The sequence below is a fragment of the Pithys albifrons genome, chromosome 3 (genome assembly GCF_047495875.1).
Source record: "Pithys albifrons albifrons isolate INPA30051 chromosome 3, PitAlb_v1, whole genome shotgun sequence".
Lineage (NCBI taxonomy): Eukaryota > Metazoa > Chordata > Aves > Passeriformes > Thamnophilidae > Pithys > Pithys albifrons.
The window spans coordinates 40,885,360-40,957,448 of NC_092460.1; the positions used below are offsets into that span (position 1 = coordinate 40,885,360).

The 72,089-nt window shown below is 43.2% G+C and overlaps 1 protein-coding gene across 1 annotated transcript; it reads right to left on the reverse strand.

Annotated features, from left to right (window-relative positions):
* Positions 1-15,136: 15,136 nt before the first annotated feature.
* On the reverse strand, positions 15,137-36,677 carry NDUFA9 (NADH:ubiquinone oxidoreductase subunit A9). The gene is made up of 11 exons (XM_071551472.1): positions 36,598-36,677; positions 33,777-33,947; positions 32,974-33,071; positions 32,691-32,782; positions 29,950-30,091; positions 28,975-29,077; positions 28,232-28,299; positions 28,010-28,086; positions 23,880-23,975; positions 21,761-21,827; positions 15,137-15,413 (listed from the first exon to the last, which is right to left on the reverse strand). Exons 1-11 carry the CDS (start codon positions 36,644-36,646, stop codon positions 15,246-15,248), a joined length of 1,131 nt encoding a protein of 376 aa, XP_071407573.1. The 5' UTR covers positions 36,647-36,677; the 3' UTR covers positions 15,137-15,245.
* Positions 36,678-72,089: the final 35,412 nt, after the last annotated feature.

Sequence of the window (72,089 nt, forward strand, 5' to 3'; positions counted from 1 at the left end):
TGTGGTGTATCAGGATGGGGTGTCTGACTCCCAGCCCTCAAGCACTTGTACAAGATGAACCACTCTCTACCCACGAAAACTGTGGTGTATCAGGATGAGGTGTCTGACCTCCAGCCCTCAAGCATTTGTAGATGAACCACTCTCTACCCACAAACATCGTGGTGTATCAGGACAGGGTGTCTGACTCCCAGCTTGACACGGTGCTCAAATGTGAGGTGCCCCATATGCAGAAGAGCTTCAACACCTTCAAGAATTATCAGCCCAGCCTGGTGGTCCTGGTGGGGCAGAAGCAAATCAGCACCAACTTTTACAGCCTGACCAGCAAGGAGTTCATGTCTCCCCTGCCTGGCACCATCCTCAACCACACCATCACCAGGATGGGCTGGGAGGATTTCTACCTGCTGGTCCATCATTCCCAGCTGGGCTGGCAACTGAGAAGAGAAAAAGAATGAAAGCACATGAGGCTATAGTAGCTCAAAGTCCTGTTGCTTCACATATAAAAGCAAAATTAAAAGAGCCTGATCCTGCTATGGTGGCCCCCTCAGAACAAGTTATAAGTTACCAAAGTCCAGTTTTAATATGAGTGCCCTTCCCTCCTATTCAATTGCAGCAATAGAAAGCCACCACTGAGGAGTAAAAAGACAATCTAGAAAAGGTGGCTAATTTTGCAGAAAAGGCTGTTAAATCAGAAAATCCAGACTACTGCACCTTGGAGTATTTATTAGAAACACCACTCAATAAAACAGATAAAGAAATAGTGTTCAGAGCTGCTCAAGCTGCAATTGATTGACATATAACATCCAATCAGATTCAAGGAAGCATTGATGACATTTTCCCTAAATAAAATTCCAGTGACCCAGCCAATGAGGAAATGTTAAAAACTTATCAGAAGTAAGTCATGTTTAGTTTGTGACATACTATTTCTAAAGCAATGAATTGGTCAAAAATATATACCATAAAACAAAGTGAAGATGAATTCCTGACAGACTATCTCAATGGGTTATGAGGATCAAATATGCCAATGCAGACCTTGAGTCAGACAAAAGTCACATCTGATTTTTCTGTACATAAGTCAGTCTGACAATGACAAAACCAGCAAAAATTGAATGAAAAGACAGATATAGGTAAATACACAGATGTAGCTTGGATGGCGTTTAGAAATGTTAAGTTTTATGTAGACAGAAGAACAACATCTTCTGTATTAAATACTTTAGAAGAGAAACTGAGTCACGATACTATAAAAGTAGATAGTGTGATGAAAATTACAGAAAACAAGACCTTTCTTTCAACCTTTAACACTGAAGTTAAATAAACACTGAGTAACTCACCTATTTCTCTACATGCCAAGCTGTCCTGAATCTGTAAAGGGTAAGGACCTATTGGAGAAATTAGCAGCTGAAATTAAATTCTATTAGAGAATAGAAATAAAAATCGTAATTCCAGAGACTAAATATGTTGAGGCAGCTACCCTTTCTTGTACAAAAAAAAATCATGATGAGATCCCCACAGAGGCTGAAAATACTCTCATTCCTACTGTGTGGGCCAGCAACTGCCCTGAAAAATCCAAAGCAGAGCCTGTAAGCATTGCATTTAAATCACACACAAAAGACAAAAACAATACCCTCTGAAGCTTGATTGCAAGAGATTAGTGCGTATAATAACATGCAACCTGAGAACTGTCTTTAGAGTTTTTTTTAATTCCTATTGTGAACCTTTTGGGGGTGTGGGAAGACAGATCTTCTGGTTATCCAATAATTTAGGCAATGTAAAACTGCCATAGATGCAAAGCAGCAAAGCCTTTGTTTTCTGAACACGTCCTAAAGTCTTGCAAATATGTAAGTGTTTGGCTTGTGTTTGCTCCACCTGCACTGGACTAAGCCGTTTAGAGTGTTGCCTTGCATGCACCTAAAAATCACAATGACCTCCAAACCTTTGTGTCCCTTTTGGCAACTGGTGGGCTGCTTTTCCAGTGGGATCTTTCCACAAGAGAGCTGCCTTGAAGCTGCTCATTCAGCTGTGAGAGTAGCAACTTTTCCGGAGTCCTGAGCCTCACCCAGCTCTGAAGTGCCTCACATGCTCAAGCTCAGCATGGATTTTCTCATCCAAAGCCTACTTTCGCCACAGCAGGAGTCCAAGGAAGCAGGAAGAGTTTGCCCTGAAGCCAGAGACTGCAGGCACCAGAGGACTTCAAGCCTTGGGACTGGCTGGAAGGGAGGGGAACTCCTGCTTGGGTTTCTGCAGTTTTCTGAAAGCAATATGCCACTGGATACTGTATTTTCCAACCCAATATTTTTCTGTGAAAGCAGCATTCCTTGGAAAACACCAAGCCAGCTTTCTTCTTATTTCTCCTACAGAGAAAGGTCAGCCTTCCACCCCTCAAGAAACTCTACCCTGGCACAGGGCTGACAATAATGCCGCAGGCTCAAGCATTTACATGGGTAAAAACTAATTTTGCAAAAGTCAATAATTCGTTCTCGGGTTTCTCAGCCCTATTGACCATAAATTGCAGTGCCCTTGCCTATAAACTCAAAAGGAATCTCATTCAACCCAGTGGAAACAAAGTCTAAAATATAGTATATACATATATTTTATGCTCAAAAACTGGCTCAGGTAGATGTTAATTTGTGCATTCCTTAAGCTCTCTGCCTCCATAACCTTATTTTCAAAGCTGATGACCATCCAATATTGCCACTTAAAATAAAGACAAGCTTTTTCCTCCCTTTTTTTAATTTTTTTTACTGTCTTGCATAAAACATTGTTTCTTTAAGTGGAGAGTACAAGGACATCTGTTTGCTTTTTCATTCTCACTGCCAAAAATACCTGGAGCTGGAACCAAAAACTATCACTTCTGGAACACTGCTTATATGGCTGTGACAATGAAAAGCCATATCAATAATTTGTTAAACAAGCTTCTCCAGAAAGACTGGGAAAGCAGTGAAAAAATTTGGTGAACTAAAGGACTAGAATTAGAGAAATGAATGAAATAAACTAAATGTATATTCAGAAATCAGTAAGAATTTCTCCTCGCTGTCATGTGTTCACAGACTAAAAAAAGGATGGAGATGAGGTCTCTATGCTGCTTGATTACAGGATGATTACAAGAGATCAGTAGGACAAGGCTATGAAGCCAGTTCAGAAAATTCTTTCAATGAAAAGAAACTAACTTTATTTTGCCTAAGAAAATGATGTTGAAAACTGGATACCAATTGCTTGAGTTTCCCAGGAGGGAAAAAAACAGAAAGCAGAGAAATTTCTGAGCTAAAAGACAATGCTGGCAGAAGAACACATGGTCTTGTTTGTTTACACTCCCCAAGGACGGATGTGGGCTGGAAATTTGGGAGAACTTTTTAACAGTCGGAACTATGAAGTTCTGGAACAGCCTTTGAGGACTGGGGGGCAAAGGACTCATTTTTGACACAGAGCTTGACCAGCTCAACTGCAGGATTTGAGATCACTTGCAATACTGAGATCACAGATATGATGATTAAAAAAGTCACACTGGAGTATAAAACAAGGTGGTGAATGGGGACAGGAGGGAAGAGCAAGGTGGAGAGTGAATGTTTTAACTTCTCCAAAATTATGCTCAGCACTTCAATGTTTCTTAGTGGCAAGTCCTTTTGTAACTTCACTTATTAGGGGAGAATGAGACAAAGTAAAGATCAAGTGTTTTTATTATTGTTAATAGCATGGGCGACATTTGTACATTTTTTTCTATGTCTGTAGGTGAGAAAAGTTCAGGCTGGCAAAGAGCAAATAAATCAACCAACTAAAACATCTGGAAACAAGAAAAACTAACACAACCTGCAACAGCAAATCTCAAGCATAATCTGATGTGCTTTATCCATACCCTCCTAAGACTACAAACATCACTCTGCAATCTAGACCTGGACAGAGATTAGCAGGAGTGATGGACAACCTTCAATCAGACCCTGGTACGGTTACTGCCATCTTTCTCCTCCCACTTGGCCTCTCAACCTTTCCCATCTGCTTCTTTTTGTCTCTATTTTCACCCAGTTTTTCTTTATGGGGTTCGCCTTTTGGATTTTTTTTTTAATCTCTTGCTGCAAAGCTTTTTGGAACAGGGAAAGATGTCAAAACTCATGTGGAAGAAAAGAGGATCATGAGACTGAAGCAGGTGACCAGAGACCTACAGGCTGTGTGGAGTGTATATGTGTGAGGAATTACCGTAAACACCATTACTGGAAACTACTACAGAGCAAAGGCAGGCAATATTTGCACAAGATTTCTGAACTATATTTACCAAAGTTGGCTGAATCTTTCCTGTTCCTACTAATCTTCTTGAGGTGATGAAATCACCAGTTAAAAAAGCTAAGCCAGGCTTTTTGCCAGAGCTGCTCCATTTTGATTAAAAACATAATAAGAAGCAAGTGAAGTCTTTATTTAATCTACAGTGTAGATTAACATGGATCTCCCTAATGTGCAAATATTTAACATGTGTGTGACAGTCAGCATTCCATGTAGTACAGCACTTTGAACATGAAAAGCAAGAACTATTTGAGACCATCCCCAATCTCTATTGAGCATACTCACAGCACTCCCTGCAGAGACACATCCCAGGGCAGCACAGCACTGATATTATACTACCTGTGCAAGTGTGGAACATCAGAGAGGCAGCACAAATGTAACAGGACATTTTTTTGCAGAAGCAGGTTTCCTGTGAACTTCAAAAATTATTTCTTGGACTAGAGAACTCAGACTCTTCACATGAATTTAAATAATCCAAAGGATCAAGAAGGAACAACACTGAGGAAGGAAGCAAGAGTAGTTCCCCAAAAGGAGCTAAAACCCTGCTGATTGTAGAGAAGCTGCCAAGGCTTGTCCAGTCCTCAGATAATTATTAACCCCCTCCTTTTCCATGTGAGCACCAATGACACTCCTGAGGAAGACCTGCAGCACATCAAGCATGGCCACATGGCTCAGAGGGCAATGATCAAATGCAATATGCCATGTTTGCACCAGCAAGATGTTGTGAAGAATTCTTCCTTCAGAGAGAAATATTGGTTTATGTTTCTGATAAGTTCAGAATTCTGGACAATTTGATACAGTCTTTGAAATAAACATCACTGCAGTGTCAGGCTTTCGGAAACAGCCCATCTGGGGAGGGTTCAAGCAGTGAAAGACTACTAAGCATACTATCTAAAAAGGAAGCAGAAGAACAGCACAAGGAAGAAAAGTTGTATGCCCATTTGCTCCTCTCATTTCACAGAGAAAGATGGAAGGATTTATCTGTGAAGGATGAAATAACAAAATCATAAGATCACAGAATAGTCTTGGATTGGAAGATATGGTAAAGACCATCCAGTTCCAACCCCCTGCCATGGCAGGGACACCTTCCACCAGCCCAGGTTGCTCAGAGCCCCATCCAGCCTGGCCTTGGACACTTCCAGGGATGGGGCAGCCACAGCTACTCTTGGCAACCTGTGCCAGGGCCTCCCCACCTTCACAGTAAAAAATTTATTCCAAAGTTGTAATCTAAATCTACCCTCTGTCAGTTTAAAGCTATTCCTCCTTATCCTATCATTACATGCCCTTCTAAAAAGTCCCTCTCTGGCTTTCCTGTAAGCCCCCTTTGGGTACTGGAAGGGGCTGCAAGGTCTCCCTGGAGCCTCCTGCAGAGGAACCCCAACACTTCCCAGTCTTTCCTCCCAGCAGAGCTGCTCCATCCTCTGACCATTTTGGTGTCCCTCCTCTGGCCTCGCTGCCACAGCTCCATGTCCTTGCTGTGCTGGGCCCCCAGGGCTGGAGGCAGCTCTGCAGGGCGGTCTCCCCAGAGCAGGACAGAGGGACAGAATAAAAAAAAAAGAAGGTAGAGGTTGTTTTTTGCCCTGAATCTTGGAGCAGAATCAATTGCCCTGCTTGGAGTGTTAAGTAAAAGAGCAGTGGAAATGTCAGGACATTGTCTGCTGATGGAATGCTAGGGACAGTGGAAGGAAAAAGCAAGCTTTGAATGTTGGACTGGCTTCTTTTCTTTCATGGCACTTCCACCAGAACAAATCTCATTTCCTTGCACTTACAGATCACCCAAAAAGCACTAGTAAAAATAATTCTAAGGTTCCAGGAGTCAGTACCTCAATTCCAAAACACACCATTGCTGTAAATAATAAAGTTAAATTAAGTCTATTACATGTTTTCTTACACACACACGCAATACCCATCATAGAGAGTTTTAAGGCAGATTTAGGGTGCATAAGGAAGATACTTTGAAGTGAGGTATGTTGTAGAATAGCAAATAACAGCATGTTTATCCTGGGTGAGGCAATTCATTCCACAAGATAGGAGTTATCAACCTAATTGTGGCCTTTCACTACATTAACCCTACTGGAGAGAGACTATTTCCATGTGCCTGAAGTGCCAGGAGAAGGAGGAATGGCTTCAAACTGACAGAGAGCGGGTTTAGGTTGGATATTGGGAAGAAATTCTTCCCTGTGAGGGTGGGCAGGCCCTGCCCAGAGAAGCTGTGGCTGCCCCATCCCTGGAAGTGTCCACAGCCAGGTGGAATGGGGCTCTGAGCAGCCTGGGCTGGTGGAAGGTGTGCCTGCCCATGGCAGGGGGCTGGAACTGGATGATCTTTAAGATCCCTTCCAACCCAGGCCATTTCATGACAATCTCACAGCATAGTACAAGCTCTCACAATCCAACAGCTACCCCAGCACTCACACATTGAAATTTCCTCTTTGCTTATCCCACAGCAATAAGTGTGTCTGCCATCATCACCTTGTTCCCAGGGCTTTTTTGTTCCTGCAAGCCCAAAGGCCTCTTTTAATGGAAGGGTATTCACCACTGACATTTAATAAAGAGTAATTACTTGAGCTTTAATCTGTTCTGCAGGTTCTTCTACAAGGAAATCAAACCTTCAGGGAGAAAATCAGCTGTTCTGATGCTTTTCTGAGTTTTAACCATAAGGATTTTTTCCCCCTCCTTAAAAAGCAACAAGCCCTGTCACAGTGTGACACAGGTAACAAACTGTGAATCTAATTAAGTGTATAATAAGGCAGCAGATTGCAGCACAGTGTGCTGTTACTTAAGTCCTAGAAACATGGAACTCTGTGCAGACTGAGCTGAACGTATCAGGGACCATTCCCAGTGGGGGTGAGGAGGGATCCAGGCTCTCAGTTCATCCACACTAATGGCACCTGCAGACAGACACACAGACATTCCAAGGCTAAAGGAGGTGCACAAGCAAACCTGGGCACTGCTGTGCTTTTTCTCCAACGGAGCTTGCTTCCATCACAGGTTTGTAAGAACTTGTCTTTTTTTGGATGTGGCTGTCAGTGTAGAGCTCCAGGGTGGCATCTCTTTTCCTTAAAATATGGCAAATTGATAATACATTTTCAAATTATCTGTATAAGACAAATATTTCCCCTTTATCAAACTCCTTTTCCCATAGTAGGAGTTGTTTCAGGATATGTGCCATTACACCATGTAGTTCCCAGATTTGAATCCTGACACTTGTATAAATAACACTTCCAGTGAAAGTTTCTGTTAAATAATCCACACAGAACTGACCTACATTTGCAAATCTCCTTTGAACATGCTGTCACAAGAATACACATGACATTAGAAGCAAACAGCAATCCTGACATTGAATCCGGAGCTCTGTGGGTCCACCACAGCAGGGCTCAACTAAGTGTGGTTTTACTTCAAAGTTGCTGCCATTATCATTGCTGCTTGAGGCACTTTAAAACAGATGGCACGTTTCTGGGGAATTTTGCAGGCAAACACACAGTTAGTAGGTACCATTTTGCCTTGTCTGGGAGAGGACTCTGGGAGAAGCATGGACTCCAAGTAAATTCACAGTGAACAGATGGAAAAAACACACTCTGAAGTAACAAGTCTCCTGAAAAATCAGAGAAAATCTGGCTTGAAATCTAATCTGAAATTACAAACATGACTGATACCTTCCATATTTGAGAAGACAGAATTTACTTTACTGGTACTGGGGCACTGCAAAACAAAAGCTGAAATCCCAGTTGAGATGAACACTGAAGTGCTGTTAGTGCTTGGTTTCAAGCACTAAGCTTCATGTAAAGCCCCAGAGTCCAACATTCCAGGCAGGAGGGATGGAATATGATCCTGATCTGCCCTGTGGGGTGATGGCCCCTCCATCTCACTGGCAATCTTTGTTCTTGCACAGTCTACTGAGGATTTCTGACTGAGCAGCTCTGCCCTTTAGTCCTCTCACAGCTGGCAATTAATTGTCAAGCTGGTGGATGTCCTCACCTCACCTGCATCTCAGCACAATGGAAAAAAGGCTCCCAGTCTGCTGAATATTTAAAAAAAACCCCATGCAGTCATAGGCTATGTACCAGAAAAATAAATGCAAAACACTGCACTGGAAAATGTGTGCAGAAAAAGAGGTATGATGCGTCTTAAACAGAGTGAGCAAAGCCCAGGAACATCAAAACAAACCAGAGAAAAAAGGGATAATTGTTTGAGAATGTGGCATGATACAGACAGAAATAGTGACAAACAGGTGAAAACAACAGTAAATCACCAAACTTTCTAAAAACTAGATTTTTTTCTGCTCTTGCTTCTGACACAAGGCAGATAAAATTTCAATAATTTGTTTAAAGGTTGCCTGCTGATCCTGACTGAACTGCACTTGATGCAAGCAGGGCACTGTATGCCATTGACAACAAGCATACCTGGCTTTTCAACAAGGCTGCAATTCCATAAAGAGGGAGGGAAATGGAAAGGTGAATCTAAATTTGTGTCCTGACTTGAGAGAAGTCAGGCAAAAAAACATGAATGAAAGCAGTAGGGGTTTTATTATCTTGTTACTGATTATCACAGTTCCACCACAGAAGGTTTGGTCAGAACTAAACAAATCTCCCAGTGACAGATTAAATGATTCTGTCTGTTCTGATTTAGTTGCCCTGAGACAAACTGACAATTAATAGTCCCTTAAATAGCTCCTGTCTCCATTCCACCAGACACTAAAGAATAAAGCCTTTTTAGCTCTTATAATTCCTCCCAATACAGATTCCCGTTACACTTGCAGTAAAGCCAAGCTGGATTAACACAAGCCAAGGAGGAAAGCAAGGTGTTCTGCATTTCTGAATGTTCTTCTTTTCAGGTTGGAAGAACTTTGTCACTGAAAGGAAGAGGCATTGGAATTGGCTGCCCAGGGAGGTGGTGGAATTACCATCCCTGGGGGTGTTAAAAAAATGGCTGGATGTGGCACTTAATGCTGTGGTTTAGTTGGCAAGGTGGAGATTGGTCAAAGGTTGGACTCAGTGTTGGAGGTCTCTTCCAACCTTCAATGATTCTGTGATTCTAAAAGGCAATCGTATGCCCTGGATCAGTTAAGAGGAATTTCAAATAGTCTTGAACCAATTTTTGATGACTAGCGTTTTCAGATGAAAAATTCCAAATATTTACAGTAAAAATTAATTTATGGGGAACTGGAGTGGATTGTTGTTTAATTTGTGCTGTGGTAGTTATTACTCAACCCAAGACATAGTATATTTTATTCTGTTTCTTAAGTATCTATTCAAGAAAACACAAAGATGTGAGAGGTTGTTCTTCCCTTGTTAAAGATTTGTAAATCCACTGAAGTGTAGACTGGGAAAATTCTAATGGCAGGAAAAAAGAAGGAACTAAGGTGGTCTGGAGAGTAACAAACATGGAAGAATGAGTGGTTTGTCAGTGTGCTTGTCTGGCCATGCCCCACATCTCTACAGTGTTCTTTTAAAATACCTTTTCTCGGAGCATTCCTGAACGAGAGACTCCCTATTCCATTTGCATTTGTGTGCTTGAAGATCTAAGTGGCAGCACCTGGAGACCACAGGTCCGAGGGACCATGTGCTCATGGTGTCAGAAACTGGACTGGCCAGATGGAGGGAAATCAAACTTTGACAAAGGAACTGGTCACCTGCAACTTTGTTTTCCTATCCGAACCCAGCTCAGAGCTATAATGCACAAGAGTATCCATGTGAGAAACAGGGAAGGATCATACTGGTAAAAGTGGAAACAGGCAAACACCTTTCATTTTCAGTCCACTCTGTTACTATGCCAAGTTACTGCTCTATGTCTAACATTTTTTTTAGAACACAAACCTCTGCTTTGCCAAGGACACCCTCAACCTTCAGAGCCTCACCAACTGCAGTGGTAGCACCAGCTTTATTTTAATCTACAGCAACTTGAGTTAGAGGTGAATTTCCTTAGAAACTTTTATCTACAGAACATATACATGTTCCTATTTTCCTCCCTTCCCCAAGTAAGTCTCCATCCTGCTGGCCAAAGACAGTGGGCAGCTTCACAAAGAACAAACCTACCATTCATCCACTTGCAAAAAGGCTGGAGCATAAATTGAAGCCTCACACACCAGTTAATTTAATGGCAGAGAGACATCACAAACACCTTAACAGAACCAAAATCAAATACTGATGCCTGTTACACACCTGAGAAACCAAAATCAAGAAACAAACACAGCAGAAACTAGATGTCTTTAGGTGAGAATCCTTCAACTTCTCACTGAAGCTCCAAATTACAAAATCCATGGAGCATTTTGCCTAGGAAGCTTAGACAACATCCTTGATTCTGTAAAACCCACAAATAACAGCTCATGTAGAAAAAAAAAATCAAAATACTGACCTACCACGTGCACTGCTGTGGCCAAAGAGATGCAGCAGCTCTATGATCAGCTTACAAACACAAGGTAAAAGCCTCCCAAGCACCACCCAACACTATTAATAGAGCCAAAGAGACTCCACCCCTCACACCACCTGGCAGGGCTTTTTAAAGTAGTTTGTAGTGATCTTTGCCCTCAATCCTCCCAACAACCATACTGACCACCCCTGGAGGCTCCTCAGCTGCAGGTGGTTGGACCATCCCTGGGTGTCTGCTTTGACAGATCTGGATACCCTGTTTGGTAGCATAGATTGCTCTGACCAGGGACCACAAGCTGAGAGGCATCTCCTCCAAGCAGAGGATTGCAATAGTCAGGTTAAGGGGTAATCTTAAAACAAGTGAACTCAATACTTTTAAAGCAAGAAACATGAACCCTCTGTTGCCAAAATCATGGAATCACAGAATGCTTTGGGTTGGAAGGGACCTTAAAGACCATCCAGTTCCAATGCCCCTGCCATGGACAGGGAGACCTTCCACTAGCCCAGGTTGCTCAGAGCCCCATCCAGCCTGGCCTTGGACACTTCCAGGGATGGGCAGCCACAGCTACTCTGGGCAAACTGTGCCAGGGCCTCCCCACCTTCACAGTAAAAAATTTATTTCAAACTTCTAATCTAAATCTACCCTCTGTCAGTTTAAAGCTATTCCTCCTTATCCTATCATTACATGCCCTTCTAAAAAGTCCCTCTCTGGCTTTCTTGTAAGCCCCCTTTGGGTACTGGAAGGGGCTGTAAGGTCTCCCTGGAGCCTCCTGCAGAGGAACCCCAACGCTTCCCAGTCTTTCCTCCCAGAACAGCTGCTCCATCCCTCTGACCATTTTGGTGTCCCTCCTCTGGCCTCGCTGCCACAGCTCCATGTCCTTGCTGTGCTGGACCCCCAGGGCTGCAGGCAGCTCTGCAGGGGGGGTCTCCTCAGAGCGGGGCAGAAGGGCAGAATCCCCCCCTCCCCTGCTGCCCACTCTGCTCTGGATGCAGCCCAGTACAGGGCAGGTTCTGGGATGGGTCATGTCCAGCCTCTCACCCACCAGCACCCCAAATCCTTCTCCCCAAGGCTGCTCCATCTGTTCATCCCCAGCCTGGATTGGTACTGGGGGTCGCCCCAGCACAGTGCAGCACCAGCACTTGGTCTTGTAAACCCCATGAGATTCCCACGGCCACTTCGTGAGCTTGTCCAGGTCCCTCTGAACGGCATCTCCTCCCTCAGTGTCTGTACCTCACCACTCAGCTTGATGTCCTCTGTAAACTTGCTGAGGGTGCAGTTGATCCCTTCATCTATGTCACAATTAATATCATTAAAGATACTAAATAACACAGATCCCACTAAGGACCCCTGAGGGACACCACTTGTCACTGTTGTCCATAGGGACACTGAGCTGTTGACGCTACCCTCTGTGTATACACATATAGTCACATACAAAGCAGGAAACTTTGAAGGAAAGTGTTTAATGCCTTTTTAGCCAGTTGTATCAGCCCAGAGGATGAATGTTGGCCAAGGAAGTTATAGAAGAGGTGGAAAAGCTGGAGAAGTATTCACTGAGCAGTAGCTCCGACTACTGGCCAATTTAATGCAAGTCAAAGCTGTGGCTTGTAAGGGGCAAACCAACGTCCACATGTTGCTACACATGCTTCTCAAACTGGGAGCTCTAAACCCTGCTCCAAGGGAGAGTCCCAACAACAAAATCCCTGAGGTTCCCCAGTGACAAAGAGAAAGGACAATTTCCATTTTCTAGTTCTTAATGTGCCCAGCTGATGTCACCACCTTTGTAAGCTTTTCCAGGAACGAATGGTGTTCAGGGTGAGCGAGCCCCAGGCTGTAACTCCTCGTTAGAAGGGAAGAAGCCATGGAGCAGCACACCATCACTCTGTTCTCAGCTCTGCCACCAGCTTTCCTTTGCTGTTCTGCCAATGCCCTTCACCTTCTGCTTCCATAACTCTGCACTAAGGCTGCAGCAACACCATCATGAATTACTCATAAATTGGATTACCTTAAATGTAAGTCCTCTGATCTCCTCATTTCATAGCACCATATCCATGTGTCTCTCTTACAGCAGAAGGAAAGGAAGAAGAAATAACAGCAGGAAGAGAGAGGTAACTACTGTATAATTATTGCCAATGTGAAGGCTCTTCAGTTGTTAAAATCTGCCCTCTAATCAACTGAAGAAACCCTTAAGGCTTTCCAAGTCATCCAAGAAAAAAAATTAAGGTGTAAGAATAAAGCAGCAGATAGGAAAGCTTAATTGTGTCTAAGTCACCTGTTCCAACTCACGGTGACACATTACCAACAGTGTAATTTAAGTGCTATCATATTTTGAGCAGAAATATGCACATAATTAGCAGTCCTAACTGCTTAGGATACCCAAACAGTCTTGAGGAAACATAAAGTTCAAATCCTCTCCACCCTTAGATGCAGACACTATTCCCACTCACATCAGCTGTTCCTAAAAGACAAGTATCCTTCAGTCCTACTTGCAGGGGGATCTCAAAAAGCAAACTGGGTTAGGTTTTCTGCTTTTGCCATGTTCTTCTCATCCCTCCATTCCTTCCTCCTTTCCCACTGAAAAATTACAGTAGCATTTACCTCCCCAGTAAAGGATAAAGGCTATCAGTATTTCCTATAAACTGGTGAGGCCACAACTTGAGTCCTGTGTCCAGTTCTGGGCCCCTCCCTGCAAGGATATTGAGGGGCTGGAGCATGTTCAGGGAAGGGAACGGAGCCAGGGAAGGGTCTGGAGCACAAGTCCTGTGAGGAACAGCTGAGGGGGCTCAGCCTGGAGAAAAGGAGGCTCAGGAGGGACCTTCTCACTCTCTGCAACATCTTGACAGAAGGGGGGAGCCAGGTGGGGGTCAGGCTCTGCTCCAAGGAACAAGTGACAGGACAACAAGAAATGGCATCAAGCTGTGACAGGAAAGCATTTCTTCACTGAAAGGGATTGATTAGACATTGGAAGCAGCTGCCCAGGGAGGGGGTAGAGTCCACATCCCTGGAGGTGTTCAAGGAACAACTGGATGTGGCACTCTGTGCTCTGGGCTGGGTGACAATTTTGGGATCGGTCACAGGTGGGACTTGATTTTGGAGTTCTTTTCCAACCTTAGTGATTTTGTACTCTGGGCTATATTACAAAATAAATTACTTTTAAAAAACAAAAAAAATCAGGACTCCTAGAGCAATTGCTTTTGAAGGGTAACAAGGAATAAGTGTGGTTTCTACAGGGTATGAAGCAGAAGTGCTATGTAAGACAAAGTACTGTGATGTGATACTCTACTTTACCCATATTCCTATCTGCTTAAAGCAAACTCCTCATGGATATTCATCACTTGCCCATTTACTAATGGCTGTCTGAATTAAGATCCTGTAGGAGAGGTCTGTGGTGCAGCTGAAGGTACTGAAAAAAGCTGTGCTTTGAGTGGCAGGGAAAAAATAAACAACTCACTGCATTATGGTGCATTCCCAGAACTGACACCTCAGAAAACAGCATTGCCTTTGCCAGTTCTTTCTGCAGCACTTTTTGCCATCTAAAAGTGGAAATTGCTTGTCAGCCATACAGGGCTACGTGATAATTGCATTATCTCTGTACTCCACGTGCACTTGTGAAGCAGTTCAAGAACACATTTTCACAGCAGGATGTGAACAACATGCAATGAATCAAGATTAGGGCCACAAGTATTAAATGGGTGCTAATGAGATTACTCATTTACAGGTAGGGTCTGACAGAGAAAAGCTTGCAGTCAGAAAAATAATAAAAGGATCAAATTATTAACAATATGCACTTCACTTTCAGTTTGTCCTAGCTTTTGAACTGAGATTTATTTTAAAACCACTGAAAGAAAAATAAACACTCCATGGGAGCCAAATTGAATACTTCCTTAGAAGGAAGGATCAAAAAACATTATCTCAAGAGCCCACCTCTTCCTAACAGAGTAAACATTAGCAGCAGCAGGTTTGATACGGCAGAACAAAATGTGGAAGCTGTTGAAACTTAATAAACACTTTGCCCAGGAGTTTCACAGCAGTTTGGCAACAACACACAGTGAGAGATTTCATCAGCTGAGGGAGGTGGGGGTGTTTAACCTGGAGAAAAGGAGGGTCAGGGGACTCCTTATCGCTGTTGACAACTGGCATTTTCTTTAAGAGCTGGGCTCAGGGTTCAAGAGTCAAGAACTTAAAACAAGGGCTTTATCTGAGACCTTATAATCTGAATAGATGGCAGTACCAGCAACCCCTATTGGGAAGGACATGTTTTAGGCAACCCAGTCCCGAACTATAACATTCTTCAAATCACTTGAGCACTGCTAAAGCTCACTGATATGTTTGAGAGCCAATGGTGAAATGGACTGATGTTAAGACACAGTCCTTCTAATCCCAACCTTTAAATTGTTGTAATGCTCACCAACTAAGCTACAATATGTAATTTGCTTTTATGACATGAAGATAAAACCTGCATTGCAATAACAGTCCCCCCATAACCAAGAAGACAACACTCATGTAATACAGTTTCCATGATTAATATATTTTACTCAGTATGTACACAGTTCTCCAAATAAACTGGGTTGTACAAAGGCAGTTTAAGAAGTGTTAAGTATCCTCCTTGTCAGGTGTCACATGGGGTAAGTCTTTGGCTTTGCTTCCTCCAGTTCAGCATCCAACCAGCGGTATCTGCGGTGAAGGCGCAGGACTTCGATTGCTTTTTGTTCCAGAGGTGCTGGTTGAATACCCAAATCCTCAAAACCAGGAAGGTCAGGATGTTTCATGTCTGTTGTGTGAAACTTTAACAAAAATGGGGAGGGTAGGAATTAAAAAAAAAAAGAAGAGAATTCAGTTGATGAAATCAACAGCATCACAACCAATGCAATCATTCACATACTAAAAATAAGTATTGTCACCTGATGTCACCTTTCTCCTTTTATGGACACAAATGACCATAAATACATAGTACTGGCAACAATTCAGTATGTCTCAGAACAATTTTCTACAGATGGCAGCCCTGGGGAGATTATACTACAATACTACAATTTCAAGGCTGCTGGCCTAAGACTGTTTCCCCCAAAAAACAATCACTGCTGCATCTTGTAGTAGATCTGAAGATCTGTTCAAACACTGGACTCAGCTGGTGTTTCTGTCCCAGACAGAAACCCTGTCCCAGTTCCTTACCTGTTTTCTTCTTGCTACTTTTTCTTGAGAAGAGGAAAATATTCAACAGAACAACGGCATAATTACACAAGGTATTGAGTACCAGTGACCTCACAGGAGATAAAGGTGTTCTGCATCCAGCAAAAAGTCCTTCAGGCTTCATGTTTAGATTCAGGAATGAACAGCAGTGAGACCTGCAGGAAGTGTCTTCCTTTTCTCCCCATACAGTATCATGGAAGTTACTGCATTGCAACCACAAAATCAAGCCAAACTTGTAAGGGAAGTTGACACTTGAACTCAAATTACACATATTCTGCTTTGTCAAGAAAATGTGTGTTGAATTATCACCTCCAGTATGTTGTTTTGCTCTGCTCATGGTTTAGAACAGGCTCCCTTGTTCATGGTTTATAAGAGGGACATATTTAATTCTATTACCACATTTGCAACACATATGACCTAAATTTTAGCACATGGGGATTTCTCTTATGCTGTTATTCCTTGAAAGGTCTTTAAGTCAACCATATGTAATATTGGATAGATTATTTAAGGATCTTCTCCAGGGACACTCCCTTGTCACGGGGGGAGAAGCTTGCATGCCCTCATGAGGTTGAGAGCTATGCTGGAGGTGGTTTGTGCTGCCAGTAGGGTCTCCCATGCCAGACAGGTCTCAGCTGAAGGGTCAGACAAAGTGTGTCCATGGGCAGGATGGGCTCGCTAGCTGTCTGGCAACCATCCTAGGAGAAGGACAACTCCAACCCCAAACCCGGGCAGATGGAGCTCGCTTAGCCCTGTAAGGCCATCCATCTAAGAGAAGGATACTCTAACCAAACCTACGTCCTGAGGTATTCACTGTCACCGTCCAAGCTCGCTAGGCCGTGGCAGATGAACCTTAGGAGTAAAGGGTGGGGCCAGTTCTGCGCACGCTGTGCCTCACCTAAAAAATCCATTGCACAGGCTTGTAGGGTTCACCCACATTGCAAAGCCCTGTAGCGACAGGTGAGGGTCGAAAATGGCAGGTAATAGGAAGCAGTTGGAAGCTGCAGACCCAACCCTGCATGCAGGCGGTTCAGGATATGGGTCATTAGAGACTTGACCCCGGAGATGACAGTCCCTTGCGGCAGCATCCTGAACGACCAAGCAGCCTTTTCTAGGGACAGCACTGCTTGCTCCACACAGAGAGGGGCCTGGCAAAGGTGGCCTAAACAAAGCTCATCTCCACACCCGGCTGGATAACCGCGGCCAACTGGCATCTTCCATGAGGTCAAACAAAAACAAAGATTTCAAAGGCATACACCTGCCTGCAAAGGTGTGCTCAAACTAACACTCGCATGTTGGAACATCAGAACCATGCTTGATACTGGGGATAGTGGACATCCTGAGCGTCGTTCTGCTCTAATTGCCCATGAACTCTCAGTGAAATTCGTCTTCACGAGGAAGGCAGCCTTAAAGAACATGGTGCTGGCTACACACTCTACTGGTCAGGCAAACCCAAAACCGAAAGACACCTTTCAGGAGTTGGCTTCATGATTAAAAACTCCATTGCCTCCAAACTTGAAAATCTGCCGACAGGTCATTCCGATCGCATTATGTCCTTACGCCTCCCTCTACACAACAAGCAACATGTTGTTCTTTTTAGCGTATATGCCCCAACTCTCCAAGCTGACCCAGCGGAAAAAGACAAATTCTACACCGACCTGCACCGCCTCACTCAAAATGTTCCTGCAGATGATAAAATCATAATCCTTGGTGACTTCAACGCCAGAATAGGTAAGAATTCTGAAGCTTGGAAAGGAGTCCTGGGCAAGCATGGCGTTGGAAACTGCAACGACAACGGACGCCTCCTGCTAGAGTTTTGCGCAGAACGTCAGCTCACCCTCACCAACACTATCTTTCAACAGAAAGACAGCCTGAAGACAACCTGGATGCATCCTCGATCCAAGCACTGGCACGTCATTGACTATATATTAGTACAACAGAGAAATGTCAGTGATGTCCGTCACACTCGAGTGATGCCGAGTGCAGAATGTCAAACAGACCATCGCCTTGTGCGTTGCAAACTTAACCTCCACTTCAAGCCCAAACCTAAGAGAGGCGGCATTCCAAGGAGGAGGCTCCGAGTCAGCAATCTTCAAACAGCCACAGTGAGTGACAGCTTCCAGGTAAACCTTCAAACTAGACTTACAGATAATCCCATAGATCCCTCTCCTGAAGCTCTATGGCAGCATATTAAAAGTTGCATCCTGCAGTCCTCTGAAGAGTCCCTAGGGTTCTCCTCCAAGAAAAACAAAGACTGGTTTGATGAAAACAATCAAGAGATCCAGGAATTGCTGAAGAAGAGAACTGCTCACCAAACACACCTTGCTCACCCATCTTGCCATATAAATAAAGCCGCCTTTCATCTTGCATGCAGCAAGCTTCAACAGAAACTTCGAGACATCCAGAACAAATGGTGGCTCGACCCAGCAGAAAGGACACAACTATGCGCAGATTTGGATGACCAAAGAGGATTCTATGAGGCCCTGAAAGCAGTGTACAGACCCACACACCAGGTTCAAAGCCCCCTACTCAGTGCAGATGGTCAAATGCTTCTAACAGATAAAACCTCCATCCTGAACCGATGGTCTGAGCACTTTCAGACTCTCTTCAGTGCCAACCGTGTAGTCCAAGGCTCAGCAATTCAGCACATTACACAACAACTGGTGAAACATGAATTGGATGCAGCCCCTACTATGGGAGAGATACTCAAGGCCATACAACAGGTGAAAACTGGCAAGGCAGCTGGGGTTGATGGAATTCCACCTGAAATCTGGAAGCATGGAGGTCAAGCACTCCATGCCAAATTCCATGAGCTTGTTGTGCGTTGCTGGGAACAAGGGGAACTACCACCAGATCTCCGTGATGCACTCATCATCACCCTGTACAAGAAGAAAGGAGAAAAATCAGATTGCTCAAATTACCAAGGTACTACTTTGCTCTCCATTGCTGGTAAAATCCTTGCAAGAATACTTCTGAACAGATTAGTACCCACTATTGCAGATCTTCTACCTGAAAGCCAGTGTGGTTTCAGAGCCAATAGGAGCACCACAGACATGGTGTTTGTTCTCAGACAACTGCAACAGAAGTGTAGGGAACAGCACAGAGGTCTCTATGTAACCTTCGTTGACCTCACCAAAGCTTTCGACACTGTGAGCAGAAAAGGCCTGTGGCAGATTTTGGAATGTTTAGGATGTCCCCCCAAGTTCCTCAAAATGATCATCCTGCTACATGAGGATCAGCGTGGACAAGTCAGATACGGCGATGCACTCTCTGAGCCCTTTCCAATAACCAATGGTGTGAAACAAGGTTGCGTTCTTGCACTGTTGTTACAGTAAAATCAAAAGTGAGCAATTCAGATCTATAGAAAACCCTGTGAAACTGAGCTATCAGCCAGAAGCAGCAAAGAGCTCAGCTGCTGCTGGCTGATAGGGAGGAGGCTACTCCCCAAGAATTCACATAGTAGGAATTCACAGGACTCTGCAGGTACATGAAAACAGCCAGAATGAAATAATATAAACATGGGACTTGTGAGAGATAGGCTTTAACCAATTGAAGTATCTGGCGTGGTGGTGTGTAACTCTTTTAGCCAATAAGCTGTAGTCCTAACCCTATATAAACTGTGTGCTTTGTGTAATAAAATGTCTTCACTATAAACTTCATAAGCTTGTTGGTGAAGTCCTTTCTCTCCGACGAAAATTGTTTACTTTATTGCACCAACTCTATTCACAATCTTCTTCAGCGTGATGCTCCAAAGAGCCACAGCAGACCTCGATGAAGAAAACAGCATCTACATCCGATATCGTACCAATGGAAGCCTCTTCAACCTAAGGCAACTGAAGGCCCACACCAAGACCCTGAATCACCTTGTCTGTGAACTGCTTTTTGCTGATGATGCCACCCTCGTTGCTCACACAGAAGCAGCTCTGCAGTGCTTAACATCCTGCTTTGCAGAGGCTGCTGAGCTTTTTGGGCTGGAAGTCAGCCTGAAGAAGACAGAAGTTCTCTACCAACCTGCACCTCAAGAAGTCTTCCATCATCCTCATATCACCATAGGCAATTCAGAGCTTAAGTCAGTCCAGCAGTTCACCTTTCTGGGAAGTATCATTTCCTCAGACGGTAAGATCGACAAAGAGATAGACAACAGGCTAGCAAAGGCATACAAAGCCTTCAGAAAACTCCATAAAAGAGTCTGGTCCAATAAACATCTGAAGAAAAGTACAAAGATTAGTGTCTACAGAGCCATTGTACTGTCTGCTCTTTTATATGGGTCTGAATCATGGGTCATCTACCGCCACCACCTGCGGCTTCTCGAACACTTCCATCAGCACTGCATCCGTTCAATTCTAAACATCCACTGGTCTGATTACATGACCAATGTGTCTGTTCTTGAACAGGCAGGGGTCAGCAGTATCGAGGCCATGCTGATGAGAACGCAGCTGCGCTGGGCAGGACATGTCTCCAGGATGGAGGACCACCGCCTCCCAAAGATTATGCTCTATGGTGAACTCGCCACCAGCTGCCGCAAGAGAGGAGCCCCAAAGAAGAGATACAAGGACTGCCTGAAACAACACCTCAGCCTTGGCCATATTGACTGCCACCAATGGTCCACTCTGGCCTCCAATCGGGATGCATGGAGACACACCATTCACGACACTGCTGCTTCCTTTGAGAATGCACGGAGAGTCAGTCTTGAGGAGAAAAGACAACGCAGAAAGAAGCGTTCCTTGCCAATGTCACCTAGGGAGATGTTCCACTGTGCCTTTTGTGACCGGACCTGCCTATCCCGTATCGGCCTTTTTAGCCACCAGCACGCTTGCAGCAAGCGTGGGTAGTGCCCTTCTCAAATCTTCATTTGCGAAGCCTAGCCAAGATGATGATGATTTAAGGATGAAAAGCTGGGAAAGAGGAACAATCAAACACAGAAATGACAAGGAGAAACTCCCCTCTTACATCTATATCCTGAGCCAATACAGCAAATAGAACTACACCACCAACTGTCTCCAGCATGGGAGAAATCCTCCCTCCTTTATTCCACATACTGTCTGCAGTTTGCCACAATGACTTTCAAACAGAATAGGAAACCAGTTTATTTTACAGATGGAGAAATGTGAACAAAGAAGTTATTTGCTTCCAGTTATTCAGAAAGCAGCTTTAGAGTACAGAAATCAGTTCACCCGGATTCATAGTAGTATCTTGTCTCTAATTTGGGGACAATCGGGTCAAAATAGGCTATTGATTCTGTGTTGTAACAAAAGGCATTAAAACTCCAACTCTGCAAAATAAATGCCTACATCACTCAGAGAGCAGCAAGCTTGGGGACTGTACATGACTATCTTTGCTAGCCTATACACATGCCAAGTTTTGACACTAACACTTGCTAAATCCTACTTTTTCCTTGCTGGCAGTTGTTTTTTCCAAGTTATTTCTCCACCTCCACTGAAACATTCTGAGAAGTCAGGAATAAACATGAAGTTGCAACATCTTCAGGAGAAATGCACTGTAACGTTAAGTGAGAACTTGGACTGTATCCAGAGTTGTCAGTTCAAATTCAGTTGTTAAAAACACCATTAGCTGGATGATATAAGTGATTTTGACGCATCTAGAAGTACATAAATGGACCAGTTAACTAAGAGTGGGAACATCTCTCCTTTGGCTTTGCTGTTTTCAATACCATGTGTTGTGGGGAACGGGGCAGGGACACAGTGAAACATGCAGCCTTGACCACCTGTAACACTTAACATCTTTAAAAACTTCAACTTTTGTAGCATCCAGACAGTCCAAGAGCAATTCTTTGTAACCAAATTCTAGCCACTGAACTGACTGAAGTGCTACACCACCCGATGCACATGCATTTCAGCATTTCTTGAATGCAAAACTACAAGAGCAAGTTAACAAAAACACAAGGAAACATTTCCCAAAAAGGATTTGGGAATTGTTCCACACTTACCCTGTCCACTTTGTCCCGTGTTATCCATGGTTCAAATGGATTCACCTCAAAGAATCTTGCAACTAAACTGTAAACAGAAAGAGTATTGCAGAAGTACAGTCATCATCCACATGCACAAAAGAAAATGAAAAACTGGTAAAAATATTTCACACAGTGAGCAAGAGCTTGTTCCGTAGCTGTTCGTTAATCTGTGAATTCATTAAAGTAGTGAACATGGCAGCCACCAAGTTCTTAGTTGTGTTTCTGATAACTTTAACTGTTTGCTACTGAATTATTAGATAATTTACTATTTTACTGTGGAAGGGAAAGGAGAAGGAAATATCTAGAAATAAAAATAAGCATTAGAGGATGGGGAAGGTAACCCCCCACATCCAATTCCCCACACACCAGAGGGGTTCAGTTATGCCCCTGCCTTTCATCTAAATTCTGCTCCCCAGTGGTGTAGGCAGTAATCCAATTAGTCACCAAGTTTCCTTCAATGCCTCCAGGAGAAAACACACTTGCTGACAACTAAATGAGTTATCAGCCCTACAGACAAGGTGATGGGAAACTGGAGCAATCCATAAAAAGGATGAGGATTAGTATATATGCAGTTTTCAAAAATGAAGTTTCCCCTGAAACAAAGAAAATCTGGCAGAGAAAGTAAGGCTACAGCTCTTGCTCAGGGTCTTGAGACCAACAGTACTTGAACCTCTTACTGAAGTGCCCACCTGGCAGACTAGGACTTTACTAAGTTATTGCAAATAAGAGAACTAGGCCTATCTGCCTTTCAGACTCAGTCTTTTCCCAAAAATATGAAATACCACTTAGTTTAGCCTATAAATAAAAAAAAACATAAGATGGACTGCAGCAAAGCAAATGTGACTAAATGTGACTAAAATTAATAAGCACCTTTTTAACCTCTGTTAACCTGATGGCTCTTAAAGCCAATACAGAAACAGCCACCAGTTTAAGATGTTCTAAGTGTTACTCATCAGTAACACAGATCCAATGTTGAGTCCTACTGGCAGGAGGGTTCTAACACTGGTGACTGCTGTAGCTTATTAGTTTGCACTGTACTAAAAGTCAGAAGGACCAGCACGCCCAAACATTAACACAGGAGACTATGTCCGCTCATCCTGTCAATAGTTGCCCGGGAGAAATGACCTGGGAATAAATAGTTATGTTGAATTTACTACAAGCACATTTTTCATAAATCAGCTTATCAAGTGCAGGCCTGTTCTGAGCAGAATCACAGAATCATAGACTAGAATGACAGAATCATTTGGGTTGGAAGAGGCCTCTAAGATCATCAAGTCCAACCCTTAATCCAACCCCACTTTGATTACTAGATCATGGCACTCAGTGCCACATCCAGTCTCACCTTAAAAACCTCCAGGGTCAGAGAATCCACCACCTCCCAGGGCAGGCCATTCCAATGCCTGACCACTCTCTCTGTAAAGAACTTCTTCCTGATATCCAACCTAAACCTCCCCTGGCAGAGCTTAAGCCCATGCCCTCTTGTCCTACTGTTGGTTGCTTGAGAGAAGAGACCAATCCCCACCTGGCTACAACATCCTTTCAGGCAGTTGTAGAGAGTGATAAGGTCTCCCCTGAGCCTCCTCAGAAGGCTCAAAGCTGGCTGCAAGCACCTAGGGAATGGCAGTTTCTGCCATCCAACATGTTAACAACTGGTCAGAGTAAATGACCAATGCAACAGGTATTTATGCTTTTGTGTTGTCTCCTAGAACTCAAGTTCTTAGGTTGGAAGGGACCACAGTGGGTCTTCTGGTCCCACCTCCTACTCCAGCAGGGCCATCCCAGACCACACAGCACAGGATTGTGTCCACATGGGTCTGGAATATCCCCACTGAGGGAGAACCCACACCCTCTCTGGGCAATCTGTTCAGTGCTTGGTCACTGCACAGCAAAGTTCTTCCTCATGTCCAGGCAGAACTCCCTGAGCATCAGTTTCTGCCCGTTCCTCTTGTGCCATTGCTGGGCACCCCTGAGCAGAGCCTGGTCTGTGCTCTGCCCCCTCCCTGCAGGCACTGACAGACATGGATAGGTTCCCTTCTCAGTGTCTCTTCTCCAAGCTGAGCAGGCCCAGCTCCCTCAGCCCAGTTAGGGTTCCACTTACTGGTAGAGAGGCCGTGGAAGTGGGTAGGGAATAAAGGCTCGATAGGCGACCGCGTAGATGTATTCGACCATGTCGTACAGGAGGTACCGGTGAGGGCTGAGAGAAAAAGAAAAAACATTACAGGTAAATCAGCTACACTTAAACATTTGCACCAGGTGACAAAAAAATTTAAAGCCTTACACCCCGTCTTCTTCAATCCACATGATTGATCCACAGAGATCCCCCTACAGCTCATGGGGAGCCCACAGTGGAGCAAGTTTATCCTGGAGAACTGCAGCCTGTGGAAGGAGCTGGGGAAAAGCATGGAGATGAGGAAGCAGAAGAAAGGAACTGTGGGCATCTGGCTGCTGGCCAAGACCAACCCACCACAATCATACTGGATAAAGTGGAGTGTGTGTACTTTCAAAGCACCCCTTTAATGTGCCTCCTCCATGCTCACTCAAATTTTGAACACAAGACTTCCAGTGCTATGGTAACTGTTACAAGCGCACTTGGAAATCTGTAAAAAGAAGGAAGCCAGAAGGCAAATGGAAAATTAAGGATGGTTTATGAACAAGACATCCCATCTTTGGTAGCAAATGGCTGTAGGGAAATTGATTTACTTGCCTTTGCTTGACTAAGAATATACTGTTCTCTCCAAATGCAAGAGGAAGTAGCCAAGATAAACTGTCCCAAAAGAATGCACTCCCTCTCTCTTAGGATGGAGAGATGGAAGCAGACAGTGTCTTGCACACCTGCAGTAGTTTAAAAGAAACATATACCGCTGGGAATTCCCATTCCTTTCTTGTTCACATTTTGACTTTGCATTTTATACTCTATCTTTATAGGACGGCTCCAAACTGAGCCATCAGGTATCTTTCCTGGCTTTCAAGGCAATTTGCTGGTATTTTAGTCTGAAAAACCCAAGATCTCAAAGATATCAAGGCCTAAGGTTGCATGAAAACTGAGCCCTCAATTGACATGTTCTTCAGAAAAATAACCACCATCAAAATTTGTTAAATGCTAGAAAAAAAAGACAAAATCCCAGATTACTATTACTTTATCTTGTAAAAGCAAATCAAATGTTCTAAGAGATATACTTCAAAGTAGGGCAGCACATTTGGGGGAATTCAAAGAATTCTACACTCAAATTTCCTTATGAACATCATCCACGTGGTTGTATTTTAGAACCTCAGACATCTGCACTTATGAAGTTACACTAAAGAACTACCAACAAAAACAAGAGAGTAAGTTTCCTTCTGTAATAGAACTTGCATGAGAAACACAGTAAAAAAAGTGGTACAATTTAGTTACTCAGCTGGGGTGAGGGGGACGGAAGGAAGGAAACAACCAAACTGCATTTTCATTAGTTATTAGCATTTTTTTTTACCTTTTTTTTTGCCTTTACACTTTAACATGCTCAAGGTATGATAAGCCAATTTCATTTTTATCCTGATATGCAAGAACCATATAAGGATGTATAAGATAGCCCAACTTTAAAATGTGAAAATAAATACTGCTTTTTCTTGACACATTATCAAACATTAACACTACAATTCCCCCCAAGAATAGACTCCCATTGACGTTAACAGTACATTAACCCCAGTTCTGGCAGGTAGCAAGCTCTACAGAACATCTGCATTTAAGACACATTGACCAAGTGGATGAAGTAAAACCAATTCCATCGAGGAAAGAGAGGAACAGGTAAACCATATCAAACCTTCAGTCATTCAGAAATAGCAAAGACGCCATGAGCTGTCAGTTAAAACTCTATTCCACCATATAGTAGGGAAAAACCCCACAAAACAAAACCCCACAAACCCTCAGAAATACTCTGCTCTTTTACAAACTTAGCATCTTAAACACAAACTGGTAACTCCTTTCCAAAAACATGAAAAGGTGTATCACACAGCTTTAGTCAGGGGTTATGCTGCACAGTTCCTTTGGTTTTCCAACACTGATTTGGAATTTTCATTCAAAGTCATTTCAGGCATTGTAATGTTCCTGAAACTACTCCTTGCAACGAGAACCTGGCATCTCTGCTTGGATTCCTGCCTCTGAAACCTGGGCACTGAACTCCTGGCTTTCTGTAAACTGCCAAAAAGTGAGACCTTGAAACTGGAGGAACATATTTAAAAGGCCAGCTCTTCCATTTGGCTGCAGACACTGTTTTATTTAGTGCACAATTCTCAATTTCTCCCATAGCTGGAGCAGTTGCTTCTGCTGAGGGAGCACTGAACCTAAAACCAGGTGCCTCTCTTTCCTTTGGGGCAGATGGGTTTGGATTCGTATTGGCACATCTTCAAGTTTGCCTCTAAGGGGTAAAATAGTCTCTCAAATGGTTAATTTTATCACATTTTGTGGGTTTGCATTAGTTGTGTCCATCTGACACCTACATATCTATAGAAAAGGGGGTTTGAATGGCTGTCCAGCATTTGATTCCACTGTTTTTTCAGTGTGATACCTCCTATCATCCCAGCGCTTCAAAAGTAACCTCAAGCTACTTAATTATTGTTGCTGTGGTGAGGTCCTTCAGACCACTGTTAGCTTCTTCCTCTTATTATCCCAGTTTTTGAGCAGAAGTCCCTCAGCATATTCCAAAGGGAGTTGAAGACCTGCCTGCTGCCTTCCCAGGGCACCTACCAGTGTAACAACTTCCTCAACAGCTCAGTTAAAGCACTGAACAAAGAGGCAGGACATCAATAACAGACAAACCAAAAACCATCTCTGGATTAGTGACCCTTCCCCTGTACTCTGCATTGGGGAGGCCACACCTTGAGTGTTGTGTTCAGTCCTGGGCCCCTCAGTTCAGGAAAGAGATTGAGGGGCTGGAGTGGGGCCAGAGAAGAGCAACAAGGCTGGGGAAGGGACTGGAGCACAAGTCCTGTGGGGAGAGGCTGAGGGAGCTGGGGTTGTTTAGCCTGGAGGAGTCTCAGAGGTGACCTCAGCACTGTCTAGAACTACCTGAAGAGAAGTTCTAGCCAGGTGGGGGTTGGTCTCTTCTCCCAGGCACTCAGCAATAGGACAAGGGGGCATGGGCTCAAGCTCTGCCAGGGGAAATTGAAGTTGGAGATCAGAAAAAAATTCTTTCCAGAGAGAGTAATCAGGCATTGGAATGGCCTGCCCAGAGAGGGGGTGGATTCACCATCCCTGGAGATTTTTAAACGCAGATTGGACGTGGCACTGAGTGCCATGATCTAGTAAATGGACAGGAGTTGGACCAAGGGTTGGACTTGATGATCTCAGAGGTCTTTTCTAACCCAACCGATTCTATGATTCTATGATTATGGGAATGAAGAGCCTTCACTACAACAGCCTCACAAAATGACTTTGGAAAAATCAGTTTACTCTCAAATCTGGGTATCTTTGCAAAATCCAGATACAATGCACATTTTTGGTAAATAAGAGGAGACAGATAGGTACACTATACAAAAAAAGCATGATTTATATCTTGATTCATAAGTAACTGCTTTATCAATGAATCTGATGTTCCTTTTACCACAGTTCCAGTGCTCTGTCAGAGGATGAAACATGGACCCATTACCTTGCATATGCCATGTTGTTTATTCCTAATGCTAATGACCCATTGTGACTTAAAGCTTTTGTACACAAAATATTTCAAGTGATCACAGAATCATAAAATGATTTGGGTAGGAAAGGACCTTAAAGATCATCCAGTTCCAACCTCCCTGCCACGGGCAGGGACACCTTCCATTATCCCACGTTACTGAGAGCTCCACCCAACCTGGCCTTGGACACTTCCAGGGATGGGGCAGTCACAGCTTTTCTGGGCAACCTGTAAATCCGTTGTCTTTAACAGCAGAACCATTGCCTCTAATCATTCTAATTCCAGGTGTTTCCCACACAGCTTTACCAGAATTTTCTCCAAATCTACGTTGTCTCTATGCTTCTCAAAATGCCTGTTCCTCTTTCTGCACATACATAACACAACATGCAATGGGGCCCAAACTGGGATTTTCACAGTACTCACAGCAACAGCTCGAGTAATTTTTCCTCCCAAAAAGGAGGTGGAATTTATTGCAGCTCAAACTGTGTGCATGGATGGAGAAATTAAATGTACTGTGCAGTATGCCAAAAAATGACATCAAAAAGAAGTACTTCAGTTAATTAGAATCAGAAAAGTGACCTACCCAGCCAAGGCATATGTTTTTCCTTTTGCATCAGGATTCTTAATTGCATTGATAATTGCCTTTGCTACATCAACCACCTGTGAGGAACAAATTCAGACCATTACCAACAGAAAACAGGACTGCATGCACACACTAATCTTTCAGCAGTGATTTACAGCCCAACACATGCACCCAACCCATCCACAGGGAATTTGGGACTGCCTTGTTTTATGGCAAACTTACATATACTGGTTGTTTCACTGTTTTTTTGCCCAGAGCAATCAGAGGTACACCACCAAACCAGCGCATGTCTGCCAGAAAGAGGGAGACAATCTGTGAATCCTTTCAGTCAGAAAACAACCAAGACACTTCACACCACACTGAGTGTGGCTCAATTCTGAAAAGTGACTTAACTTCAGGGAAAAAATAGAATGGGGAAGAACTCCCATCCAGTTCTTCCGGTGGCCTAGTTTTCCACACCCATTTAGTTTGCTTAACAATGATGAGAAGGCTGTATTTGTGTTTAGATTGGTTCAGAGATATCTCAACTTTGAAATACAGAAAAATAGGTTCCATCTATCCTCTGAAGCAATTTGTGGGTGATACCTCAGATAGTATTGTTGCTTCTGAGCCCAGAACAACTCAGGTTGAATTTTACATTTGTGCATTAACAGCTTGACAAACTACTTTCAGGGTTAAGATGACCAGACCTTAGCTGAGAACAGTATTAAAAAAAACCCAACAAACCAATATACACATCCTCCCTTAAAATAATGAAAAAAGAATAAAATCAAAGAGCAAAGTCTAACTGGATTCAGAAAATACTCAGTCAAGAAGATAAGAATTTATGATGTTTCTATGTTTCCCACCACACATGTACATTTCTGATAAAAACATATCTCTTTTTCAAAAGCAAATCTCCTTTTCCTCTGTTCTCTACACAGCTACACAATTCATACATGGTTTATTATTTCAAGAGCACATACTTGCATAATGATTGAGAAATCGGTCTTCTCTCCCAAACATCTCTGAGGGCTTCAAAATTATAGCATTTGGAAATTCTTCCCTCACTACCTTCTCTCCAACAGCCTGGCATTCAATTAAAATGAACACATTCATTAGAGCCGCTCTGAACAAACCAGAAGTGAAGTCTGACTACAGAACTGAAAGAAATTACACCATCAGCAGCACGAAAATTATTTATATCTAAGCCATTTGATCTTTTGAGATTTACACACAGAAAGCCCAAAAAAATCCCATAAACATGTAGATCTGCTTGAGACAAAAATGCAGACTCACTAGTAAAGTGACACAAATTTAAAGGGACAAAGTTCACAAAGAAGCCTAAATAAAGTTTTACACTAAAGATAATGCACAGTACAGTGAGATCACACAAAAAATAGCTGAAAAACTGACAATAATTGTATTCAAAAAAAAAAGAAAAAAATTAGTAATAGAAAATTATGGCCTCTAATGAGATAAGAAAAGATACCAGTCCCAGACTGGTTATTGGTACAACAGCAGGTAACAATTCTGTTCCAAGGGCTCCTAATCAGGATACTCATCTGTGTTTGCAACATTCATTTTGGCATCAACTACTTACTTTGCTGGGTCATTCCAGCCTTAGATGTTAGACCTGATATGAGAGCCCAAACCTTCAACCCAGTTCTTCTTTCTTAATGACAGTGATTTTAGATGCAAAGATGTTCAAAAGTAGAAGAAAGCAGAGTTTTCAGAATACAATACATTTTCCTTCAGAGCACATGGAGTACTAAAGAGGATTTCTAGCTCCAGTACGTAAAGTACCTCAAAAATGTCCCAGCTGCAGAAAACATTTCATAGTAAATTCATACACGGATTTTCTTCAAACAGACCCAGTTGGGGATTAAAAACAAGAATGAAGTAACAGTAATAAAAGAGTAGGCTCTCAGAAAATATATTCAAAAGGAGTCCAGACTTACTTTGGTCCTGAGGTACTTGGAAGGACTCTTCATGTTCGCATTCAGGTGAGAGATGTGAATGAACGTTTCCACACCAGCTTCCCTACTTATCTGTGCGATACTTTGTGGAATATTTATAAATTCATCTTCAAATTTGAAGTTTCTGAAACAAGGCAAGACCCAAATTTTACTCTAAGAGCAACCAACCCTGGATGCCTACTAACCAAAAGTAATCACTAAGTATTATCTGAATGGATTTCTTTAAAGCAAAGTTTCCTTTCATGAGGGGCTCTTCATATAATAAAAATCATGGGCAAATGAAATAGAACTGTAACTGTAGTTATAGTTTCTCTGCTTTTTCACCTGTTAAGATTAAACCAGTATGAAAAATCCTCTTGTCTACTTGTCAGCAACATACAGAAAACCGCCCAAGTGAAATTTTTTTAATTTTTATTAAGAGAAGCCCTGTTGCATCTTGAACTGTGAGCAAAGCTGTGTATTTACAAAACCTGTTCAAAATTTGTCTTGATTTGATGCACTTAATTACATTAAAAAGGAGCTCAAGAATTCTGAGCAGTGCAAGTTAGGGCAGATGCTTGGCATTGGGGAAGTGGATAAAAACTAATCCAAAATCACAGAGGTGCTTATGCAAATGGAAGAAATCAGAATGTCAGGGCATTTAGAGCCATTTCAGAGCAGCCCTCAGGAACTTCAAGGAGAACACAGAAAGAAAAAATCCTCCACTCACTGCATGACATTCAAGGGGCCTAAATTAGGGTGTTAAACTGTAAACTAGTTGGGCATCTGATCAAGAACAATACAGAAGCTCTGTCTCCAAGCAGAACTGACACTATAGGCTGGCAACAATCCCAAAATTCTTTCCAACTATCCCAAGACTGCAAGCAAGAGAATTCGTTTCTCATGTCTTTATACTGTCCTTGTAAGCACCCGTCCATCTTGTCCATTTCCTCTGGGTAACAAACATTTTATCCGAACTCTCTCTCTCTCTGTGCTTATCTACTCCCACAGCTTTTCAGATCCCACTGGAGTCCAAAGAAAGCCTTCAAAATAAGAAGTTATTTTTGACCCTTCAGTAACTAATCTGATCCTGGGAACCATCACTTCTGTTCTACTCACAAAAATAGATTTAGAAACACAGAAGAACAAACATCCCTCCTGTAACTATGGAGTTTCAAACAACATGGTACACACAGATGGGTTTGTACATGAGTAAGAGGCAAGGAGGGAAGACTTTCCTTTTTTTGGCTGATCTCTAAATCTAATCTTTTTTTTTAATTCCTGTCCAAATTTTTCAGAGACTTTGGGATGATTAGAATGGTTAGTTTGATTTCATGTTTAACAGACCATATAACTTTTATCTCAGGGTTTCAGCACCCCCACTGATACCAACACATAAAAATATGTGGTTAAAATATTTGTGCAACACAGGATAAGTTCTGTAATGTCCAAAAGTCTTTAACATGTACCAAGACTTGTCTGTTTGAATCTGTTGAAACTGCCCAGAGAAAAAGGTTTGGGGAGCTTTCAACTAAAATGAAACTTTGTGTTGCCCTCACACTTCAATAATAAAGAAGCCCTTCTTCACATAAATCGTACTTTTTACACAAGTCCCAAAACTTTAAAGGGTAAAAGAGACATGAAATAAAACACAGACTACACTGCCCTTGGGCTAACTGTACAGACTTTCTTTTCTTCCCTTAGTCCCACATTATGAAGAAATTCCTTCTGTTTTGACAGCAATAAGTATTTGTTCTCTATTTCAGGAAAAATAACTGTACCATTTGAGACAAATAATTCTAATCTATTCATATAATTTGCCTCCTAATTTTATAATTTGAACATCAAACAGCCGTTGATAAAAGACAGAGCAACAGAGGCATTAGGTTTGTAAACACTGATGAAATTGATACCTGCATTTGTTTCTGTCTACTAGGACAGCAAAATTATGTACCTTATAAAGGCGTATCACACAATTAAGTTTTCGTCTGGCAGTTCTGCATAAGGCTTTAAATAAAGTGGACATAATTGCATGCACAAACAAAATAAAATGAGGTTATTACAGAGATTCTTAACCTAAAATAAAGATGGGAAGTCTTTTATGGATTTCAAAAAGGAACTATTCTTAGAAATTATCATTAAAAAGTGCTTATATAGGTAATATTGTCTCTGCCAAAATTCCATCAAGGAATGATGTTGTTAATGATAACCCCATGGACTCTCTGTTAGCTATTCCTGTTTATTACCATTTAACAGAGAGGAGGAAAAGCCTGATCACAGCTTAGTCTAGTAGGCTACAACTCATCACTACACCCAAGTGACAGGATGAAATTCCACTTCTGTAATAATGTAAACATAAATATAATGCAAATATAAATGCAATAAAATGAAAATATAAATGTAAGATAATGTATATACAAATGTAAAAAACTGGTGAGCCTGTGTCATCTGTAGGAAGGCACTCAAGGAATATCTGTGAGGTGTGTGAAAGCAGAACATTGAACTTTAAGACAAAACAAAAGTCATGCACTGGAAAACTATGTAAAAAGGCACTTTTCCAGAGCAGATCATAACCAGGAACCTTGTTAACCATTTAAAGAAATAGAAGAAATTTTATATGCACAATTTTAGTTTTACCTTTTCACAGAAGCCAAGAACAGCAGCATCATTGCACATACAGTCTGTAAAAACATGTCCAAGACGTGGTGCAAATCTATCAATACTGGAAAAAAGAGGAAAATTACCTTGTTTCCCATTCCTTTCCAACAAGATTAATGACCACGTTGCTGTGTTCCACAGCTCTTCGGATGGAGTCTTTGTCCTTACAGTCCCACTCCTGTAACCAGAGCATCAAATGATAAAAAGATGAGATGATGTGTAAACAGGCACTATCAAAGAAAGTTCTTTCACACCATTCCCATTTAGAGGCTAAACAACAGCTGGAGTTGTGTCTCTGAGAACAAATAACAGACTGCTTTGCGTAGCATTGGGTTTGTATTTGATCTAAAGCCAGAGGAAGAGACTTACAAAGAAGAGGAGCTGCCCCAGGTCCCCCATGGGCCGCAGGTACATGAGGTCATACTGATCACAGCGGTAGGGGATGATCACCTGAGAGCCAATGCGACCTAAGTGCCCAAAAAAAACCCAAAAGTTTCATTTACCTCAAGCAACCACATAACTTTAAGTAGACAAACTTCTAAATAAACAAAGCTTCTTTTTTTTCCCCCCACATTAAAGCACAATCAAATATTTATTTCCAAAGCTACAAGTACAAGAGAAGTGAGTTTTTGAACCTACATAATTGAAATTCTTACACTGGATTTTTTTTCAATATTTATGTTTGTAAAACAAAATACAGAAGCTTGCTAAAAAAGAATAACAAAAAAAGCCAACAAAAAAGTGTGTCCCATAAGCACATTACAATACCCACAAATGTATCACAAAGAAGAATGTTTGTATTTTTAGGCTGCACAAAAAGGAGAAGGGAGGGGAAAAAAAAGGGTTATTTTCTGAAACTGGCTAGAACAAGAAGAATCAGATAATCTGTACCATCAGAGCTTCACTCTACAGACTGAAAAGCAACACTTTAAGGAGTATTACTTATTTTAATGATTGTAATCTTCAAAAGCTCCAAAATTTCCTGGATTAAAACACGTACTAATTGCCAGATCCTGGCACTTTAGAAGACCAAACATTACAAAAGCATCATGCAAAACACTCGTAAGCCCCCAAATGCCAGGGGCTTCTAGATCATACTGCAACTCAAAGGAAAATCAGTTTCACTAAACACCTTTTATATACTTTTTTAATTAGTACTCTCAGTACATCACCTAAACGGTTGACAACGTATCTTCCCAGGAAACCTGTGGCCCCAAAGACAGTGGCCACAATGCCACTGACAGAGGATCTCCCACTTCTTCCATGAGGGATCACCGCGTGATGGACTTGGCGGTGATGCTGCAGCACGGACGGTGCTCCAGCCAGGACAGAAATTCCAGGGCCTGCAACACAGAACTGGATTAATTGAGATTTATCACTGCTAATTTACAGATGGTTTCTTCCTCATTACAGATCCATCGGGGGGGGGGGGGGGGGGGGGGGGTTGGAACTAGATGATCTTTAAGGTCCCTTTAAGGTCGATGATAAACTGACAAGGTAGAGCCAGCAGAGCGTTTGGAAGGAAGAAACATGTTCCCTCCAACCAAATCAGCCAAAACCAAGAGGATTTTTGAAATTAGCAATGTTCAGTGCTACTACATGTCCACACTCATAAAAAGCAAGGGATAGACGAAATACAGGCTGGACAAACACAAGGCAGACATCTGGCTGCAAGAGCTGCCGCTGGAAAACCACTTGGAGGATGTAACAGAAACCCAGTAAATGACTCCCCATCCTTTAGTAAGTCATGGCCCCAAGCATTTTCTCCATAAGAAAAAGCAAGTTTAATGTCCTCTGTGTAAATCTAAATAGCAAGAATCATAATGAAAACAGAATGACAGATCCATCTGGAAACAACACGAATGACATCATCAGTGACCTCAGCACTGTCTATAACTTCCTGAAGGGACGTTCTAGCCAGGTGGGGGTTGGTCTCTTCTCCCAGGCACTCAGCAATAGGACAAGGGGACACGGGCTCAAGTGCCACGTCCAATCTCAGTTTAAAAATCCACCCCCTCTCTGGGCAGGCCATTCCAATGCCCAATTACTCTCTGTGGAAAGAATTTTTTTCTAATATCCAACTTAAATTTCCCCTGGCAGAGCTTCAGCCCGTGCCCCCTTGTCCTATTGCTGAGTGCCTGGGATTTTGTCTTATACCAGCTTCAAGTAGATATATGACTTCCTAAAAAGCACCTCTACTACAAAAGAGATCCAAGTTTAAACTGGGAATGGATTCTGTCTTCAAAGAGCAGATATGAAGGGCCTTTCCATTAATGAAACAGAGACCTCCAGACTATGAAAAAGAAGGAAAAGACACTCCCAGTGTCCTTACCCAAACCCAGTACAAGTATAAAGGATCACAGAGGGATCTTGTTACCCTGCGGTGTTCTGGCAAAAAGGGGTTTGTTATTTACATTTTAGGAAAAGCAGACTTAAAATAAAATGTCTGGGTTCTCTATAATCAGGAGGATTCCTACGAGTATGCAAAAAAAAGCTACATGATACGGTGAAATTGTGAGGAGAAAGCCTGATGAGCCACACTCCCCAATACTTTGTTTATATGCACTTTTCTTGCTAAAGGTTTAGCAAAAAAAACCCCCACAAAATACTGACATTTGTAGTATTAAAACTACCTGTTACTTTTACATGGGAAACATTTCAGTCCTTACTACACAAAACCTAAAGACAACAAGATTTCAGTCTGCTGTAAGTACCTGTGGAAAAAAAGTATTATTAAACACATCAACCCATGTAAGAGCACAAAATTTTAAAAACAAACACAAATGTGTATCTTTCAACTACTTTGTGGGGTTCTTTTGCTGCTATTTCTGCAAAAATTATTGGTGACAAGCTCTTCTTCATAATGCTATCACTGTTATATTAATAAATAATTACTGTTTGCATTCTCCCACCTTTGTGTAAACAGCTCTTGTTGCTTGCCTTGCACTATAAGGAATTTAGGGATGAACATCTCCTCTTGTTCCATAAATCTATAAAGTCTGCCATAAATTATCACCATCTATGGTGACATGCCCAAACACCGCTATATTCTGCAACAAATCCTGTTGCCCAGAGAAGCTGTGGCTGCCCCATCCCTGGAAGTGTCCAAGGCCAGGTTGGATGGGGCTCTGAGCAAGCTGGGCTAGTGGAAGGTGTCTCTGCCCATGGCAGGGCATTGGAATGAGACGGTCTTTAAAGTCCTTTGCAACTCACACCACGATTCTGTGAATTAAAGCTCAAATATTCACAGTAAACCCAAATCATCTTTTTCTCTACCCAAAAGTTTGTCCACCCCTATTCTCTCAAAACCCTGCAAACTGAAAAAAGATACATCTCCAATTTTGTTCTGAAAGGCATTTTGACAGCTACTTAAGTAAATACACATAATAAAAAGGCATAGCTCCCATTAAAAGTTTCTTAAAATTCCTTCCTCACCTTTACCAAACAAAACCATTTTGTCACCTCCCACTTTACCCAACAGGGGAGCGTGCGCGGAATCAAATGAAATCCAATTCTGTTTTGGTGGCAAAGGCCCAAAGACAAGCTTTCAATATAATATTAGTGGTTGGACATTGCTACAGATCACGGCCAAAAGGTCAAAGCCACACAAAAAATGATATGAGGAACGCAAACTTTGAGCTCGCAAGGCAGTGACAACCTGAGTCCTGTGGGCTCCAAACCCCATTTCCCGGGGGGGAAGGGAGGCACAAACCCGATTATTTCTGCCCCCAAAAACCTCCTCCTCGCCAGCCGCTGCCCTGCGCGTTTCCTCACCCAGCGCTGCTCGGCGGGGCTGGCACTGCGGGCACCCCCCGGGCTCGGGCAGCGGCACCGCGGGGACCGCTGGGGCACGAACACGGACACCGCGGGCACCGCTCGGGCACAGGCACGGACACCGCGGGCACCGCTCGGGCACGGACACCGCGAGCAACCCCCGGGCTCGGACAGGGCACGGACGGGCACCGTGGGGGCGCCGTGGGCCCTGACACCCACCTGCCCTTGGCAGCCGCAGCCCGCGGGCGCAGCGCGTCGCCGCCGCCATCTTGTGCCTTCTGCGGGCCGACGGGCCGGCGCCTGCGCGGGACCGGAGCTGCAACACGCCTGCGCAGGGCGGGGGCCTTAATTAGGGAGTTAATTAGGGCATTAATTAGGGTGAGATAGATCTGTGAGGGTATAGGGTGGAATGTTTGAGCTGGCATTGCCGTGCGAACCGGACTGCGGTGCTGAGGGCCATGTCTAGGCTTTCCTTGAGCACCTCCAGGGCTGGGGGTTGCGCTGCCCCCCCGTGCGGCTTTCTTCCAATGTCTGATCACCTTTCTGTGAGGGAATTCGTCCTGGTGTCCAACCTGAACCTCCCTGGCAAAGCTTGACACCTTGTCCTCTCATCCTGCCACTTGTTCCCTGGAGCAGAACCCGCCCCCCACCTGGCTACAACGTCCTGCCAGGGTATTGTACAGACCAATAAGGTTCCCCCGAGCCTCCTTTTCTCCAGGCTGAGCCCCCCCAGCTCTCTCAGTTGCTCCTCACAGCACTTGTGCTCCAGACCCTTCCCCAGCTCCATTCCCTTCCCTGGACACGCTCCAGCCCCTCAATGCCCTTCTTGCAGGGAGGGGCCCAGAACTGGACACAGGGTTTGAGGTGTGTCCTCCCCAGTGCCCAGCACAGGGGACATTCCCTGCCCTAGTCCTGCTGCCATACTATTGCTGATCCAGGCCAGGTGCCATTGGCCTCTTGCCACCTGGGCAACCCTGGGCTCACATTCAGATGTCACATTGTCACAGTCCACCCACAGGGACATCCCCACCCCCATGTTAAGCCTTAACATTGATTAATCTGTGGGATGTGCTGTTTTGCAGGTCCTCGCACCTCGTACCTGTCTTGTGGGAGAGGAGCCAAGTCCAACAATTGAAACTTTGGCCACTGTTGAGCTGGACCTATTGAAAACATTTTTACTAAAACATTACTTACACCTTGAATTAAGGCCTCATCAAATCAGCCTTAAATGGTGCTTAAAAAATTTTCAGATTACTGACAATTTTTCGATTATTGACATGCAACCACCCTAAAATTCCTGTTTCCCTCTGTCATCTCTAGTCTTCAACTGAGGCTTTTTGCCCTAAGCAAGTGCTGCTGTGAATGTCACATCATGATCACACACAGGGCACTGTGAATCTGCCACTCTTCACTATTATAGCCTTGTTTTTCCCATGAGTTCCCATGGCTTTTTCCTCTGCATGGAATACAAATGGCCATTCTTTTGGAACCTGGCTTACGCCACTGTGGCTGGTGCTCATATTCACCAAAAAGTTTTTAAAATGTCAGCACAGGAAAGGGCAGAATAGGCAGGAAATATTTCTGGCAATTTGGACATATTCCAAATAGTCAGTTTTAACTCAATTTCTGTTTTCATGCAAATCCAAATAGCAGCCCTGCCAGGACTGTGGCACAGCAGATGATTTGGGGGTTTGGGGCAAAAATTTGGATACTCTGTGAACTCTGTCCATAGATATCATAGAACTGTTTGGGTTGGAAGGGACCTTCAAGATCATCTTATTCCAACCCCCTGCCATGGACAGGGACACCTTCCACCAGCCCAGGTTGCTCAGAGCCCCATCCAGCCTGGCCTTGGACACTTCCAGGGATGGAGCAGCCACAGCTTCTCTGGGCAACCTGTGCAAGGGCCTGTCCACCCTCACAGGGAAGAATTTCTCCTTAATATCCAATCTAACCCTGCTCTCTCTGTCAGTTTGAAGCCTTGTCCTGTCACTCCAGGCCCTTGGAAATAGTCTCTCTCCATCTTCCTTGTGGACTCCTTCAGATACTGCAAGGCCACAATTAAGTCACCCCAAAACCTTCTCTTCTCCAGGCTAAGCAATCTCAATTTTCATCACAATTTTTTCTTTGAATTGTAATCCAGGTGCACAAAGAATTAAGCACGCTCATCTCTCCTTACTGGCAGCTGACAACCACAGCAGCAGGTGCGCTCCACCTCCCACCCCCAAACTTCCTACCCACCACTGCTCTCTCCACCTTCCTCATGCCTGACAGTTTCACCACAGCTTTTCTGAGGAGCCCAGCCTGCCTCAGCGCCTTCAGGAAGCCAGATATCCTTAGATATGGTACAAAAACAACCTTCAAATTTATCAGTTGCTCATGGGAATTGGTGGGGGGAATTTGCCAAGCAGAACTGGGTCTCTAGGCTCATGTCAGATGTGGCACACGGCTGTGTGGAAATGTCTGTCCACTTTCTGCATCTCACACAAGTATCTTGTTCTTGATCCAAGTCAGGGCCTTTTGGTGAGGGGACTTGACCCTTAATAGTTCTACAGAGTAATTAAATGTCCATGGGAAGTGGCTTCATAACAAATTCCAAGCTTTGACTAAGGGAAAAAAGACGCTAAGGCAAAGGACTGTAAGTCAGGAGATGAGTCTTCTGCTCCTTTCTTGCCACCCCCTGATTTTAGGAGAGATAAAGCAGAGCTCTGTGGTAAAAGAATATTTTCCTATTTCAACAGTGCTAGTTGACCAGATATACTTATGTTTCATGGTGATGTAATCATAAAACAAGCATTAAGATAATGGAAATATCCTAATCATTACCATTCCAATTTCAAGTTAACTAGGTTAGATGTGCAATTTAGAGGGAGCTGAATTTGATTTTTAAAACATTTTAGAACATCTTATTGCTGCTTAAGGACTATCTCACTGTATCTGAATCCCAGAGAACTTAAAGCCAAACATCTAAAAGCAGCCTCAGGGCTACTGATCACCTGAAATGTGTAAGAATTTGTCAGAGTTCCATGGTGAGTGTTTCTGGCATCTCTCAGCTCTCCCACACTGGGAACAGCAAATGCTGACTTTAGGGGCTGGCAGGTATGAATGGCATGTCTCATTTTCCACACAACCTTGCACCCTCGGGCTCCTTATGGAAATACTGATGTCACTCTGCTTTCTGTCTGGAGCAAGACATCAGGAGACCAAAGTGCCTGTCTGCTTAGGTAGAGAACCATCCTTTGAAAGCTCCCTGTGTCCAGTGGTGCTGACAAGGTAGCAGAGTCCAGTTGATTCTTCAGATTATCCAATGCATGTGAGAGAAAAATATGAACATGAGTTAATGCTTTCTGTTTTCACCATTTTTTGAATATACCTATATGTCTCCGTGGTTTCAAGAACTCCTTTCTCATTTCTGAAACTTCTCCTTTGTCCCTGATGTGTCTTTTTCAAGAGGTGTGTGAAGAACAGACAGTAGATAATTTCTTCCCTCTGAAAATGCCATTTTCATTTTCTGCTGGGTTTCTCTGTTGAGGTGTTTGGGTGGCTTAGCCCAGGAGGGGCTCAGGAAGGAAGGCAGGAAGAACCTCTGCTATGCTGCACCAGCTTCATGCTATCATAGAATCATAGAATAGAATCATAGAATTGATTGGGTTGGAAAAGACCTCCGAGATCATCAAGTCCAACCCTTGGTCCAACTCCAGTCCCTTTACCAGATCATGGCACTCAGGGCCACATCCAATCTCAGTTTAAAAACCTCCAGGGATGGTGAATACACCACCTCTCTGGGCAGGCCATTCCAATGCCTGATTACTCTCTCTGGAAAGAATTTTTTTCTGATCTCCAACTTAAATTTCCCCTGACAGAGCTTGAGCCCGTGCCCCCTTGTCCTATTGCTGAGTGCCTGGGAGAAGAGACCAACCCCCACCTGGCTAGAACTTCCCTTCAGGTAGTTCTAGACAGTGCTGAGGTCACCTCTGAGACTCCTCTTCTCCAGGCTAAACACCCCCAGCTCCCTCAGCCTCTCCCCACAGCACTTGTGCTCCAGTCCCTTCCCCAGCCTTGTTGCTCTTCTCTGGCCCCACTCCAGCCCCTCAATCTCTTTCCTGAACTGAGGGGCCCAGGACTGAACACAACACTCAAGGTGTGGCCTCCCCAATGCAGAGTACAGGGAAAGGATCACTCATCTCACATCTGTTTCATGCAAACCCCGTGAGCAGTGTTGGATTTGTCAAATGTAATTTCCCTGAGGTGTCAGCTGCTCATGCTGCCATCAAAGCACCCTTTGAACCAAGAGTAAAAGCCATTTCTGAGTACAAGTACAGGCACATGCTGCAGAGACTTTGTGTGGTGGGTTGTTTCCTGGGATTCTGCGTGTGAATTTTACTCAGATGAGGGCTGTATGCTGTAGGTGGCAGAAGGGGATCACAGCATTGCGAGTGGACCAAGCTCAGGATTTTCACTCAGGAGACTAATTTTGCTGCTGCTCTGCTCCATGACATGTAGAAATCCTGTCACATTTTCACGTCTCAACTTCCCCATCCACGAAGTGGAATAACGATGCCTACTTTGTGAAACACTCAGAGATATACTAATGAAAAGCACTATATTAGCATAAAGTATTGATATTATTGTTATTAGTTAACTGTATTTCTTCCGTTCACAAAAAATTATAACTTATATAATACCCGGGTTTATTAACTAGTTTTTAGTAGTGCAATACAGTTATTGTTTTCTTTTTCCCTGTAAGAGTGACATCTGAAGTTATCCCAGCCTTCCCACAAATTGTCTTTATCATAGTATACAAAAATAACTTTGAGAAAAACAGAGTTGACTATCTCACATTAAGATCTGCATAAACAGAATATTTTAGTGCAGATCTTGGATGTAAACTAAGGGATAGTTGATACTTATACTGCCCTGGATCCCACTTAGCACATCTGACCCAGTGTCAGCATCCAATACTCTCTAATTAGGTGCTCTTAGGTATTGCACCTTTAGGAGTGTTAATGTTTAATTTATGTACTTCTTTTCATGTTCTGTGTTGTTCTTGGATTTTTGATTTTTTTTTTTTTTACTCATTGATATATGATAATACTGACCGGCTACAGAGCCAGAGAGCTCTGTTAAAGTGGATCCTTATGTTCTTAGAGGTAAGACAGCACAGAATTGGGAAGTAAAAAAGGTATTTCTTTTAATTATTTTGTATGTGTATCACCACATAGAAAAACACCTAAGAAAGAGATTTGCCTGGTTACACATTTTTGAGCAAGTTACACTTTTTCCTCACGAAGTTTGCTAATAAACAGAACACTCTGCTACCAAATACCAAGGAGTTTATTGTCTAAATAACGGAAACCAAAATTCCTTAGTTTCTTGTGCTGTAAATTAGGTAAGCACAGGCAGAGAACTGAGACTTAGAATTCCTCATCTGATAGATACATGTTTTCTTATCAGCCAAAGTAAACCACTCCATAAGTTTTCAGCCCATGTTCCTCCATGCTTTGTAGCGTTATCCTTGGCACAAGCCAGAAGGATTTGAGTTAAGATTTAGTGTATAAATCCAAACTGAGTACTTCTGAGTTGAAGCTAGACCTGGGTAAGTCTAGATTAGCTCTTTCAGACTGCTCAGCAATGATGCTCAGATTTCTTAGAGGAGCTAAAAAGTTTCATTCTGTATATGAGAATGTTCATGTCAATGGGGAGTATTTCTAGAAGCTTGTACAGTTCAGGTGCATTCTCTGTGTAGCAATCACATATTCAAAATTTTGACTGCATATTCCTTGACATTCTACTAATTTTATTCTCTTCAAATTCATGCAGCCACATACCCTGAGTTTAACAGAATGTTTGGGTTTTGTTTAAGTTCCAAATACTAATCAAAGATTGACAGGAAAAAAATGGCAAAATTCTGTGTTGGGAATTGTTTGTAATGGCTATAGAGAAAAAATATATACAAAATAACTGAAAAATACCATTTCTAAGGAACAATTGAAGAAGCAAGTACAGGCAAGAGGAAAAAGAAGTAGAAGAATAAGAAACCATGAATACATGATGGTTTTTTGCCGAACCTTTGTGATAATCCCAGGTATTTCAGTTTTCAATATATAAGCAGCTTTCACAAATGACAGAAAAGGTGGTAGAGTTACTTTGAGGAAGGTAGAGGAAAGAAAATCACTCTATTCAAAGGAGTCACTAAAAGAGGAGAGATAATAAAATGAACATAGAGAAGGACTGTATTTCTTTATCCTGTGTCCACTGATGCATGCCAATTTGAAAAAAAAATGTGCAGCATTCAAACAGCCAGATAGGCATATAAATCCACATTCTATGGCAGAAACATAGGAAGGCAATAATTTGTAGCACAGCTGGCTGTTGAAGTGGATGTCAAACACACTGTCAGAGATAGGGGAAATAGGCCTTTAAGTGCAGTCACAGAACCAAAACATTGTTTAATGCCAGTTTGAAAAAATTGAGGCTTTTCAAAGAATCATGGAATGGGTTAGGTTGGGAGGCACCAGAGTGCGTCAACTGGTGCCACCTCCCTTCTCCAGCAGGGCCATCCCAGAGCACACGGCACAGGATTGTGTCCAGATGGGTCTGGAATATCTCCAGTGAGGGAGACCCCACACCCTCTCTGGGCAATCTGTTCAATACTCGGTCACTGCACAGCAAAGAAGTTCTTGCTCATGTCCAGGTGGAACTTCCTGGTCATCAGTTCCTGCCTGTTCCTCTTGTGCCATTGCTGGGCACCCCCAAGCAGAGCCTGGTCCATGTTCTGCCTCTTCCCTGCACACACTGACAGACATAGGGGAGATCCCCTCTCCGTGTCTCTTCTGGAGGCTGAACAGCCCCAGCTCCCTCAGCTTTTCCTCCTAAGAGAGATACTCCAGTTCCTTCACCATCTCCGTGGCCTCTGGTGGATGCACTCCGGAGCTTTCAGACAATAAGGAATGGCACAGCTGTAAGCTATGGAAATGCTGTGGGGATGAGTGTGCCACTGGTAAAATGGCTTATTCCAAATCCTAGAAGGCTAAACCAAGTCCCTGCTGTTCTGCTGTTACCTGACTGAGTTACAAATGCATCAATAAGGTCATGCCTGATTTGATGAACATACCTGCAGCTGTGTCTGCAATTTTGAAGTCTACCACAAACTTCTGCTTATGAGGATAAAAGATACTGTCCAGACCCAAACCCTTCTTATGTTAAACCCATTTTTAGACATTAAGAGGGGATGAGGCCTGGAAATTCTAACAGTAGGATTAGTGCTGTCTGCTGAAGTGGTAGAAGGAATGGGCAGTTGACATGTTGTGTCCCCACATTTTCCCCCCATACTCTGTGCTGTCTATACTGACATGTACATATTTTTTCCATACAATCCCCTGCAGTTGCTGACTGAGGGAGCAGTTCTAGGCCAAGGGACTAAATGTTTCAAGTACCCACACAGGTTCAGAAGCTGAAAAGTATTCCAAGATAGCTGTCCATAAATCCCTTAGCACTTCTGGGCTTCTCCTGCCATTTTTCTTTTTGAAATGTGTTTCTCCTTCATTGTGTGGAAAGGTATGCTGCTGAAGTAGCTGGCTGACTGTACACTGTAAGAAACAAAAACATGGAGGAGGAGTGATTTAGAGTCTATGATTTTAACTGTGCTGAAATTAGAACTGTCCACAGAAGTGAGGCTGAAACAGAGCCTATCAGGTAGCAGTAACCATCACTTATGAAGCAACAGTAGCCCTAAAGAGAAAAAAATATGACAAGCTTTAGTGGCATGATGACAAAACCACCTAATCTTTACCCATATTAGTAGTCACACAATTTACACCACTGGTGAGGCTGGTTGCTATCCCTGCACTCTGCTGAGATCAGTATCACACTGATCCTCAGGACCAACCAGCATTTCACCTGGTACTCACACAGAACTTCTTGACATGGAAAGACATGTCCCCTTTGTGCCACAGGACAAAGATATGGATAAAGAATAATTATGCATTCCTTTTTAGTTTTACTCCTGAGACTGATTTGGGAATATGATCCACTCCAAATCTTGAGCTGCTTTCAAAAACACCCTGAAAGGTGTTTTTTCAGCACTGAAAAGCATATGGATGATGGAAATTCAAGACAACCATCTGCTGAGGGGCAGAGTTTCCAACAATGCCGTGTATCACCAGGAGGATTCAGTGTCTGTGATGAACATATTAGTCTGGATGCACTAGATTTTCACCTGAAGCCCAAAAACCACTCCAGATCCAAAGGATTCAAAGAGGCCACTGCTTGAAGGCAAGTGAGAGTTAGAAGATGTTTCCTTTTGTGCTGGCAGACTCCCTAATTGTCATTGCAATGGCACCTAAAGAGACTGATGAAAAGTCAGATGGCCCTGACACATGTTTTGCTGTTCTTGGAAAGCCTGGTCATAAATCTGTTGGAATTGGTACAAATAAAGAAAAAAAATAATGCATCAACAAATTTTACTCCTCTCAATGTGAAAGAAACTAAATATGAAGACAGTCCATCTTTCAAGGAGACATTTTTATAAAGAAATAAACCAGTCTTCCAATAGAAATTAGCTTTTCTGGAAGAGAAGGGAAGGACAACAGGAGCAGGAAAAATGCCATTGCAAAGATGTTTTGGCCCAGATGAATTTTGAAAATAATTTAAGCAAAGAGATATAAATTTTTGCAAATAATGTGTTTTCAGTCACAGTGGTCTCATGGAAGACAGTGAGGTCAGGCAGCTTGTAATTGTGCTGAAAATGTGTTACTAAGGCCATGGTTTCAGACTTAGTAGACTTCTGTATGAAAAACTTACATAACATAGCAGACAAGCTCTCGAGTAATTCAGATTTTGCTTCTTAAGTGAAGCAAATTCTGTTCACCACAGGCCATTGTAAGGCTGGAGAAATTTTATGAGCAATGTTGAATCATTTTCATCCTACCATGAGAGTGCAAAAACCTGAAGGAGAAAACACCTCTAGATTGCCTCTGTTAAAACAGGTTCAAGGAGAGATGCAAAGGGTCAGAATTGAGGTCTGTGACAACAAGGACTGAAACGTTGGCAAAAGAAAAGATAATTACCTGTGCAGATGCAGTGGGTAACTACATTATTAAGCAAGAGTTTACCCTCTGATCAACAGCAAAACTAATGCATCCAGTGCTCAAAATCACAAGAAGGGAGCTGAAACAAGAGCACCCAAGGACATGCCCTGGAGCTCAGAAATTTGAGATGTAGGCAAGGTATTACTGTGGTTGCATTATTTCCTATAGATTGTCAGCTAATCTAGCAGAAGACTGCCAACAAGGAAGCAAGAGAAAGTGGCAATGCTGGCAAACCAGCTCCTACTGCCTCTGGGTTGTCATTGCAGCAGTGCTATGATACCACTTTCCAAACCTTTTCCAGAAGATGTCAGTATCCACCAAAAGAAGCTGAAGAACCAGATTCATACAAGTCAAAACCTGAAAGGCAGAAGCCTGAAAATGACATGTCCAGTGCTACATTAATAATAATCTGGAGGTTAATAAACAAAAATAGAAGAGACTTTTTTGTTTGCAAAGCAGGAATTCAGTCTGAAAATCCAGTTGTTGATGAAACAAACCAAAATACAGGCAAAACCACTAAGGGACACATACTGGCCTTTCTGACTCTGAAGAATCTTGGGATCTTACAGGGAACAAAAATCTCTATTCTTAAGCTAGTGTCTGCAGTGTGGTGGCAGTGTGGGCTATTACTAATCTACTGTCTTGTTTCAAAATAGTAGACTAACAGGAATAAAGATATGCAGAAAAATGCATCCCTTTAGCTCAGCATGCAGGTGGTGCAAAATTATATGCTGTATTCTCTACAAATTCTGTGGGTCTAATCTTAAAGTAACAAATACATTTGCTTTCAACACTTATTATGTAAATTGTTTACATTCAGAGATGTTCCGATGGCAGTGCCATTTAATAAAGAAAAATTTACATTATAAACCTTATGAGTTCACAAAACATTCTTACCAATGTTACTGGATTGCTGCAGATTTCAAGTATCAAATCATAGAATCATAGACTCATAAAGATTGCTCCTGGAACAGTAAATCTATCCCAAGAAACAGCTTTATCAGAAATGCTGAAGTAAAGGAGCACATACAGAAGACAGGAAATTGACAGGTCTACAAGATGTGATTTTTTTAAGAAATAAATAAATCTACCCGGGCTATAAGATTTCCTATGAAAGGACCTAGATCATGTAGGTTGCTTGGGCAAGAGATCTTTAAATATTAAATCAAGAAGGGAGTTTATTTGGAAATACACTAGAAGGTATAGCTAAAATAACAGAGCTAAAGTGAATGCCAGTAACAGATCACTACCCTTCACAAGGATTTATATCTGTGTACTTTGTACCTGGTGCTAACCAGCCATTTGTGTTGCTTTATGAACAATTACATAGACAGTAGATGTACATTAAGGTGACAAAGAAGGTCAGTGGATAGAGAACTCACACATTTCTGTTCCTTACAGCCTATGGAATCTCTGTTTGCAGTAGTGTTCAATCTGGAATGACTCACCACCCTTCCAGGGTAGAATTTCTTCCTAACATCCAATCTAAACCTGCTCTCTGTTAGTCTGGAGCCATTCCTCCTGTCCTGTCACTCCAGGCCCTTGGAAATAGTCTATCTCCATCTTCCTTGTGGGCTCCCTTCAGGTACTGGAAAGCCACAATTAGATCATCCCAAAGCCTTCTCTTCTCCAGGCTGAACAATCCCAACTCTCTCATCCTTTCCTTACAGGAGAGCTGCTCCATCCCTCTGATCATCTTGGTGAGGTCCTGGCACAGGTTGGCCAGAGGAGCTGTGGCTGGCCCATCCCTGGAAGTGTCCAAGGCCAGACTGGATGATGCTCTGAGCAACCTGGGCTAGTGGAAGGTGTCTCTGCCCATGGCAGGGGGTTGCAATGAGATGAGCTTTAAGGTTCCTTCCAAACCAAACCATTCTGTGATTCTATGACTGCACTGAGTTCAATAAACAAACTGTACCCTCTGTACCCTAAAGGGCTCTTGGGACAGATCTGAGACCATAGTGGGGAGACAGCAGGAGCCTTGAGTGGCCTGGGCTGTATCCTCCTGGATGGCTGAGCTCCCTGCATGGGCAGATTTTGCCAATCCAGTATTTCTTAGCAGGAAGCAGGAAGCTGGCATGGCTTGTGCCAAGCTGTCATACTGTGTTTTCCACCTCTGAAGGCCCTCAGAGAGGATAATGCACAGTGAATTCAGTAGATTATTTTGTCCAACACAGCTCCTCTGGGCTTCTTCTGGTGAAGTCCAATATCAAACTCTTTCAATTTTTTTGTATGATACAGAAATAGAAAGGAAAAAAATTCAGATAACAAAAATCCTCTCACAATGGACACGAAAAATTTTATTGGAGAAAAGCACTCTGCACAGCTGGAGGACCACACAGATCACCCTCATTTGCCAGAGTATAGCAATGATCTCATTTCAGTGCATGATGTAGCTAAATCAGGGAGGTCTAATTAAAGCTTGATTTGGATGGAGGAACAGTATCAAGAGCAGGAAGAAGCGGAAGGTTTGTTTTACTCCATGGCAGTTATCTTAACAGAGCTGGGACACAGACTTCTCATGTTGTAGGCTAGTTCCTTTGGAAACCTTACCTTCTGTTTCCTCCTAAATGGACAGGTAAGTAATCTCCAGAGCCCATGGGAGCATCCAATTGGAGGGATTAGAAAAGGACACAACAATCACAAAGTATTGGAGGCAGAGAGAACCAAGCTTATTTTTATTCCTGGTGACAGGACATCTAACTCTTGTACGTAAGTACAAACATGTTCCCTGTGGGAGTCCATGGATCCCACAAGGAGCAAACACAGACTTTGCCATTGCTGCCATTGGCTGACGTAAGGTCTGTCATGAAGCTTGGACTTGTGCTTGTGGCAGGAGCTGCTGCGTGTGCCACTGACAGAATGGAAAACTGTGTGTTAAAGAAAACATCTGAACCAAAATTATTGCTCCTGGACCCTGTGGAAATAAGTCTCTAAAACGAGTGTGTTGTTTTATTCTGTAACAAGGTAAAAAGATGCTGCCATCCGTATACCAGGTGGGGTGTAGTATTTCTGTCATCTCTGTCTAGCCACGTTTTAAAACTCCTTGCAACAGTCTGGAGTTGGAATTGATTGCTCTTATCGAGGGGAGAAGGAATTTTCCTCAATAACTTTGGATTTCCTTGTGAACAGACAGGTAGGGAGCAGAGCTAGTATGCAAGGCAGGTAAAAAAGACTATGTCTAATAATTTGTGAGAATTGAAAAACTAAGAGGTTTTCAATATATTTGTCTGTGGTTTTTTGGTTTTTTTCACCAGTTCTTCATGCTGCTTTCTGTAATATATCTGATCACCTGAATTCTTCCGTGCCTACTTGCCTAGTTTTTATTTCAAACTAATCTCAAAAATTTGGAATATCCAGTATTGGTACAATTCTGTGTCAATAGAAACCAGCAAGAGGAATTTTAATGTCAGTGATTCAAGACCTTTCTCAAACTGCCTTGCTACACATAAATTGGGGAGGGATAGAAGGGTGGCTGTTACCAATGTTCAGGCAGACTCTAATCAGGCCATATCTCTGCACACTGCTGATGCTCTCCAGCTGAACTTCAGGGATTCAAATTTTCAATCAAGGTATAAATCACATGGTAGACTGTTTCTGTGAGTGCTGGGGGATTGTGTGCCTCAGGCTGTAGCAGCAACAGCAAACCTGAACTTGGAAGTCCCAGCTGATCTCCAGCCATTATAGTGGTGCTTTAAACACATCTATCTGATCCACTGTCCTCTATCAGCCAGAATGCTCCTTTGTGAAATAAATTATTTCCAAGTTTTGCTTTCCCACTGAGGATATTATTTCAGATTATATTTCCCCAAATACCTTAGCATGTATTTTCCAGGCTGAATCCTGGTTTATTTTCGGCCCACATTTCAGATGCCTGTGTGTTATTTCTCTGTCATCTTTCATTTGCAGTTCTTCATCTCTTATGTATATTTTATTAAACTTTAGTTTGTATATCAATGGATTTAAAACATTACTGCACACCTTCCCAAGTTTAGCATGTTCTTGGCTAACACTCCTGTTTGTAGGCCCAGAATCAAAGAAGATAAATTTACAGGAGCCCTGAAGAGGTCTCTTGCTCTATTCCCCTGTTATAGCACCAGCACTACCTAAATTGTTTGTAGCAAACCTTTGACTCCAAATGGACAGTCTCCAAAATTAAAAATTCCTTTATTTCTCTAGACAATGTATTCTGAAAGAGCGCTATAGTGTTTAATTTAGCTTTCTCCTGAAAGACTTGTAAAGTCTGAATAATCACTTTGATCCTTCCTCTTAACCAGTTTTCATTCCAGTATCTTCCTTGAGGTTGCCCTGAAATCTCTGTTCCCTTAAAGACATGTTTATGGTAATTACCAGTGAGTATGAACGCAAGGAATATTACCCATTGCTTGATAGTCTCATTACTACTTTTTTGTTGTTTTGTTTTCCAGGTTTAACTTGAGAATTGTCCATAACAGGAGAATTCTCAAGGACACACTATGACTTGCCATTTAAAATGTTTAACAGCACAGTAACTGCAATAGCCACTCAAAGACTTCTTGGGAAATATTTTACACAAAACTCCCAGTGAGAGCAGATTCTAAGAAATCTCAGTTGTGTTTGGCAGTGTAGTGGTTGTAGGGCAATTCTTGGATTTTTATTTTAAAGCAACAATGGAGTGCTGGTAAAGGGAGACATCCTGACCAGCACAGTGACTTCAGCCTGCAGCTCCCTGGACCAAATACATTTTGGGAAACAGAGTGGAATTTACATCCATCTCACTGTTCCTCCAGACCCCTCAGTGTGGGGTAGGTGTGAACTGGTAAATTCATTATTATTGCCTTCCTGCCCCTTCCTTTCTAGTCTTCTGACCCCAGAAGACTATGAAGAATGAAAAATATTTTGTGTCTACAGACATTGGTCACTGAGCATGTTACTGCAGCCGTCTTTCTGCTTAATGTGACTTGCTAAATAGTCATTGGTTGGTAGCAACTACTGGTAACTATGGGCCTCAATTGGACCTCATCCAGTCTCTTGCAGACCAATTCAACACTCAGAGAGACACAGAAATCTTTCCATCAACTTGAAAAAGCTTTAGCTTGGGCTGTGTCCCCAGACTTCACCTTCTGTCACAATATTCTGAGCCACTTAGCTGTTACTTGTAACCTTTTAGAGTCTCACTTAGCCACGAGTAAAGCCAAAGACTTCCTCTCAAAATGCCTGAAAATTGTATTTTGATTTTATTTTAATCCATAAATATTTCATGCTGGTGTGTAGTTGAAGATAGCCAGGCCCCAGACACTGGAAGGTTTTATCAGGATAACATTAGCACAAGTCAAAGATGACCCCTGATGCTCCTCAGATGCTGGCAGAAGGGTGTGCTGGGGCTACGGTTTTGCTGGATCTTTAAGGAAAGATTCCACTGCCTTTAGCCAATTGTCTGACAGGTTCAGATTACTGAGTGCTTTTTAGGAGTTCACAAACTGGGAACCAGGGTTGGCAGAGAGCCTGTGAAGGGCAGGATGATGTTAACAAGAGTTCCCATACCAGGATTAAGGGAAAGTTTGCTTAGCCTGTTCATCTCTTTCTCTGTTTGAACCACTTCCAAATCCCTCTCTGGACAGTAGGAAACTACAAGCATCATCTTGGAATAAGCATGGTCTGTCTGTGCTCAGTTTCTCTTCTGCCGTTTTACTCCTTTTTCCCACTTTTTTTTTCTCCTGTCATTTCAGGCTATTTTTCCCCCTGTCTTTTCTACTCCATCACATTCTTTAGCCCATCTCTCTTCACACCCATCTGTACTCTTCCACCAACTGATTTGTTTTTTGAAAGTTATTTATTTACATGTTATTATTTCACCTGCAGTAGCACCAACAGGCCTGAAGTAAAGCTGAGTTCCCATTGTGCAGTTTAAATGTTTTGCAGTATCCTGGAGTTTATACTATGAGTGGGCAAGAAAATAGAAGCAAAATGAGTTTCCCAAGGTCCTACTGCAGGTTAGTGGCAGAGCAAGAATTAGTGCTAAGGTCTCTCAGCTTGGTCTCCTGAGTCAGCCTAGTACCTTTTTATTTCTTTTTGTGTGTGAAAGTACATATTTTGTCCCTGGCAGTCTTGATCATCTGTCCATGCAGGACCAGCCTGGGGAACATTAGTTTTTATGCCATTTTTATATCGTGGTGTCTTCCCACACCTTTTCCCAGAGCTTTGTCCCCCAGGTTGAGGCATCTCCTGGAATCTGCATATAAAAATGCTAAGCTGTGTCTGCTTCAAAGCCTCCTCTGCTTTTAACACTCTTTCTGCTCCTTAAAGTGTGTCATATCCCCTTGATGCAAGGCACAGGACACAGGGATAAGCAGAAACAATAGAACCAGTGCTATTTACACACCCAGGGTTCAGCTTGCTTAATCACAGAGCAGACACTGAGCTCTTGTTACAACTGGTTTTGTGGCTAGAAAGCCTCTGAGCCTGGCCTGCTTAATCCTGTCTCTCACCTCACAATATAGCTTTAACACCAGCCATTCCTTCACTTTTTACTGGGAAAACTCGGGAATTAACACATTTCGTAGAATAAATTGCTTCAGATATGTTTGCTTTCGAGGATGAGGGATGAAATTATCCTGTTAACCTCTTTCCCCTTGCCTTTGCCACATTTGCCACCTCTCCCACCTCAGCTTTCAGTGGGAGCTCTGTAGACTTAATTCCAAGAGCTCAAATGTGAAATACCCAGGGAGATCCAAGCAAAAAAGTACCTCTAGAAAGCTAATCCTGAGAGATTTTCCCCTCTCCCTCTTCTTTCTTCCTTAATATCCTCCTCAGTGGATCCAAACATGGAGTATTATCACTTCAACAGTCACCTAAAAAAAAAGCCTGTATTTTAACAAGTGCTTTTTAAATGTTTCGGGGTTTTTTTCCCCAGCCCTGCGGAAAGAAAGCTGAATTTCTAATCCCTAACTTTGTCAAAGTCAGTCTGGGCCATATTAGCATCTAAGAAAGCAAAACAAAGACAAACCCCAAACCCAGCATACAAGCTTTTTTGAGAGGCAAATGGGAGGCATAAAATTAAGAAAGAATCTCTGTAGATGGTTTCCTCTCCCCAGAAAATCCTGAGCTTGGAGACATTTTGACAAGCCAAATGCTCGAGTTGTGTGATTATAGGTGCTGCTGTCAGTAGATTTATTTTGTGGGTCTCTTCCAAGATTATCTCCAGTTCCGTGGTTTTGTCTCCTGGTGCAGGGCGCGTTTTGTGCTTTGATTGCCTATGTGTTGGAGATATTCACTGGGGCTTCCAGGAGGATATTCCACAGCTGTAAGCCTTTTAAATGGCATACAATGTGTTTCTTATTTCCCTATGGCATTCTGCTTGCATCTGCTTGGTATGTGGAACGTCCAGGCCAGCCGCATTTCAGTGGAGCGTTTGTCTCTCAGTGATGGAGCACGTGGCCGATAATGCAGGGACATGGAAGCATTCATGGTGCTTTTCTTTTGAAAGCACGTGCCTGGTGTTTAATACAGTCAATACTTTTGGGGACAAAAACAAGACAGGATTGTCCTCTGCACCAAAGAAGGCAGCAGAAAACAGCAGAGCATTTGCGCTCGTGGAAACTTTGCGTTTAAGGTTCATAGCAAATAGACTTGAAATTCCTCCTCCTAAGGATTCATAAAGAATGTTTATTATGTTTGCTGGTTTATTTGCTAGCAATAGCCCTGGATCTGGCTCAGAGGCTACAGAATCAGTGCATTCCTGCGTCAGAATAAAATAGTTTACTGAGGGCTGCAGCAGACAAGCAGGGTGAAGCCTGAGGAATGCTGCGAGAATATCTTAGGGAGAAATCCTCCTGTTCCTCCTCCTTTTTTTTTTCCTTTTTCCTTTTCTGTATTCACTGCAAAGTAGAAAGGAGAAAAGCCTAAGATGTGGGCTGGGATTCCTTAAATTCCTCAAACACCATGGAGCTGCCTCAGTGCCTTTGCCTCTCCCAAGTGTTTTCCCACAGGTCACTAAGCATCTGAACATCTGCTGCTGGATAGATGTACTTCACTCCTCTCCCTGACCAGGGCGAGTGCACTGAACCCTGGTTAAGCTCTGTTAGTCCCCACAGGAGCTCTCCATGTAGTTCAGCTGCAGAGTTGAGTCTAATCAGAGTTTTCAGAGCACACTTCCTAGGTGAGGCTCCACACACAGGAGGGGTTTTTTCTCTGTCTCATGCTGGTCACTTGGATAAAGGAGTAAACATCCAGGGTCACATCTCTCTTCAGCCCAAGCACGTGTGTATTCATATCTCCAAAGCAGATGGTGAATACTCAGAACAACTTCAGAAGAGACTTTCTGGGTGCCTTCCTCAGTCAAGGACTCTGAATTCCATGCAGTGCTTTAGGTTCCTAAAAGCTAAGAAGCCTTTTGTGGATCTAGCATGAAAAGTTTCCTTGCAGCACTGAGTAGACCAGTGAAAAGAAATCCACAGTTATTGGGACAGCTGTTTTCCCTGCCATCCCTTTCCAGCAGTTCCCAGTTTGATGTAAAATGGATATTGGGTGTATATTCTATTTCCAAAATGAAGACATTCAGGAAGATAGAGACTTAGCTCCATTAGACCATAATACTTTAAAAATATTTTGAATGTCATTCCGTATTCACTAAGGAACTATCATGGGTTTTAGTCTTTTTACTCCTTCAAAGATCTAAAAATCTCCATATTGTGTTTTTAAGGGGGAAAACTACAGTGTTTTAGTAACTCAGAGCCTTAACAAGACATAACTGTACCCATTTTGTTTCCCCACTTAAAATTTTACACGGCATGACAGAGCAGGAGGCGCCATCCAATGGGCTCAGTATCCCCTTTCACAAATAAAGTGTGTACAAAGTGTGTCAGCATTTCAACTGGGGCCCTTTTCCTGAAGGCCTTTAATTAGTGCAGAACGCAGACTTCAGTTCTTTTGCCAGGGTAGATGAAAATGATTTTGGAAGACAGCCCAGACAGAGGAATTTGTCTTAGGTTAGACTGTTCCAACTCTAAGAACCAAGTGTACAGCTTATGCAAATCACTTTGCTAAACACAGATTCTGTGTTAATTTTTTTAAGGCTTTCTCTTTGACTAGCAACAAGAGCTCACTTGCCAGGTCTTGTCTGAAATCAAAAAGAAGTGACTCCTTATCTACACCCAGAGAAGAAAAATGTTTCTAGTCTAAAACATGTCGAGAAAGAGCTGGCATGAAAGAATAAGGCAAATGTTCCTAGGAAGTAGAAATGGAAAAGTCTGATGACATCACCACTCCATCTGCCCAGGGCCGTAAGATTCCTCAGGACAATGCGCTCCACAGTAACTGAGGCTGAGGCTGGCAGAAGCACTGAGCAGTGTCTCAGGCTGCCCTACAAACTGAATGACAGACAATTTTCCTCATCACTGGCAGGTGCTGGCACCTTTCTGTCCCAAAGCCCTGTTCATGAGGCACAACGCAGGTAGGGCTGGTGTCTGTTTGATATTATTAATGCTGACTTTTGCCAGCCCTTATCAAGTTCTTTGGTGCTTTAAAATTTGCCAAACCAACATTTGAAATGTTGACAAAATCAGCAAGGAAGCAAAGCCTGAATGTGAATTGCCCAGTTGCCCATTTTAAGTTCTCCAAGTGTAGGTGCATACTTAGAGATAAAATTCTGCTCAAAACCAAGACTTTATATGCTTTGTTCAACCACACCACTATTATGTCTCCTCTTAGAAGTTCCTGAAAATGCTTAAAAATGGTAACACTCTGTAGGAATTGGCCATCACCAGTGTTCAAGTCAATACAGGGCATCAGAAAGATTTAGGACATGATCATTTGTAGTAGACAGTCTCTGCCCCCACTTTGTTTACATGACATGTTAAATCAGAGTTGGCTGACTTTGTCATCCCAAAGTACAAAACCTCATTAGATTAATTTTGATTTGATGTTGCCATGGTACCACCTTAAAAACTCCTTTTGAACCATGAGGGAGGGCAATTTCATTTTGAATCCATTAAAAAAAATGACCCTGTCCTTGATAAATCTGGAGATTCAAATGGGAAGTTCTCCTTAAAATATAACAGGTGTTTATATTTAAGATTTAATGTCTGAGCCACCCATCATAAGGATTTAAGTATCTCTTAAGTTATTACAGGACATAAAATACAGGGTAAATATTACTGGTAATATACTTTAAAATTGTTAAAATATCTGTATCTTTGGGAGTCAAAGCTTTGGCAATTCTGTATGATTATATTATACATATATCTATTGACATATTTTACATATTATTGTATGCATTCTTTTAAAATAAATAGTATATGCATGGATATATAATGTATCCATATTATACGTATTCTTGTATGCATTTTTTAAAATAAATATTTAAAAATTATGAGGGATATGATTCAGACATAGATGGCACTTAAAACACTATTCTAGTTTTACATTCTGTACAAGCTTGTGAACCTAATTTCTATAGTAATATGTAGATCTAATGACCACAGTAATTTCCAGTGCCAAGCTTCAATTTAAGATTGAAAATGTTAAAAAAGACCTTTATTTGTCACTTTGATACCCTGTTCCTGTGATTCTCAACTTATTAAAATCTTTCTCTGACATCTACAGGAAAAGACTTACATTGTCACAGATTGATACCTGTTTCCTGCTCTGAATCTTGTGCAAATTTAAGGAATTGCTTCCATTTTTCATTGCTGCTATTTTTCATCCCAATCGTCTCCATTTAAACAACATGGCCTCCTGGACAAATAAAATCCATTATACAGGATCTGGACAATAGAACTCAAGTCATATTGGCTCCTTTAGTGACTGCTGTAAAGTTAATCAATAGAATCACAGAATCACAGAATGGTTTGGGTTGCAAGGCAACTCCAAAGGCCATCTGGTCCAACCCCCTTGAAATGAGTAGGAACATCTTCAACCTGACCAGGTTGCTCAGAGCAGTCTCCAACCTGGCCTTGAACATTTCCAGAGATATGGCATCCACAACTTCTCTGGGCAACCTGTGCTACTGTTTCACCACCCCTATCATAATTTTATTTTTTATATATATATCTAGTCTGAATCTACCTTCTTTCAGTCTAAAACCTTGTCCTATCACCAAATACATTCATTAATCTTTTTCATCTCAGGGCTAAAATGTACAGAAGTCTTTTTAGTTCCCTCTCTGAACCCAGGCAGGACCCAGGATTGTGGGCAATGCTGAGACCTGGCAAACGCAATCTAAACCCAACTCAGATGTATCTGGAAAAAAAAGTAGAAACAACAAACAAGTAGCTATACGGGTCAAAATGGGAAAATTTGTTATGTTCATAGATGCAAGGACTGAAATCCTAACATAGGAGAAAAGGCTGTGAGAGCTGGGATTGTTCAGCCTGGAGAAGAGAAGGCTTTGGGGTGACCTAATTGTGGCCTTGCGGTGCCTGAAGGGAGCCCACAAGGAAGATGGAGAGAGTCTATTTCCAAGGGCCTGGAGTGACAGGACAAGGGGAATGGCTTCACACTGAGAGAGCAGGGTTAGATTGGATATTGGGGAGAAATTCTTTCCTGTGATGGTGGGGAGGCCCTGGCACAGGTTGGGCAGAGAAGCTGTGGCTGCCCCATCCCTGGAAGTGTCCAAGGCTGGATGGGGCTCTGAGCAACCTGGGCTAGTGGAAGGTGTCCCTGCCCATGGCAGGGGGTTGGAATGAGATGATCTTCAAGGTCCCTTCCAAACCAGGCCTTTCTGTGATTCCGTGTTAGTGGTTCCAGTGACAAAAGTCCCAGCAGATGGTGCCAGCGCTTCCCTCAACAAAACAAATGAAACAAAATTCCAAAATGAAGCACTGAGTGTTTATCAGAGAGAAACTGGATAAAGGCTTTAGGCTCTTCAGTCTGTCTGGTTCAGGAGAGGCCATGCAGTGATGACATCGGTGTATATAATGGGAGGGTAAATGCAAGAAAAATCCATTCTTTTTAAAAATTCAGATGATTTCAGAAATAAGTGCAAGTTTTGACTCTTTTTAAAACAGTTTTTTATTCTATTTTGTTTTAATCCACAGATTTTTTTTGTGAGACTACTGAGTTCAGTGAAAGGAGATGACAGGTCTGGCTTTGAAGCAGACATGCTGCTATAGAAAGCAGGATTGGCACCACAAGCAATGTGCCATAAACACATCAAGGCTTAGGCCAAAAAAAATCACTGGTTGAGAGTAAACCTTAGACTTAACCGTGGCCAAAATCTTAGACTTAACCATGGCCAAAAGACAACAGTTTTAAAGTGAATTCTTTTACACTAGATGGTGGTTAGCATTTAAAGTTCTATTAAGTAACAGTGCTTTTAACTATATTATTTGGTTGGTTGGTTTGGATTTTATCAAGTCCAACACCGGCAAATCTTCAGAAATATCACTTTCATACTCTTGTAAAGGCAATGGGACTATAAGAACTTTATTCAGGTTTAACCACAACTCTGCAATGGGGCTTTAGAGGAATGCTACATTAGTTTCTCTGCTTCCCATGATGTTTTCTACCAGAAGGGTTAAGTATTTCCTTTTTTCCTGATTCATCCTTCTCAGATCAGCAGAGATCTGAAACAGAACCTCCAGTTACAACAGTGAGACCACAGTTTGTCTCAAGGTCCTCTTAGAGTGACATGTGAACTTGCCCCATCCTCCATTTAATTCATTTCAGCTGACAGAATTTACAGACATGTCAGTGGAAGAAAACAGGTACTGCCTGCTGCTGGGGACTGAAAAAAAATCCCAAAATACATCAGTCGCTGCCTTTTGCAAAGAAAATGGGTTGGTCAGAGAATAAGCTGCATTCCCAGTAGGATCTTTGAAGCTGACACAAAGCATTTCTAGGAATTATGCATGTTTTTTTCGATGGCAATTCAATACAATTCTCCGTCTCTCTCCCCCACCTGCCCAAATCTTTAGCTCCAGTTCAACAGAGTGGCTGAGAACAGCCACTGACACCCTTCCCCAGACGTAAAAATGTTAAAAAAAACCCTGGGGCCCGATTGTATCTGTCATTTGTACCAACACTCGTGGGCTGCAAAGGCTGGAGACAATCCTCCCCCCTCCTGTGCCAGGGCTGCACAGTTATTGTTGTTCCCACTGTTTTGTCCCACGGTGGTGACCTCGGGATCCCCTGCACAGAGCACAGCGACACAGGGAGCAAAACCCAAGTGACTGAGGGGATAAAAAAGAAGGGAGTGATGTTTGTTGTCTCCATCAAGATCTGGGGGCAGTGACACCAAAGGCACCCAGAAAGCCTCTGGCAGAGTCAGGAGCTGAGTCTGGAGCTTGTGGGTTCTTGTTGGTCAAAGCTACCATCAGTCTCCCCCAGTGTATGGCTGTTACTCCCTGTCAGCTCTTCCCAAGGCCTGGTGGATGGACAGGTCAGTAGGAGGTCAGCTGCACAAGGCTCTCCTGGCAACACTAGCTCCCTGAGATTCCCTCACTGTGAGAGCAGTTCCTAACCAGCTCAGGTCAGCTGCGTTTGCCACCAGTTTGCACAGTGTGATCCAGCTTTCCAACTCAACCTGAGCAGGTGGCTCTGCTCCTCTCCTCTCCATCCCTTGCTCGGCAGAGCTCCCTGCGAGCTGCTCTTTGCAATGAGCACTCCTCCTTTTCCTCTTCCCAGCTTCAGCACCTTCCCTGACATTATCTCACCTTCCTGCATTACCAGTCCTCCTTTTCTCTTGCCCTGTAGCACACGCTGGCATTTTGGGCACTGTGGTGGTTCTTTTTTGTGTACACTGAAGTGACTGTGGGGAGAGTGCAGAGTCATAGAGTCACAGAATCATGGACTAATAGAATAGCCTGGATTGTATTTAGGGGACCTAAATATCACCTCGTTCCAATCCCCCTGCCATGGGCAGGAACACCTTCCCCTATCCCAGGTTGCTCAGAGCCCCATCCAGCCTGGCCTTGAACACTTCCAGGGATGGGGCAGCCACAGCTTCTCTGCCCAACCTGTGCCAGGGCCTCACCACCATCACAGGAAAGCATTTCTTCTCAATATCCAGTTCTAAACCTGCTCTCTGCCAGTCTGAAGCCATTCCCCTTGTCCTGTCACTCCAGGCCCTTGGAAATAGTTTCTCTCCATCTTCCTTGTGGGCTCTCTTCAAGTACTGGAAGGTCACAACTGGGTCACCCCAAATCCTTCTCTTCTCCAGGCTGAACAATCCCAACTCTCTCAGCCTTTCATCACAGGAGAGCTGTTCCATTCCTCTAATCACCTCTGGACTTGCTCCAGAATCCCTGCCTTGCACTCCTTGCCTTGTCCATGACTGCAGCTCTCCATGGCTGGGGTGGGAGCATTTCTGCACTGCACTACAACTCACATCTATGCCTCCATCTCTACTCTAGTCTCATTTTTCAACACATAAGCTCTAGTTTCCCCCTTAATTTCATTTTCTTCTCTGCTCTTTTCAACCTTCTGCCTTGTACATATCTGATACTTCTATTAATCTCTAGTATTTTCTGTTTATGATTTATGTACTGTTTAATTCCTATTATGTCTATTTGGTTCCTATGTAAAGTGAAGTTTATTGTTGAGGCTGATCCAAATCTGGAAGGCAAATGTCATCACTTTTTTTTCTGCCCATCAAAATTTGAGGTTTCACATTCAGCTCTCCGTGTGGGTGCGAGTTTTGCTGTTTTTGGAAACATTTCAGTTGAAATCTCCCACTCTGTTGTCCAAGAAAATATGAAATTGTGCTGAAAGTTTTCACTGAAGCCCTGAGTTCCAACCAGCTCTGCACTACTGCTGCAGATGTATTTTGTGGCCATTTCTTAATAAATTGTTGCCAGTTTGGGGGGGGAAGCAGCCCATTCTCTTTAAAAGGATTGCTTGCTCTGCAGAGTCCATCTCACACAAAACAATAAGACGCCTAAAAGGAACCAGAAGGATGTCCCATCTTCAAGAGAACTAATTTTGAAGGGAATGTCAAGATGGGTAAACTTTGTCAATAGACAGAGCAAGGTTTTTTGCAAGCAATGTGTATTCTGTTTCCTGTCATGGAATGTGTATATTTAGCACAGCACATTTTGAAATGTCAGCTCAAAAGATGAAGCAGAACTTCTCAGAAGGTGCCAAAAGCAAAAGCATCATGAGTTCAGAGGGGTTTTACAGCTTATCTCATGGGTAAACCCTGTATTTTCCGCTGTATTCATAACTTTGCTTCATTACAGAGTGGCTGAGGTACCCAGAAAATGGATCGGGAAGACATCTCCCAGCAGAAGGCACTTGAAGGTGTCCCACAACAGGCTTGTTACTTCATGGCTTTGAACTTCACCCCTGCACTTCCTTGGACTGTGTCACAGCTCTCACTTTCATGGCTCAGAACTGGACATCCCGCAAAATTATATTGCAGGTACACACAAATGTACAGGCATTGCACAGTCAATCATTTTAAGAAGGATGTGTTGCTATGCACTCTTTTCCCAAGAGGTGCAGAAGTGAGGACCTTAAATCAGATCATAACTGTTCCAGGTATTAAGCTAACCAGCAACAGGCATGTAAAGTATGATGCTTTCACTGCTTTTTTTGATTGTGAAAAAAAATGTGTGTGACAGTTGCACACCTATGTAATGCTGAGGAGATCTGGCTGTGAGAGCAATGACAGACACAACTTGGCACTTAAGCACACACTGAATTTCATGGAGGTGCTTAATTTTTAAAACCTCTCGAGTGCTCTGACAAAGTGAGGGGCTCAAACAACACCACTGAGGTGCCCAAAAGATAGACAGCATGTAACCTAGCAAGAGTCCTAGTGAACCTACTATTCGTGCATGTAGGGAAATGACTGGAAGAGATGTGATGCCTCAGATCTGCATTTTCCATGCAACTCTCATGGCAGCTGCTCGCAACAATGGGGGGTCTATTCCTTCTTTCTCTAGACAGGAAAACAGAAGCATGATGAAAACACAAGCCACTCAGACAAGATTAAATGCAACCCATGTAGGGATGAATACCATAAGAAGCATTGAGGTTTCCATTACCTTGAGTTGGTGCCACTCTGGGACTCCTGAGTTCACCTCCACCTGTATGTCCATTTGTATGTTCCTTGTCCCCAGTATGGACATGGAAGTGTGCAGGAGTCCTACTTGGACTCAGCTAGAAGAGGTTTATGACCCTGAGATTAGCTCAGTTGGTTAAAACTTGGTTGTAATAACGCCAAGGTCATGGGTTCAATCCCCTGTGTGGGCCATTGACTTAAGAGTTGGACTCGATGATCCTTGTGGGTCCCTTCCAACTCAGAATAGTCTGTGAGTCTGTGATTCTGAGTAAATCTGTGAGCAGACTTGCAGCTGAATGAAAGGACAACAGCATTTCCACCACTACTGTCATAAAAGAAGTGTCTAGGAGAGACCCCAGTGCAGATCACAGAGCTCTGCCAGTTCACACCAGCCCTTGATCCGACTGACTGTGCCTTCCTCTCAATCAGAAAACAAAGACAATTTCAAAAATAAGCAGAGAGGTCAGGAGGAAAAATTTCCACTAGTAGAAATTTTCGGGCTATTTCGCATGACAGCTTTAATACAGAAACAAAAGGCAAATACATGTTATAGGTCTGATTTGGGAAAATTCTGTCCCAAATCAGCACAGCACTGTGATGAACTGAATGAATGGGTTGCACTGCATAGTCTGTCCTGTAACAGTTGGAAGAACAGTCTTTTCCCTTGATAGTGCCTGAGTGTCAGGTTCAGGGAGCCCGTGCAGATTTGGTGGCCATGCCTTCTCGCCTGGCTGAGATTAGCTGCCATCTGGTAATGCTCCAGAGAAGAACCTTTCCCCATTGTCACTTCCTTTGTCTGATGGTCTGTAACATCTGACCTCTGCTTTGCAGGTCATGGCCTTCACCTCCTTTCTTTCCAACAGGAATAACGACAGCAGGGTTAAGTTTATATGATACCTCTGGTAAGTGCTACTTGTGTGCTCTGGGTTTTCCCAGCACTCCTCCTTTCTTTGATGATAAAGTTTCTGTTTTGACCTCCGTGCAACATTAAATCAGTCTGCCCTTTCTGCCACCAATCTGGCTCTTTGGTTTGCCAGGATCTGCACTCCTATTTCTCTCTTCTGCCTCATGGTCTATGAAAAACTTGAGCTTAAGGTGTGTACCAGTTGTTTTTGCAAGGGTAAAAATGTTTTATTTTCCCATAATCAGAGCCTCAAATTCTCTCTCTTATTCAATTATATAGCTCTTATTCCTTGTTCCATATGTAACTGATGGACTAAAGGTCTACCAACCATCAAAGCAAAAGACAGTCCTGGCCCCAGAGCACTTCCTCTCTGATGTCAAACAAGGGACATTTTACATTTTTGTTTATTAAAAGACTGAATTCCATGGCAAGACTCCCATGAGCTACTGTGAGAACAAAATTTCATGTGAAGTGACTTATATTCACAGCAGAATGTTCTGGCAAGACAAGTATGGAGACCTAAATTCCTGGATGTCTATCCTGCCTTTGAACAGCACAAGTGCATCCCTCTCTATAAGGGTCCTGTGCCAGCACCACTGACAAGAAGAACATTTTCACTTGAGGGCTTCTGTAGTCAAAGGACACGCCACGGTCTTCCAGTGTCACACTTCCTACTGTGTGAAGTGACTTCCCATTCTCATTCCCTAGACTGAGAGGTTCAGGCTGACAAAGTGTTTTACAGTGAATTGAGATTCCATATAAATGACAACCTTGACAGCCTTGGAAAAAACATTTAGCCGCATGTAAGAGGTTTAGACATGGAAACAGAAATCCAAATGTTCCTTGTTTGGAGTGGAAGCTTTCTCTGTACAACAGTACAGTTTTACTTTCCCTGGACATCCAGGCATGTGTTTTTGAAGAATTTGGGCAGGTGCTGGTGCTGTGCTGCCCTGGAAATTAGTTAAAGTCAGACAACTGCCACGAGAGAGCCAAGAAGGGATTCTGAACGCATGGGCAGGTCGATGATGTACCTGCTAGATACCTGGGAACCAGACTGGGAAAGTCCCACATCTTCCTCCTACCAGATCCTACCACTACCTGGCTCACAAACTCCACAAGCTTGTGGCTTCAACAGCAAGGATGTGATTGCACAGGGGCAGCTGAACATTCTGAATCCCTGTCTCTGGGAAGAGACAAACCAACCATCCCCAGGTCACCTTGGGAGCAAGCTGCAGGTCCAACTAGCCCTGACTCAGTCTATGATGGAGCAGAGACCCCCAGATATCCCTTCTGTGTCTGAGTTCATGCCAGAACACCTCTTCTCTGGCTCTCCAAGCTGTGGTTTGCTGTCATGCTGCTGTCAGTCACATGCAGCTTTTGGTGCACAGTTCCTGGCTGGGGAAGGTTGGAAACTCCTGAGGAAGATACACTGCGAAGATTCATTTCAGAAGCACAGCCAGACAGTGCCATCACTGTCATCAGGGGCTGCTTTGGATGTAATTTCATTTCCGGGTGCTTTTCAATCTGGTTTATCTGACACAGCCACACAAGGCATTTAGGAAGGTGTTCTCACCACTGCCATTCACAAAAGCCTGGAGTGACAGGACAAGGGGGAATGGCATCAAACTGACAGAGAGCAGGTTTAGATTGGATATTGGGAAGAAATTCCACCCTGTGAGGGTGGGGAGGCACTGGCACAAGTTTCCCAGAGAAGCTGTGGCTGCCCCATCCCTGGAAGTGTCCAAGGCCAGGTTGGATGGGGCTCTGAGCAACCTGGGATAGGGGAAGGTTTCCCTGCCCATGGCAGGGGCTTGGAACTTGATGATCTTTGAGGTCCCTTCCAATTTAAACCATTTTATGATTCTATTATTTTCTTGGTCAGCCTTTTGCATCTCATTTCCCACTGTCTCATTGCAAGGAGTTGGGCTGGAATGCTGCTGCTGCCCCTTTGACTAGGATGAGGGAATCTCTCTCAGGCATCCTTTCTGATTTTGGAATCTAATTTGCACATGATTCCTGAAGAGGCTTTGAAAATTTTAAAGGCTTCAAAATAAAACTCCCTCCAGTCATTTTTAACAGCCATGAAAATAGCCCCAATCGAGTTTTGGAGGAAAAAAGAAAACAACGATGATTCGCGCTTGATGTTTTGAAATAATACAATGCCCCATCCCTGGCAGTATCGAAGGCCAGGTTGGATGGGGCTCTGAGCAACCTGGGATAGTGGAAGGTATCTCTACCCGCGGCAGGGGGAGTTGGAACGGAGTGTTGTTAACGGTCCCTCCAACCCAGGCCATTCCGTGATTCCATGATTTTCCAGCCGGCGCTGCCGTTGCCGGCAGGGGGCGCGCGCGGCCCGCGAGTACTGAGGACCGGGGATCCTGGAGCTGGATTCCATTCCCAGCATCCCAGAGCACTTGCTGCTGCTGCAGCAAAAAAAGCAAAAGCCCACGGCTGAGACTTTTTAAAAGGCAAGTTTTGCAGGTTCTTTTTTCCATCTGGTTTTGCTCCTTCTCTGCTTTTACTTACCTGCGGAAACCCGAGCTTGCTGGGTGGATTCTCCCCTGCAACCAGGCTCCCTTCTGCAGGAGATGCCAGGATAAGATGCCTTGTCTTTTCCTGAAGGGCTTCTCTCTGCTGCCAGCGGGACTAGGGGAATCTCAACTGAGGATGAAACCCACTGTTTTATGGCTCCTGGTGTCTCAGGGGATTGGCCAACACAGACTGCTGAAATTGCATATGAGTAACACAAGGAATGCAAAGATTTGCTTGTCATCACTGCTAGGGAATGCCCACTTAGGAATACTTAAGTACATTGTATACAAGATCCCCTTTTCTTTGCCAGAGTGGATAATGAGATATTTTCTCTGCACAACCGGGAAAGGCACGTGGTGTGATTCCTGCACAGGGCCAGGAGATGGACTCGATGATCCTGATGGGTCCCTTCCAACTCAGCATATCCTATGACTATCATTCTAAGAGCCTAGAAAAGCTGGGAGAAGATATCCCAGGGCATCTCTCTTGGGACTTGGCATTTGCTGTAGCACTCAGAAGTGCCCCACACAGCCAATAAAAGAACGTGCAGTAATTCATTTTTAATGATCGTTTCCTGGGTGTGGCCAGTGTTTTTGTCGCTTTAAATTCTTATGCAAATAAAATTAGGCTAATCTTCTTAAATAGGTAGCTGTAGCTGTGTCAGCCTATTCCAAGCTGGCAGGAAAGCTGCATAATACTTGGAATTCTCTAAATTGTTCATGTCAGTGGGATATCAACTATCAGCATAATAATAATGATAATAGGCATGTGTTTGCTTGCAAAGAAGTTATTGCATAATTAAGGGCCTCATTAAGATTTTCAACATCTCAGTAGAATGCCCCTAACTTTCTGATTTGTTTCATCCTGCTAATACTAACATCACACAAGCCACTCCCCAAGTGACTTCTTGTTGTAATCACCGGTTAGTTGAGAAATTCAGATGCAACAACATATCTGAAATTAATTACCACTTCAATTATGCCTGAAGTGCTTTCATTAAGAGGGAAGAGTGCCTGCTTATGAGACTATCTGTCCAAAGTAAGACTCTTACATTCAGACTTTCTTGGATCATGCAGTAGGGTACCAACACAGCCCCACCCCAGCAACACAGGAAACCAAGTGACAGCACTGTGGCACTTAGATGACATCACCCACATCCACATGTCCAGGGCATCAATCACAAGCATCCTGCAGTCTGAAGGGAACATCCATGCCCTGTCCTCATCACAAGATGCTCCATCAACCAAAGCAATCTGAAAACCTGCAGCACCGTAGAGAAAGAACTAAAGAGAAGAGGAGCATGGCCAGATTTCCAAGTCACACACAGGAATTTTATTTGGTGGAGATGTCCAGGTGACAGGGCAATCTGAAGGATACTTAGAGCCCTGAGGATGTCTTGTGCTGGAGTCTCTGCACAGGGACCAAAGTGACTGCAGTGACTAAATGAGGCAGGCCTGAGACCTGCAGGTTTGAATCTACTATTCCACCTGTGGACCTAAAGCCTGGCTCATTAGCATTTCTTAAGATGGCAGTAGATAATCCAGGAAGTCAACCACAACCCACACTGCAAAGCCAGGGAAACAAAAAACAACACAATAGTCCCTGCCAATGTGACCTAGGGCAAAATTCCTTCCTGACCCTAGATCTGGAGATTGGTTTAACCCAAGTATGTGAGCCACACCTGCCCACAGGTACTTGAGAAATTTTCCAATACCACTACAAGCATAAGCATGCTTGTCCAGCCTCCTTTTTTTCAGCCAGGGCAACGCTGGTACTTCAAAAGTGAAATTAAACTCTCCAGTGTGGGTAATAAATCATAGGAGCTGTGAAGACTGTTTCTTCCTAGTCCTCAGGCAGCCAGCATGAAATCTGGGACTGGCACAAGATAAATACAATACAGAAAATGGCACCCGAGTCACCTTCAAACTCCTTTCCCCCGTCTGCATTACAACTTTGAGAATAACAGCACATCAACCCCCTCATGCCCCAGCCATGCCCTGATGCGCTTCTTACATACAAATACAAAACCACAGGCCCTGTACTATTGGGAAACCCTCTGCCTGTACTGTTGCTTTCAGCCAAAGACCTCATGGTTCTCCTCAGTACCTCAATGCAACCTGTGCATGACTTCAGCTTTGTAGGTAAAAGCAACTCCAATGGCACAGAAGTCCTCAAAGGAGTCTTTAGCACAAATATTTCTGGAGAAGAAAAGCTACTATCCTTTCTATGGTTGCTGCCATCAGGACTTCTTGATTGGAGTGGTGAGATTTACTGCCTCAGACACAGTATCAGAAATAACGTGGCCAACGGGTCCAAAGAAGTGATTCTTTCCCTGTACTGAGCACTGGTGAGGCCACAACTCAAGTCCTGCATCCAGTTTTGAGCCCCTCAGTTCAGGAAGGACATTGAGTGGATCCAGAGAAGGGCAACAGGGCTGGTGAAGGGTTTGGAGCACAAGTCCTATGAGGAGAGGCTGAGAGAGGTGAAGGTGTTTAGTCTGCAGAAGAGTAGTCTCAGGGGTGACCTCATCACTCCCTACAACTCCCTGAAAGGAAGTTGTGGCCAAGTGGGGGTTGGGCTCTTCTCCCAGGGAACAAGCCATAGGAGGAGACGACAGTCTCAAGCTGCAGGGGCGGTTTCTTTTCTGAAAGGGTAATTAGACATCAGAATGGGCTGCCCAGGGAGGTGGTGCACCATCCCTGAAGGTGTTTAAGGAAAGAATGGATGTGGCAATCAGTGCTCTGGTCTAGTTGATATGGTGGGGATCAGTCACAGGTTGGACTTGATTCAGAAGTTTTTTCCATCTTAATTGATCCTGTGATTAGGCACAACTTTTCTATCCATTCATATGCAGTGTGAGTAGCAGCACTGTGTTCACTCCAGCTTCATATCCCAGCACAAGTGTGTGAAAAAGCAGCATAAGCAAATGCAGCTGAAGTTTGTCCCATCCAATCAGTTCCTCACTTGTGTCAGCAGGAGCCAACAGACAGTTCCCACCACAGAGGGCAGAGAGCTGGGCTTCCTCTACTTCCAAGTCCTTCTGCTTCAGCAGTATCTTTGAACTGATTGTAGATAGGGACAGATTCTCTTCCTCTTGAAGTGAAGAGCAGAACTGCTTTTGTTTTTTTGCTTCTGAACAGGCTCAGTCTGTAGGATGTAGGCTCCTAAAAGTCCAAGTCACATGAAAAATTGGTACTTCTCTGAGGTCAGGTAGCTGATTTTGAAAGTTTCTGTCCCCTGCTCCTCACTTAAGGCTCTATGACTGTAGGCAGCTCATGGGACAGACAAGGTATATCTCATTTACACTTTTGTTTCTTGTCTTGAACTCGTCAAGGACTCAAGTAACACCCATCACAACCATAACCATGTAGTAATTACAACTGGTGTTGTACCACCAGATGTGAACTTGCAATACAGCCATTACTATAAATGATAACAAGAAGCATATTGATGTTTCATAATTCTCTCAGCTTTGTTTACCTATGTCTGAAGGCTGCACATAAGTATCAGCCTACCTGTGTTTTTCCCACCCCTGAATGGAACACAGTTCCCTTTTCCCTCTGAAGTTAAAAGAGATGTGTGAATTTTAGCATAAAACTAAGCAAAACAGGTAGGCAATCACAGCAGTTTGTGAAAAGTGGAAGGTCTGCGTTCTGCATTTTAAGCCTTTTGAGCTGTATTAAAAAAAAAGTAAATTGGCTTCATATTTGTTTTTAAACTTTTATTCTGACAGCCTAGGACAAGGTCAGGGCTGGGAGTAGGAGCAAGGCTGGGGAAATAATTATTGTTAAGGATTAAACAACCCAGGACTTCAGAAGGGAGGTGAATCCTGGTAATTCTGAATAGGCAAAAGAGGTCAGGTGGCCAGCAAATAGAAATTGGATAATTTTATTTACGAAGCCACAATTTTAGTGTATCTTACAAACCAAGTTGTGTTTAGCAACAGGTAGGAAAATTATAACCTCCTGATCAGTGCAAGGTGGGTTGGAAAGCAGCGCCCCCCTGATCGTTACATGTGGGGTGTGAGGTGTTTGGACTCAGTTCCACCTTGGGCATGGACTTGCTCTGGGAACTCCATCAAGTCCCTCGTCCAGGCTTCTGCTTTCATCTGCTGTTATTTAATCTGAAAGCCTGGGAACAGGCACTTTCTTTCAACATGTGTCTTCATCAGTGCCTGGCATAAGAGTCTGATTTCATAAGGAGATTTTACATCCTACAGAAAACACAGACAAAAATGCAGTAAAAGAATACAGTTTACACCATGATTATCTGCAACACTGTGGTCCAGCTGTAAATAAAGAGGGCAAAGTCATCTGCTAGTCAGGAAAGGGCATAAATTCTCCTCATCTAGGAATGGATGAACATCCCTCCACCACCTCCCATTATCCCCACTTCTGGGCTGCTCCACTTCAGTAAGCTTGGTTTTGTACCTCTTTTCCTGGGATTTATTTAGAGGCAAAACCATACAAGAACTGCTATGTCAGAATCCTACCTATCAATCACACCAGGGAAGAGCTTTACACCCAAAATACCTGGGACTGTGGCATGCATCCCTAGGGCTTTACCTTCAGGATCACCTGTGCTTAGTCTCAGCAGAAATCCTGGAAGCTCTGAAATAGTTTCTGCATGCTATGTCAGTTGGCCTGGGATTAAAAGTCAGGGCCAGCTTCCTCTGTACAGAGTTACGCCCAGATATTTCCAAAGGAACTCCACTCTGAAGTAGTGTTTCAAACTGTTATAGGGGACCTCAAAGGTCCATGTCTAGTGGTATTGTGGAGATTCTGGTATTTTCCTGATAATCACAGGGAAAGAGCAAAAGGATTTTTAAGGCCATTTCACTAATATCTAAGTCTACCTGGAGCTTCTGAGGAGACAACAGGGTTTCCCATGTCAGAATTCCCCTTGGGTAGATTTCAAAGGTCCACCATAATGAGGAAAACAGATGTAGACCATTGCTGCTCCATCCTTTAACCTCAGTAACAACACCAGCAATGTTGTGCTCTAGGACATGCCCAGCAAGGATAACAGATCTGATTTGGAGCTGACAGCATTACTCTGATGAAAGCAGTGAAGTTATTTCTCTGTAAGTGAAAGATAAAACCAGCCAGTATTTTATCCCGTGGAGCTGAAGCAGCACCACCAACACTGCTATCTCCTGCTTTCCCTGCAGGACCATGGGTGGCATTGCAGTGGCAACTGAACCCAAGTGCTTATTAGATCTCACAGCAGAATAAACCAGCACATCTAAAGACGTCTTCAGCAGCTCAGTCTTTCAGGCACTGCACCAGTAATGACCTCTCAAGGTAGTGCCTCATGCACAGAGATGTTTCTGAGATAATGTTTTCTTAGAAAGAGATCAAATGAGGATCTGTTCTGCACTGCTGTGTTTTGCACCACTGCCCCCAGAATGCTGCAGTCTCTCTGCTTTGTTTTGTTCCAGATTGTACGATGAGTGTCTCACATCAGGTGCTTCTGAGAAGCCCTTTTGATGGGAGTAGGATGTTTGAGGCATCAAATTACATCCCATGGGAGTTCCAGGATTAGGCCATGGAGCAGGTCATGTTATATGTTCTAAAATACAAATAGCACTTATGTTTTGTCTGTTTGCTTAGCTATGAAATGGTGAATTTTGGTTTGAATTAACTATCATTTGTCTTAATCTTGTCCTCCTAGACTGCCACACCCCAAATGGTTTATCCTCGTGTGCTGTACTATACTCATCATCTCCTCGTGCAACAAATAGAATCATAGAAATGATAGAACAGTGTGTGTTGGAAGGGACCTTAAAGGTCATCTCTTTTCACCTCTCCTGCCATGGGCAGGGACACCTTCCACTAGATCAGGTTGCTCAGACTCCCATTCACCCTGGCCTTGGACACTGCCAGGTTACATGGAAGGAAGAACCTGGCATGAGGAACTAAACATCAAGGATTCAGTATCTGGCCTTTTCAAACACCAGGCCTAACTTAGTGAGTTGGCTCTGAACTTCACTCTTTCCTCTGCACATGGTTCAAATCAGGAAAACCACTAAAGGATCACTAAAGGACTGCCCTGGAGAGCTTCTCTTTTCCTCTTATGCAGCATGTTAATCTTCTGCCTTTTGCCCTGCCAGACCAGAGACCGGTGGATAGCTATGGTAATTTTTGTGGCTGATCAATTAGTTTGTGGAAGAATTCTTGTGCTGTTACTATTATTTATTATTTGCTGAGTGCTGGCAACATGCTTCCACCCCAAAAGAGACAGACTTTGCGTGGGGAAACTTCTTTTCTGCATGTGCACATGTATATGTATATGTACATGAATATGTCCTCACTCCTGCCTCGAATCCCACTGGATCATCATTTCTCTGTGAGTTTCTGCATTAAGTATCCCTACAGGAGCCATGCCCAAATGGATAGACAGCCTTAGATGACACATATGGACTCCATCAAGAATGTTAGTGTCTGTCTTCTAGAATGAGAGTTCTCCTGTGGGAGAAACTCCCCAGACCCACCCCCTCCAGCTGAGCAGAGCAGCACCAAACAGGAGCCACATTCTGTGCAGTCACTGGGTGCCAGATGTAGCCACTCTCCCCATTCCAGGCTCATGCCAGGAACAATGGTCATCCCACTGTACGTGTCCCTCAAAGGAGATGAAATGCTCCCAAGGAACTGGGAGACCAGCATGAGGAATGGTGCGAAGTGGAACAGCTCTTACCAGCACATGCTGCAGATTATCCCTGCAATTTGGGAATGCTGTGCTCTAAACCATGTGTGCCCCACGTTATTCACCACAGAGCTGCCTTGATCCTTCTGGGCTTGGGAGTGACAGACTAAAAGCTCTGGGGCAGCTCTCTTTAAACCCAAACTGGAGTCCAGTATGAACATGAATAATACAAGCTGCACATTAGCCTCTGTTGTTTATTTTGATATTGAGGAACATTTATCTTAGCCTTTCCCTAAACATCCTCAGCAGTCTTCCACCAAATTGGGAAGAGCAGCACAAGGAATACCACAAATATCAAGGTAATGTTATCTATTTTTCTAAAGTGAACTTGGTGGATTTTGAAAGGATACTCACTGTGGAAAACACAGGGCTTCAGTAAAACCTTCTGATAGTGAAAATAAGAAATGTCAGATACCAGTTACGGAGGTGGACTAGCATCCAAGCAGCTTTGTAGCAATGAAGCCCTGAGAGAGAAGCTCAAGGATGCTCCCTCTCCTACAGC

Bases quoted from the DNA above. Each gene is read 5' to 3' on its own strand.
- NDUFA9 (XM_071551472.1), bottom strand. From the start codon at position 36,646: ATGGCGGCGGCGACGCGCTGCGCCCGCGGGCTGCGGCTGCCAAGGGCA. The intron at 33,072-33,776 runs GTGATGTACTGA...TTGGGCACTTAG, and splicing joins ATACGTTGTCAACCGTTTAG to GTCGCATTGGCTCTCAGGTG. The intron at 32,783-32,973 runs GTAAGTCTCTTC...CTCTGGTTACAG, and splicing joins TGGGGCAGCTCCTCTTCTTT to GAGTGGGACTGTAAGGACAA.